At 43.3% G+C, this 72,089-nt stretch overlaps 1 long non-coding RNA gene across 2 annotated transcripts; it reads left to right on the forward strand.

The window, feature by feature from the left end:
• The first annotated feature begins 25,813 nt into the window (after positions 1-25,813).
• LOC123331188 lies at positions 25,814-42,606 on the forward strand. 2 transcript variants are annotated; one of them, XR_006547710.2, is made up of 6 exons: positions 25,814-28,185; positions 29,884-29,948; positions 30,787-30,922; positions 31,500-31,671; positions 37,446-37,571; positions 41,972-42,606. It is a non-coding gene; the product is annotated as an uncharacterized LOC123331188 (long non-coding RNA). The 2 variants fall into 2 exon arrangements; XR_006547709.2 differs by lacking the exon at positions 41,972-42,606 and adding an exon at positions 39,925-40,649 and having other exon boundaries at positions 25,815-28,185.
• The last annotated feature ends 29,483 nt before the right edge of the window (positions 42,607-72,089 follow it).

The following is a 72,089-nucleotide window of genomic DNA, read 5'->3' on the forward strand; positions in this document are numbered from 1 at the left end:
TTCAATAGTTTGTGCCATGTGAGGTTTAAGGCAGTGGGAGATGCAACAATGAAAAACAAAGACAACAGTAACAAAAATACCTGTCCCCTGCTTTCAGAGGCACATACTCCATTTAGGGAGCCAGATGCTAGTCGATTATGTGTGATGAAGGAGAACGGAGCTTTATAAGAGTGTCTAGATCTAGTCTTGGTTGGGAGTGAATGTGTGTCTGGAGGGAAGGATGTGTCCAAGAAAAGCTTTCTTGAGAAACTGACCTCTAAGGATACAAACTCAATAATCTTCGTGTCACCTGTGATGCCTGTTTAGGACCTTGCACAAAATAAGTGCTGTGGACCCTTGCACCAGTGTTTCCACTCAAGTCTCCAAGCTAACTGGTCCTCATTTCTCATGTAAAGCATCCTATCCTTTGGGTAGCCTTTACTGACATTCATCCTCCATCCAGGCTGAGATCTCTTCGGTGGTCTTCCCGCATTCCCCATCCACCCACAGCACTATGACATAATCACGAAACAAAGACTTGTCATCTCTGTTACTGTGACCTAATACATCCTGGGTGAATGTGTGCTGTGGAGTGGAAATCTGATTTTGGAGGACAGCAGAATTTGATCGCAGAACTTACACAGGACTGAAGGAAACAGAGACTCTGGGGGGCACAAAGAATATCTTGTGTGCACCAGAACCCAAGGAAAAGGAGCAGTGACCCCACAGGAGACTGAGCCAGACTTGCCTTTGAGTGTTTGAGGGTCTCCTAAGGAGGTGTGTGTTGGCAGTGGCCTGCCACGGAGATAGGGGCACTGGCAGCAAGAGTCCTGGGAGGTGTCTGTTGGCTTAATTTCTCTTGGAGGAATTCCTATGGTATTAGCCCTACCATAGAGCCTGTAGACTACAGGACTGGGTTGCCCCAGGCCAAATAAACTAACAAGAAGGGAACACAGCCCCACTCATCAGCAGACAATTGGATTAAAGATTTATTGAGCATGGCCCTGCCCACAAGAGCAAGACCCAGTTTTCCCCACAGCCAGTTCCTCCCATCAAGAAGCTTGCATTAGATTCATCCTCATCCATCAGAAGGCAGACAGAAGAAACAAGAATTATCATCCCACAGCTTCCAGAATGAAAACCACAATCACAGAAAGCTAAACAAATGATTGCATGGGTCACAAGCTTGAGTAACTCAGTGAAGTTATCAGCCACACTATGCAGGGCCAACTAAGATGGACAGGTCATGGTGGAGAGTTCTGACAAAATGAGGTCCACTGGGGAAAGGAATGGCAAACCACTCTAGTATTCTTGCCTCGAGAACCCCATGAACAGTATGAAAAGACAAAAAAGATATGACACCAGAAGATAAGCCCCTCAGTGTCCAATATCCTACTGGGGCAGAACAGAGAAATAGCTCCAGAAAGAAGGAAGAGGCTGGGCCAAAGCGGAAATGGTGCTCAATTGCGGATGTGTCTGGGGATAAAAGTAAAGTCCAATGCTGTAAGAACAATATTGCATAGGAACTTGGAATGTTAATTCCAAGAATCAAGGTAAATTGGATGTGGTTAAGCAGGAGATGGCAAGAGTTAACATTGAATTTAAGAGCTTGTTTTTTTAGAATATTGATTTGAGGAATCAGTGAACTAAAATGGATGGGAATGGGTGAATTTAATTCAGATGACCATTATATCTACTACTGTGGGCAAAAATCCCTTAGAAAAAATGAAGTAGACCTCATATAGTCAACAAAAGAGTGTGAAATGCAGTATTTGGGTGCAGTCTCAAAAATGACAGAATGATCTCAGTTTATTTCCAAGGCAAACCATTCAAACCACAGTAATCCAAGTTTGTGCCCCAAAAACTAAAGCCAAAGAAGCTGAAGTTGAATGGTTCTATGAAGACCTACAAGACCTTCAAGAACTAACACCAAAAAAAATATGTCCTTTTCATAACAGGGGATTGGAATGCAAAAGTAGAAAGTCAAGAGATACCTGGAGTTAACAGGCAGATTTGGCTTTGGAGTACAAAATGAAGCAGGGCAAAGGCTAACAGAGTTTTGCCAAGAGAACACACTTGTCTCCCAACAGCACAAGAGATGAAACTACACGTGGATCATCACCATGGTCAATAACAAAATCATTATGTTCTTTGGAGCCAAAGATGAAGACATTGTATGCACTCAGCAAAAACAAGACCTGGAGCTGACTGTGGCTCAGTTCATGAGCTCCTTATTGCAAAATTCAGGCTTAAATTGAAGAAAGTAGGGAAAACCACTTCACCATTCAGGTATGACCTAAATCAAATCTCTTATGATTATACAGTGGAGGTGATGAATAGACTCAAGGCAAAGATCTGGTAGACAAAGTGTCTGAAAACTAGGGACAGAGGTCTGTAGCATTGTGCAGGAGGCGGTGACCAAAACCATCCCAAAGAAAAAGAAATGCTAGAAAACAAAGTGGTTGTCTGAGGAGGCCTTACAAAGAGTTGAGGAAAGAAGAGAATTGAAAGGCAAAGGAGAATGGGAAAGATATACCCATCTGAATTCAAGTTCCAGAGAAGAGCAGAGAGAGATAAGAAAGCCTTCTTAAGTGACGGTGCAAGGAAATAGAGGAAGACAACAGAATGGAAAAGACTAGAGATCTCTTCAAGAAAACTGGAAATGTCAAGAGGACATTTGATGTCAAGATGGGCACAATAAAGGACAGAAATGGCAAGACATGGAGAAGCAGAACAGATTAAGAAGAGGTGGCAAGAATACACCGAAGTATACAAAAAAGGTCTTAGGGACCCAGAAAACCACAATGGTGTGGTCACTCACCTAGGGACAGACATCCTGGAGTGTGAAGTCAAGTGGGCCTTAGGAAGCATTACTAGAAACAAAGTTAGTGTGGGTGATGGAATTCCAACTGAGCTGTTTAAAATGCTAAAAGATGATGCTGTTAAAGTGCTGACCTCAATATGTCAACAAATTTGGAAAACTCAGCAGTGGCCACAGGACTGGGAAAAGTCAGTTTGCATTCCAACCCCGTAGAAAGGCAATACCAAAGAATGTTCAAACTCCCATACAATTGCTCTCATTTCACTCACTAGCAAGGTAATGCTCAAAGTCCTTCAAGCTAGACTTCAGCAGTACATGAACTAAAAAATTTCAGATGTAAAAGCTGGAATTTAAAAAGGCAGAGAAACCAGAGATCAAATTGCCAACATCCATGGGATCATAGAAAAAGCAAGGGAATTCCAGAAAACCATCTACTTCTGCTTCACTGACTACGCTAAAGCCTTTGACTGTGTCTGACTTTTTGCAGCCCCATGGACTGTAGTCTACCAGGCTTTTTTATACATAGAATTCTCAGGCAAGAAAACTGGAGTGGGTAGGCATTCCCTTTTCCAGAGGATCTTACTGACCCCATGATCAAACCTGGGTCTCCTGCATTGCAGGCAGATTCTTTACCGTCTGAGCCACCAGGGAAGCTCAATAAAGGGGATGCTATGGCTGCATGAGCCAGGAATCAAACCAAGGCCTCCTGTGTGGCAGGCAAGAAATCTACCACTGAACCGCCCATGGACTAGGATCACAACAAACTGAAAAATTCTTAAAGAGATGGGAATACCAGCCACATTATCTGTCTCCTGAGAAATAGATCTGTCTCCTGGTTGCAAAGAGTCAGACATTACTTAGTGGCTGAACAACAATAAATTCCTGTACAGTCAGTGTATAGTACTTAATTAGGGGCTTTCCAGGCCAAGGCTATATATTGTCACTCTGCTTATTTAACTTATATGTAGAGTACATCATGTGGAATGCTGGGCTGGATGAAGCTCAAGCTGGAATCAAGAGTACTGGGAGAAGTATCAATAACCTCAGATACGCAGATGACACCACCTTAATGGCAGAAAGTGAAGAGGAACTAAAGAGCCTCTTGATGAAAGCGAAAGAGGAGAGTGAAAAAGCTGGCTTAAAACTTAACATTCAAAAAAACGAAGATCATGGTATCTGGTCCCATCGTCTCATGGCAAATAGATGGATAAACAATGGAAACAGTGACAAACTTTATTTTCTAGGGCTCCAAAATCACTGCAGCCATGAAAGTAAAAGGTGCTTGCTCCTTGGAAGAAAAGCTATGACAAACCTAGACAGCATATTAAAAAGCAGAGACATCATTTTGCTAACAAAGATACGTCCAGTCAAAGCTATGGTTTTGCCAGTAGTCATGTATGGATGTGTGAGCTGGGCCATAAAGAAGGCTGAATTCTGAAGCACTGATACTTTCAAATTGTGGTGCTAGAGAAGACTCTTGAGAGTCCTTTAGACTTCAAGGAGATCAAACCAGTCAATCCTAAAGGAAATCAACCCTGAACTTTCAAGGAAAGACTGATCCTCAAACTGAAGCTCTAATATTTGGTCACCTGATGCGGAGAGCTGATTCATTGGAAAAGACCCCGACGCTGGGAAAGATTGAAGGCAGGATGCGAAGGGGATGACAGAGGATGAGATGGCTGGGTGGTATCATTGAAATCAGTCCTGAATATTCATTGGAAGGACTGATGCTGAAACTCCAGTACTTTGGCCACCTGATGTGAAGAACTGACTCGTTTGAAAAGACCCTGATGCTGGGAAAGATTGAAGGCAGGAGAAGGGGACGACAGAGGATGAGATGGCTGGATGGCATCACCAGCTTGATGGACATGAGTTTGAGCAAGCTCTGGGAGTTGGTGATGGACAGGGAAGCCTGGCATGTTGGAGTCCATGGGGTTGCAAAGAGTTGGATGCACTGAGTGACTGAACAACAACAACAGGTAGCGCTAGTGCTAAAGAACCCTATGCCAAGGCAAGGGATGTTAGAGATGAGGGTTTGAGCCATGGGTCAGGAAGATCCCCTGGAGGAGGGTATGGCAACCTGCTCCAGTATTCTTGCTTGGAGAATCCCATGTGCAGAGGAGCCTGGTGGGCTACTGTCCACAGCATCGCAGAGTTGGATATGACTGAAGCGACTTAGCATGCACAGTACCTAATTATACATACACATATAGACAATCAATTCTCAACATTTGTGGGAGTTATGTTCTGTAAAACTGCTGCAAACACTGAATTAGTGAATACTGAGCCATTGCTTCTAGGGTACATATAGAATTAGGTTCCTGAGAGTCTCTGGTCACATTTTTGTCAACTAATCAATACATAATCTTGTTTTGTGTGTTTTTCTATTTAAAGATAATATATAATATATATTAACTCATTAACATTGAACTCAGGGCCAATAGCAGTATATCACTCATGACTGAACAAAGCTTATCAAACCTGTAGTTTACCTGTTAGGCACATCACAGTTGTACTGCACTTAGAAACAGTAGACAGCACTTCAGTGCTGTGTTGGGGGCTTTTTTAAACAGCAAAATCATCAAGGAAAAGCACAGAATATAAAAAATATTTGGCACTAAATATATCACAAAAAGGGCTTCCCTGGTGGCTCAACAGTAAAGAATCCACCTACAGTGTGGGAGTTGTAGGAGATGTGGGTTCGATCCCTGGATTTGGAAGATTCCCTGGAGGAAGGCATGGCAACCCACTCCATATATTTCTGCCTGGAGTATTCTTCCTCTGTCCCATGGACAGAGGAGCCTGGCAGGCTACAGCTCATAGGGTTGCAGAGTCAGACATGACTGAATCGACTTAGCATGGCACAGCATGACATCACAAATAAAGGACACTTACTGTAGTATAAGAGCTAAAATAAGAAGACAGAGCATCACTTTGTTCCAGCTCAACTGGGAACATGCGAGCCCGGCGACGCAATCCGCACATGTCCTTGGATGACTGTGAAAGCAGGATGAATATTGATTTTGAAGTTACAAATAAATTTTAGCTAGTAAGTGAATTAGCAAATATGGATCAAATGCACAATATAAATAATACATAGAAATATATCTATGTATGTAATTATATTCTTCAGCATAGGACCTTGCCTCTAGTAAGTATCAGATAAATATTTTTTGAATAAATAAATCAGTAATATTTGTTATTCAATGTAGTAGACATAAAGGATTTTGGTTAAAAAAGAATCCATGTGTCATATGAGGTAATAAAATAATGCATATTTAGTAATAAAATGCTACTGAACATTATTTAAGGCTTCCTTGGTGTCTCAGTGGTAAAGAAACTACTGGCAATGCAGAAACCACAGGAGACATGGGTTCAATCCCTGGGTTGGGAAGATCTCCTGAAGGAGAGCATGGCAACCCACTCCAATATTCCTGCCTGAAATATTCCACGGACAGAGGAGCCTGGCATGTACAGTCCATGGGGTCTCAAAGAGTCGGACACGACTAAAGCAACTTAGTACGCACACTCGCATGAACATAATTTAATCTTTTGATTATGTGCCTCATTGATTTACATAAAGGCCATCCCAAATGGCCATGAAAGTTTATGCTATTCACTTAAAGTTAAATAATTTCTCCAGAATATATTGCTAATGAGGATTTGGGGAGAAAAAGCATAAGCAATTCTTCCTTTGATCTTTTTATTTCTTCATTTTCATCTAAGAAGGATCCTGAAAATATTCTGCTGGAAAAGAAGTGATGAAAAGAAAGCTCGCTTTGAAGCTTAGTGGCTGGGTTAACTTGGGAAGAGGCAACACCACCATCTGTAAATTTAGGAGTTTCTTTCTGCTTCATTTTCACTACTGTAGTTGCTAAGTCGTGTCTGACTCTTTTGTGAGCCCATGGACTGTAGCTCACTTGGCTCCTCTGCCCATGGGTTTTAATAATTGTTTGTTGAGTGAAAAACTATGGGTATCATAAGACTCGATAACAGTTTGATTTATATTTAGAAAATTAGAAACTCAAGAATGATTAAGGTAGGGGGAAGAGAAAGAGAGTAGAGATGAAGAGGCAGCCACAGGCCCTGACATGACTCCCAGAACCAACCATCAGTGACCCTGGTTGACGATAATAAAACTAAAAACAATATCGCACATATACATCACGCTTCTTGGTACTCAGGTAAAATATCTTAATCCTCATAACAACTAGACCATCCTATCAATATTTTAAGAATGAGGAAGGAAGAACTGGATGTAGTTGTTGACTTCTGAAATCTCCCCTCTATCTGCAGATGGAGCATGGGACTGTGAATCCAAGTCCAGAGCCCTCTGCCTCCCCTTGGTGAGCTGTAAGGGGCTTGAACTAGAAGGGCTTGGCCTCTGAGCCAAGTATTTCACGAGCAGAAGTAGTAGATATGTAAATAGCCGAGCAACTGGCCACTCAGAATATATTTGGTTAAATTCACAGACTTACTGCTGCTGCTAAGTCGCTTCAGTCGTGTCCGACTCTGTGCGACCCCATAGACGGCAGCCCACCAGGCTCCCCCGTCCCTGGGATTCTCCAGGCAAGAATACTGGAGTGGGGTGCCATTTCCTTCTCCAGTGCATGAAAGTGAAAAGTAAAAGTGAAGTCGCTCAGTTGTGTCCGACTCCTAGCGACCCCATGGACTGCAGCCCACCAGGCCCCTCTATCCATGGGATTTTCCAGGAAAGAGTACTGGAGTGGGGTGCCATGGCCTTCTCTGTCACAGACTTAGGGCATTGATTAAATAAATCTAAGGGGATAATGGTCGTACAGCCTGCGTTTTTCATATAAGGAAACTGAGTCCCAGAGACATAAAGTGATTTATACAAAGTCATCCAGCTATTAGTAGTAGAGCCTGGTTTTGAACTCATGTCTCTATATTCTGGCTCTTTTTCCTGCCAGCCATGTTATTTCTAGTTCTACTGTAAGTCTCCCCACCAGACCCACTCCCAATAGCTTCACAAGTCTGAATCTTCATGATGGAATTTCAAATATATGGTATGGGGAAATCCTCTCTGTGGTCCACAGATAAGAATTGCAGACTTCCCCACTGTATTAATTAATAGCCTCATTAATCCACATTTAACTGTTCAATTAAATGTTTAATGTAACGCTTAGAGGTGCCATCAATTACCATGGGCGAAGCAACTCTTGGAGATCCCAGCCTTGAAGCTGCTATGTACATATGCGAAATCACTGTCGTTCGGACACCCCATGCTATCTCGCGGAGCTCTGTTCAGGGAAGGTGCGATACAGCTCCGGTTTAACTCAGGGTGGATTAAATCAGTGCGTTGGAGAAGAATGGAATTAAATGCTTTGCTGTAATGACTCACATCCTCACAAGTACCACTCATTAATTGTAGGCGCTACATGACATGAATGTTCTAGGGGATGGCAAATAGAATATTTTGAATGCTTTTCTTTCTCAGAATTACCCCAGAGAGAGAGAGAAATGATCTCAGTGGTGGTTACTGAAAACATATGCCAGCTTGATTTCCCCAGCAATGATATTAACAGTGAAGACTAAAGCATTTGTGTCTCAGCTCAAAGAAAGGCAGCTCAATTTCCACCAAATGTATTTCAACCTGACCTAGGTAATAATTAAACAAGCAACGTGGGGAGGTTCATAATTACAATTGCTTATTATGTGAACTAAAATGGTAAGATTTGTTTCTGTGGCAGTTTCTCTAAGCAGGGCCATAGATTAGAGCTCGCATTTGCTCCTTTCGAAGGCCACTAGATCACACTGAGACATCCTGGGGAGTGGTGCCATGTAGTAGGGTCTATGTCTCACAGCAGCTGAAAGAAGTCAGGGTTTTAAAAGTTGAGGCCAGTCAAGTAATTGTTGCTGTTGTCCTCAGTGAGGGTAAGTGTTTTGCTTTGTAAGCAGTCGCCGAGGTATTGTGGAGACTCAGCCTTTGTGAGAAGAGTCTCGGGAGTGAGAGGCAAGACTCAATGGGGGTGTGTGGCCTGGGGATGTGTAATTGTAAGTTGCCTAGAAGATTCTGGCAGGTTTGGGGATTACTGCATTAGGCGCGCTGTCCTTCAAATTTCCCATTCCAGCAGGTGTGAAGCACCATAAGGGAGGTACTGCCCCACTGCTGGGAAGAAGGAAGGGAAAAGAGGAAGGGAGGAAGGAAGGAAGGAAAATCAGGGATCAGCCAAATTCCCTGAGCTCCTAATATTGTAAAATTTCTTATGCATGTCTGTACTGTACTGGCTTTTGGTTAATGGATTAGAAATCTAGTCTTATTATTACATTATGCAAGAATTAATACAATTCATTAGACTAATTAATGCCTGGTGTATCAGGCATTTTGTAAGACAGCAAGAGTACACAGAGAAAAAAGAATTACCTCATACCTACAGGAGAGAGACAGACAAGTTAATAGACATAAATAACACTGGAGTGAGGGTTCAATTGGAGAAGGTAATAGCCACCCACTCCAGTATTCTTGCCCGGAGAATCACACAGACACTGGAGCCTATCTGGCTACAGTCCATGGGGTCACAAAGAGTCAGACACGACTGAGCAACTAACACACACACACACACACACACACACACACACGGGTTCAAATAGAAAGAAGTGGGAGCCCAGAAAATGGGAGAACCTCTCAAACTGGAAGGAGGTGAGGGATTTCTGATGGCAAAGTCAGCCAGCCAGATGAAGAGGGGTCCTTCCAGACAGCAGGAAAAGTATGAACAAAGACATAGATATTCTGAAAGAATGCAAGAGACTTAGTGTGGACAGAGATACAGGGAGAAAGGGGCCGGTGCAAGCACGAAGTGCTGAGGCTGGAGGCTGGAGGATGGTGGACCATGGAAAGCCTCACTGGCCTTTGCCCTCCCGGTGCCGGGAGTCACTGAGCATTTTAAGTAGAGCTTGGTGGTCAAATCTGACTGACACAGAGTGTGCCCTCACTCATTCACTCACTCAGTTCTGCCTGAGGGGTTACTCTGTGCCAGAATCTGATTCTGACTCTGGTGGTACAAAGGGGGACATACAAAGCACAGCCCCTGCCCAGAGTGTGGAATGAATGAGGCTGAGGCCATGCGCAAGGTGGTGGAGTGTCCAGTTAGCTCTTCCTGTTTCCACACACAGTTCTCACCTCCTCCCAGGCCTTCCAGGAAGCTCACTTGAGGAGGGGTAAGGAAGAGCCCAGGGAGCTCAGGGGTGGCCACTTCAAAGGTTTGAGAAACACCACATGTCCATGGCCCTGGCTGTGGAGCTCCATTGTTGCTTCCAAGCAATTATTATCATTACTAGCTTAAATTAAAAAAAAAAAAAAGATTCTGTGATAGGATTAAATTATTATCCTATGTTAGGCACTGAATTGTGTCCTCCTTCCCCCTACCCTGGGGCTTCCCAGGTAGCCCAGTGGTGAAAGAATTTGACTGCCAATGCAAGAGAGGTAGGAGACATGGGTTTGATCCTTGGGTTGGGAAGATCTCCTGGAGAAGGAAATGGCAAATAATTCCAGTATTCTTGCCTGGAAAATCCCATGGACAGAGGAGCCTGGTGGGTTACAGTTCATGGGGTCATAAAGAGTCAGACATGACTGAGCAACTAAACACACACTCCTACCCCAGTCAAAATTCATATGTTGAATCCCTAATCCTCCATGAGTGTATTTAGAGATAGGGGCCTTCAAGGAGGTAATTAAGACAATAAGGTCCTAAGGATGGGGCCTTAATCCTACAGGATCAGTGTCCTTAGAAGAAGAGGAACAGACAGCAAAAGTGGAACACACATGCTTGCTTTGTCTCTCTCTCTGTTTCTTCACTCGGAAGAAAGGCCATGTGATGATCCAGAGAGAGGTGACTGTCTGAAAGCTGAGGAGAGAGACCTCATAGAAGCCCAACCTGCTGATGCTTTGATCTTGGGCTTCTAGCCTCCAGAACTGCAAGAAAATTAATGTCTTTTGTTTAAGCCCCCTACTCTGTAGTACCTTGTGATGAAAATTAGCAGACTAATACACCTTGTTAGGTGACACTGAAGTGTCTTATTCATAACAAGAATATTTTAGGAACCAGGAGTTGAAGGAAGAACCTCCCTAGAGTGTACACAGGGGTAGGGGAAGCCCTAGATGCCATCCTCTGAAATGGTTCATACCTAGGATAGAAAGTTCAGTTTCACAGGAGGTTGGATGAATCCTGTTATAGCTTCCGCATTCTAGATCCATCCAAGAGATGCAGGTTCTGGTCTCAGGGCTGCCACCAACAGCTGTGCCAACTCCTCTCAATGATTCAGATTTCTCAAGTGTAAAATGAAGTTGGGGGGCAGGAATGGGATGCCTGGTATGGCTACATTCTTGCCAGGTCCCTTAGGCTACCAAGACATAGGGAGTTTATGATTTTTTCCCTTCTAGTCTCCTAGAGAGATATTTCAATATTGACAAGATCTATTGGGACATTTGTCAGAGAAACACACCAATCGTATAACTATCTAGAAGTGGCCCACTTGCAATAAACCTGATTGGGGAAAGAAATGGGCAATTAATTTCAGGCAAACAATAAAAATGTGTGAAAATTAAAGACGTAGAGAAACTAATGATGACAGCGATGAGGGCTGGCTCTGCCTTTATTAGTGTCTTTTGTGTTCTTTTATGAAACGTCTATTATTGGCGAACTGGCTGATTATTCTCTCATAATTACTTCATATGGAATAATTAAATAAAATGCAGACAATAATCTTTTATAGACAATTACAAAGAGAAATATTTTTGCAGGAGCAAAAGAAGGGAGGGTGTTGGGTGAGACGAATAGAAAGTGATAGCTTGTTCCTGGGTTTTCTCAGGGGTTCCTTTGCTTAGCTCTCTGCTGAGCCCTGCAAGGGGACGGTAGGCCTCTGTCTTAGGTTCTGAGGGCCTACATCCTTGCTTCTTCAATTAGAGGGGTATGGCTCACTGGTAGGTGGGGAACTGTGGACAGATTTTATAAAACAAGACTTGATCCAAATATTCACCTGAAAAGCATTAGTCTCTGTCTCTGGCCATCGGGGATGTCAAAGCTGTTACCATGAGAGGCTTTAAAGCCAGACAGGTACAGATGCAACTCTCTATTCTTGAAACTTCTATGTGGGGATCCTTACTGACACGTTTTCCTCTGCCTTACGTCTAGTCCATCACCTGTGGTCTTAGGGATTCAGCCTCTAAAATATTCCCTAAATCTTCTTCTATTACTCTACTGCCACCACCCCGGGCCATAGTCTCCCTCTTGGGTCGCTGAGACAATCTTATGTAAATATTTCTGCTAAATACCTTGCTCCCATACAATTATTCTTCCATTAAGTAATCACTGGGATCTTTGAAAAATATAAGCTACATTAGACTGTCGTTCCTATATTTAAAACTCTCCAGGGACTTCCTGTTGCCCTTATGAGGACAAGGACCAAATCCTCCTGCTGAACTGCACAGCCCTGGCTGGCGCAGGCTCAGTGGGCTGCTCTGCTCTCACTTACCCTCCCCTCCCTACTCTGCTACCAGCCTGACATTCCCTGCCTGGCTGTGACTTTCCTAAGCTATTAGGGCCACTGTCCACACTCTGCCTCAGCATTATTTCCTGGGTAATTTGCATACATCTTCACATTCATTAATGGGGGCAAGGGTTTTCATCTGCTTTGGTCACCAGCATAGTGTTTACCTTCATAGAGCCAATGTTTTATTTTATTTTGGGGAGGGGGAAGTTAGGGTGTAGAGAGCATAATAAAGCAAACATAAAATACTTATGGTGTTTTCTGATGACAAGTGAGAAGGAAACATTAAAGCATCAGAGGAATGGGTCATGGCTAGGGTTGGTGTCGGGGGTTGTGATTTTTAAATAGGGTGGACAGGATGCCCTTGAAGATGATATTTCAGAGGAGACCTGAGGAGGTGCCGAGTGAGTTCTGTCAGCTGAAGGGTCTTCAGAGCAGTAGCACCTTAGGTGTGAGCACACTTCACATCCAGATCCTAACTTCTAAAGGCCATGCTCCACAAAAAAGAACTTGGAGAAGTGGCTGACTCCAGGATTGGGGCAGGGAAAGTACAATTCAAATGAAGTTAAAGGATGTGCATTTCAAATGAAGTCAAATCAAGGAATTATATACTAGGTGACAAAGACAGAGGGATTATCTTGAAAGGGCTCCTGCTGGCCAACTCTAGGAGAAAATATATAATAGGAATGAATCATGACCCAGTGAATAAAAGAGAAGTCCATGAGTCAACATTGACATAAATAAACAAATGAAGAAAAACATGGCGAAAAATAAAATTCTTATAGGAGAATGCCAACTAATAAATGTAGGCATGATGGAATTAGGAAATTGCCATTTGAAGATCATTCTGGTTAACAATTGGTCTTCCCACAAGGCTCACTGGTAAAGAATCTATCTGCCTGCCAATGCAGGAGACACAGCTTCTATCACTGGGTCAGGAAGATCATGTGGAGAAGGAAGTGGGAACCCACTCTAGTATTCTTGCCTAGAAAATCCCATGGACAGAGGGGCCTGGCAGGCTATAGTCCATGGAATCGCAAAAGAGTTGGACACAATTTAGCCACCAAACAACAATGGTGAAGAAAACTGGAAAGCATCATATTAATCAAGTGATCATAGTATCAACATGAATGGGACAAATTGACATTGCACGCCAACGAGGAGAATGCCATTGAGAAGAACAAAGTATTAATTGAGGGGTTTCCTGCCCCAAATGGATAACTTAGGTCTAAACATGAGGAAGGATCAGACCAATGCAAGTTAAGGGAATTTCTACAAAATGACTGCCTTATAATCTTTAAAAAAATCAAGAACATGAAATTCAAGGAAAGACTGAAGGACTGCTCCAGACTGAGGGAAAACAGAGACATGTGACAACTGGGTAGAACCCAACATCCAGATGGGTCTCTTTTGCTGTAAAGGACATCATTGGAGACTTTGGTGTAACTTGATTGGGGAGGTTCTGGATATCTCCTTGTACTATTCTTGCAACATTTTTTTGTAAGTTTGAACTTGTTGCAAATAATATTACATTAAAAAAAACTGAGAACTAAATACTCCCATATTTCCACTATAGCGAGTGACAAGCTCTTTACAACACAAATTGCAACTGACTGTGATAACAGCCAGGAATAGTGACAAGAGAGTCAGTGGCCTCAGGTCTCCAGGACTGTTGAGGGAACAGCCAACTTTGATGAGGATGAGAAAGAAAGGAAGGAAGAGGGTGTTGATGGAGTGGCTTTGCCATTTGTTTCTTGTCATCAGCTCCCATGTGCAAATTCCTCTGCAGGAGTAGTAGCATAATCAGAGCCCTTTAACTCTAAACATAATCTCACCAGTTGTCTTCCTGCATGGTTGGGAGTGTGTGGGTGGCAGCAAATAGAAGAAAGATCGGAAAAAATAGAAGAAAAATAGATGCAAATGGGGAAAATGTCCCATCATAACATATATTCTTCCTTCCCTCCCCGACAACTATATCAAACAGAATAATGAAAGAAAAACTAAAAACAAAAGTCAGCCACCATCAGGAAACCTCCCAAGTTCTTCTGTGCCAAAACCCAGCAGAAGCCAAGGAAGTGGCATTTCACCCACACGGCCTTCCTGACGACGGACCCCAGCTGGGTCTCCCACGTCTAGGTTATTTATGAGGCTCTGGGAAGGCATTCAGAACTGGAGAGAAACTCCAAACCCTACCTCTCAGAGAAATGTGGTGACTTCAAGGACTGTGGACTCAGGAGGACACGCCTTCCTCCTGGGAGACCTCAGCTCCAGTCCAGGGATGCTCAGACTGACTGGGTTCAAATCCTGACTCCAGTCTTCACCAGCTATGTGAGTATGAGTCCATCTCTTATGAGTGCAAAATTTCAGTCGTGAAGGTTGAAAAAATTCTGGAAATGGACAGATGGTAGAACCATGTACATGCTTAATGCCACTAATCTGTACATTTTTAAACAGTTAAATTTTGTATCGTGTATATTTTACCATAATAAAAAATACACTTAGACACCCAGAGAAATTTCTGCCTCAGTGTCCTCATCTCAAAATTGAGAGCAGTAATAAGACCTACTTCTTGAAATTGCTGTAAGGATTAAATGAGGTGAGTGTGTGCGTGTATGCTCAGTCACTTCAGTCGTGTCTGACTCTTTCTGACCCTATGGACTGTAGCCTGCCAGGCTCTTCTGTCCATGATTCTCCAGGCAGGAACACTGGAGTGGGTCACCATGCCCTCCTCCAGGGGATCTTCCTAACCCAGGGATCAAACCTGGGTCTCCTGCATTGCAAGCAGATTCTTTATCTCTGAGGCACTGGAAAAGCCCCAAACGAGATGAGACTTAGCACTTAGTAAGGGTCATTGCACTATTTCTCTGGCTGTCTACATGTGTTTTTTATTATGGTAAAATATATATGACACAAAACTTAACCATTTAAAAATGTGCAGATCAGTGGAATTAAGCATTCATAGTGTTCAACCATTCTGTCCATCATAGTGTTTTCAATGTTCACAACTGAAACATTGAACTCATTTAACAACTCCCCACCTCTCCTTCCCCATTCTGCTATTGTATCTATGAATCTGCATACTCTAGGTACCTTATATAAGTCAAATTGTGCGATATTTTGTCCTTTTGTGACTGGCTCATTTCATACACCATGTTGTCAAGGTTCACCCATGTTGTTGCATGTATTAGAATTTCATTCCTTTTTAATGCTGAGTAATATTCTGTTGCATGTTTGTTTTTTTTTTCATGTTTACCTGTTCATCTGTTGACAAACATGTGGGTTGTTTCTACCTTTTCACCACTGTCAATAATGATGCTGTGAACATCGGTATCCAAGTATCTATTTGAGTCCCTGTTTTCAATTATTTTGAGTATATTATTGTTTTATGCTGAATATCTGCTCATCTACTCCCTGCTGCTTTATGGTAAGAATATACTCTGATGCTCAAAACAGCCCAGAAGTGATACCAAACATCTTATTTAAAACCCTCAGAAATCTTGGCCTTCATCATTTGATTTTGGTCAGAAATTAACATCCAACCTGCTTTCAGCCAAACACTCAATGCAGAGAAGCAGGAAGGAGAGAGAATTGGGGGAAGGGGGAGAGGGAGGGGAAGGAGGAAGGACTTTGGGTTCAGAAAGAATTCCTTTAGAATTCTGGCTTGTTATCTTAAATTTGGGGGCTTCCTCAGTGACTCAGGTGGTAAAGAATCTGCCTGCAATGCAGGAGACCCAGGTTCAATCCCTGAGTCAGGAAGATCCCCTGGAGAAGCAAATGGCAACCCATTCTAATGTTCTTGCCTGGAGAATCCCATGGACAGAGGGCCTGGTGGGCTACAGTCCATGGGGTCGTGAAGAATCGGACACAATTGAGTGACTAACACTTTATCTTAAATTTACATGGGCCTTGTCTTGTTTATTTAATCTCTATGAGCCTCAGTTTTCCTATATAGAAAACAAATTATATGCATAGAATATTCACTTCGTTTTCCATATGAAAATTAAGTCAGATTATATAATATATGCAAACTCCTGGCATTATATGTAGGCCCTCAGTAAATGTTACTTCCTACCCCCCCTGCTAATATTTATGTCAAAAGTAATGTAAACTGGCAGTTAGATGATTTATTTGTGTCAATGTCAACATAATCATGGTTATTGCTAATTCTTGAGAGCCTACCATGGGCCAGGCACTGAAACTAGTGTTTTTTACATAGGTTAATGTACTTCTTTAAATGAGACTTCTTTAAATGTCTCATTGAAGAGATGAGTCCCATTGTTATCTCTAACTTAGATGTGGAAATTGTGGCTTAGAGGAATTCATTAATTTGCTCAAGGTCCCACAGCTAGTAAGCGATGGAGACTAGAGTTAAGTGGGTCATCTGCAAGGCTGTAAACCTTCATACTCCACTGTCCCTACAAATACTAGCTAAATGGGTAAATGAAGAAACCTAGAGCTCAAAATAACAGAAAGTATAAGAAAGGGAAGGAATTCTGACATTTTGTGAGTGTGTGTGAACAAGCTGGGGGAGTAACATTGATGATAGTATAGTTGGATGAATATGAACAAATAACCTCAAGGGTATTGGTTAATAGATTATTATAAAGACAGAAAGAAAGTCTCTACTAGAGTTCCATAGAACGCCACTCTTGAAATGGTTAGCAGTTTTATTTATCAATGACTTGTATGAAGTCACAAAAAGAAGGATTATAAAATCACATGGATCTGGGAAGGCCAGTTACTGGATGACAAAAAGGATTCTATATATGAAATAAATGCAGGACAAATAACATACATTTTAATTAGGATAAATATAAAGATCTGAGCTAAGGTTTAAAAAATGCACAAATGGGATGTAGATGAACTGAGTTGCCAGAAGTTAAATGAAAAAAGATTAAGAATGATTTATTTGGCCAGAAATGCTTCATGCTCCAGTTGTAGGATGAGCTTGCCAAACATCTAATGTTCCCTTAGGCACTAGAATTAGAGGAGCAGGATCCAGACAAAAGGGAGATCATTTCATTGGTTTGATCACATCTATAACAATATGTTTAGTGCTGGGAGTATTACCTAAAGAAGAGTCTGAGCAACAAAGTAGCATTTATGCGGAAGAGGATGACCAGAATGGTTATAATGAGAGGAGATCTGGAAACACCATCACACCTTACCTATTGGTTGATCAACACAGCCAACTTGGGGAGAAGACATATAGAAATAGAAAACAATTGTCTCCAAATATTTGAGAAGCTAACATATCGAAAGAAAAGAGTAATTTCTTTCTTGCTAATCCATAATGTAAGACCAGAACAAAGAAATGGAAGATTAGAGTCAGATTGCAATTTTATATATGAAATTATTTCCTAAAAATGATCACATGTCAACAGTGGAATAAGTGTCTTCCCAATGCCAACCAGCTCATCTTTCTATTTGTGGAGACGTTGGTGGGTTAGCCATTAGAGATGTAGGTGACATCGTTCTGTCAGGCAATGGGTTAGGCTAAATGACTGTGGCTAAATGCCCTTTCCAACTCCAGATGCAATGACTGTAAGCTCTTGGGCTTCTCCTTGGGGGCCCTGAACAGTGAGGAGGGTGAAGGAAGGTGGCAGTCCTGGCATACGGAGGAAGGATCTCTGAGTGTGGGTTCAGGTCTAGTGACTCCTTAGCTAGCTTTGTGATTTGAGAGAGCTACTTACTCTTTCCAAACTTCAGTCTTTTCATCTGTAAAAGAAGCTGGATTAGATAATCTCTTTCTTTCCCTCTCTTTTTAATTGTGGTGAAAAACATGTAACATGAAATCTACCTTTTAAGTGTCCATAAAAGTATTGATCCCTGGAGAAGGAAATAGCAACCCACTCCAGTTCCCTTGCCTGGAAAATTCCATGGACAGAGGAGCGTGGTGGGCTACAGTCCATGGGGTCGCAAAGAGTCGGACACAACTGAGCGACTTCACTCACTCACTCACAGTATTGTTAATGATATGCTCATGTGTAGAACAGGTGTCCAGAACTTGTCATTGTGCATGACTGAAATTCTATGCTCATTTCTCTGTTTTCCCCCTCCTCCAATGCAAGGTGTTTTTTTTTTTGTTTGTTTGTTTTTTTGGTCTTTCTTTTTTTTACAGTTTTTGTCCTTCTGTGACTGGCTGTATTCCACTTACCATAATGTCCCAAAGGTTCATGCACAATGTACCTTGTCATAATTTCTTTCCTTTTTAAGGATGAATAATATTCCATTGCATGCTAGACCACATTTCCTTTATCCAGTCATCCTAAGTGATGGACACTTAGGTTGTTGCGATCCCTTGACTATTGTGAATAATGCTGCAATGAACATGGGAGTGCAACTAACTCTTTGAGATCCTGATTTTAATTCCTCTGAGTAAATATTTAGAAATGGGACTGCTGGATTGTATAATGGCTCTATTTTTTATTTTTTGGGGAAAACTCTATACTGGTCTCCTCAATGGTGGCACCATTTTACTTTCCCATCAACAGTTCATGAGGGTTCCAATTTCATCAAAGGAAACAATCAATAGAGCAAAAAGGCAATCTGTGACATGGGGTAAATATTTGCAAACTATATATCTGACAAGGAGTTAATATCCTAAATACATAACGAATCTCAAGAACAAAATATCAAAAAATGCAGTTAAAAAATGGATAAATGATTTGAGCAGACATTTATCCAAAATGGATATATAGTAGCCACCAAGTGTGTGAAAAGATGCTCAACATCACCAACTATTAATGAAATGTATATCAAAACCACAATGAGATATCACTTTATACCTGTTAGGATGGCCATTGTCAAAAATAGATAAGGACTTAAAAGTAATTTCTACTTTGACAGTCTATGATCCTAAATTTGAAATAACCCAAAACACTGAGTTGCAAAAGATGTTACAAATCTTATATATATTTTATTTGTAGTGAAGCCTAAAGAGCTGATTCACTGTCTCTTTACTTTTGATTTGCACACAATTTTAAGGAGCATGATTTTTGCTGTTGTTGTTCTCTGGCACACTACTAGATTAGATAAAATCAATTAAGAGGAATAGAGATGCCCAGAGTAGCGAAGAGATGACACTGCAAAGTGACTCCACAACAGAACAGTGAGAGGAAATAAGCACAAGAATTTTCAATCCACAGTTTACTGACCCCATGTAATACTTGGTCCAAAAAAAGTATCATTGCAACAAAGCACAGCACATTATTTAATGTGTATAACATTTCTGGTTTCTTTAAGGAGGAAAATGATAAAATCCTGAATCACTCTAAGTAGGCAAACATGATTGAATTAAGACCATTTGTGAGACAGAATGAGAAAGGGCCTGAGAGCCTGGAGCCTTGTAGACCTGGGTCTAAATCCCACTCCATCACTTACTAATAGTGAAAACTTGGGTTTCGACTTGTTTTTCTGTAAAACAAGGTTGATAATACCACAAAGAGCTTTAGGGAGGATTCAATAAGATCATTATGCTTGTAAAATGTGTGGCCCATCGTAAGAACTCAGTGATGTTGGCTGCTGCTCTATGAGGATGACTGGTAAAAAAAGATGAGAGTTGTGCATCTACCACGCAAGAAGGGATGGGGAAGAGAGCACTCTGGCTGTTGTCTCAGACAACATGGAGGGGGGCAAGTCAGAAGGGACTAACAGAGTCCAGTCTTAGGGCTTATGTTACTCTCAAGAGTATCCAGCTCTCTTCTACTCTCTTTGGGCAGCCATGAAATTAAAAGATGCTTGCTCCTTGGAAGAAAAGTTATGACCAACCTAGACAGCATATTAAAAAGCAGAGACATTACTTTGCCAACAAAGCTCTGTCTAGTCAAAGCTATGGTTTTTTCAGTAGTCATGTATGGATGTGAAATTTGGACTGTAAAGAAAGCTGAGTGCCGAAGAATTGATGCTTTTGAACTGTGGTGTTGGAGAACACTCTTGAGAGTCCCTTGGACTGCAAGGAGATCCAACCAGTCCATCCTAAAGGAAATCAGTCCTGAATATTCATTGGAAGGACTGATGCTGAAGCTGAAACTCCAATACTTTGGCCATCTGATGCAGAGAACTGACTCATTTGAAAAGACCCTGATGCTGGGAAAGATTGAAGGCAGGAGGAGAAGGGGATGACAGAGGATGAGATGGTTGTATGGCATTACCGACTCAATGGACATGAGTTTGAGTAAGCTCTGGGAGTTGGTGATGAGCAGGGAAGCCTGGCGTGCTGCAGTCCATGGGGTCACAAAGAGTCAGACACAACTGAGCGACTGAACTGAACTGAACTGGGCTAGCAAACCTTTAAAAGCTTCCTTGTTCCAGACCTTGGGTTTCCATGGTGCAGAGGAACAATCTATCATCACAAACTTTTCTGTAGAGAAGAATGATTTGGTGCATGCTTTCCTGTTAAACTGATATGCCACCTCTCCCAAGAATGCATATATTTTAGAAATTTGTGCTGCAGAGGATAAGGCTTCAATAAAAGGACTAAATCAACTACCAGCAAAATTTCAGGCATGGGTTGGCAGAAAAGGGCAAGGCATATTTAGAAGTCTAGGTCTTCCTGGATACTTTTCAGTTATTTAAAATATAGATTGAGATCATATGCATACAAAATAGCCCTAAAAATGTATCAACATACAAAACTGTTGGTAAACAATAGATGTTAAGAGAGGAGAAATCTTCTAGTCAAGCGATTTTGTAGAAAGAATGCTAGGGGAACTTTTAAAGGAAAAAAACTTTCCTGTTCTTTCTTCATTTACTAAGAATTTACTGCTTCCTTGAACAAAGAAAATAAGTTGATTCATATTATTAGAAAGCAAATGTGCTCTTAAAAAAAGTTTAATCTCAACAATTTAAGCAAAGGTTGGACTTTTTAATTATCTATGTATCTTTTTTTCAAAGTGAAATAGAAAAGCCGTATACAAACATATTTGCATATAAATATGTATACATATGGGAGAAGGAAATGGCAACTCACTCCAGTAATCTTGCCTAGAGAATCCCGTGGATGGAGGAGCCTGGTGGGCTGCTGGCCATGGAGTTGCACGACTGTAGCGACTTAGCAGCAGCAGCAGCATGTATACATATGTTCAAAAGTTCAGATGATACCTTAATTCAACACTTAGAAATAAGTGAATCTTTATGTAAGCATGGTATATGCCAGTTGAAGCAAATACCGTGTACACCTACCACTTTGGTGGAAAATCTTTTTAAAATATATTGTTCTACTCCAGTCCATGTTGTGGTGGTGGAGGTCCATCTTACACAGAGCTATTACATGTATCCTAGCATTTCGTGGTGAACTCCACACTAGCAGTGTGAACACTGACTACCATGCTGTGCTCTGAGATTTTCACTGGCTCAAGTACTGCCTGGGCCAGGTAGTACTTGACTGTTTTTTCAATTCTCCTCCTTCTAAACATTTAGCAACAAGAATTCATACAGCTCCAACAAAAGTAAACCCTTAGAGCAAAAGAAGAACACCAGCTAATGTAGGTGAAATGCATGTGTGTATTGGGCAGGGGTGGGGAGTTGTTGGTGATAGCATGACCTGAGGGTCTCCATGGGGTCAAATGGCCTTGGTGTCTTGGCTATTGGCCACTTGGCCCATTCCCAGGAGGTGATGCAGCTGGGTAGGATTCTGGGATTTGGAGCCTGCTATCACTCCTTTTTGTGTGACCTGGGACCATGTATTTAACCTCCCTGAATGTTGCTTTCCCCATCTGTAAAGTGGGCACAGCAGTATTGCTTGTCTGACTGGGTATCGTGAACATTAAATGAGCTGAGTGAAAAGTGCTCAGTTCAGTGCCTGGCACCTGTGGCCACTCATGACAGGCAGCAATCTTATCACTTCCATTAGGTCTTTCAGACCTGACCGCCCCAGCTGAATTCACATCCCTCCACTCGAGGTCACCTCCTAACCTCCTTCCTAGACATTCTTTATCGACCTTATTTTATTTGTGCTTCTTTCACAGTGATCTCTCTCAGATAGTAAAATGTAAACTCCTCTCTGTTCCCCTAGAACAGCACCAAGCACTTAGTAGGTGCTCAAGGAACACTTGTTTAATGATGAAAAAATGAATTGGCTGATGTGAGGCAGACAATGGAGTGCAAATCCTGCCAAGCTTAGGGGGTGGCAAGATCCCTTAATTCACCCTAATTGTCCCATTCTCAGAGACAGCTGGGAACAGGGGAAGCTGGACAGGTGGAGGTCCCTCTTCAGCACCACCAGGCATGTCAGTGCCTGCCCCACATCTGGGTTTCTCCCAGCACACAGGTCATACTTTGTCCAGGCTATAGCCTGGTGTATATGGAGAGCAAACGACTACATGTATTCTACAGCTCCAGGGCCTATGGCAAGGCCGTATCTCCTCTCAAGTTCTCTCTCCAGTGCCAATGGGGCTTTTGTACGCTTCAATAAACTTTTAGTTTAATGTTTGGGTATCTGTAAAAATGCAAAGATATTTAGCAGGGACACCATTTTTACTCTTTAAAGTGGAATCTAATTCAAAGATCTTTTGAAATGGGGGTGAGGCTCCTGAAAAAAGGAGAGAGAGGAGAGAACCATTGGGCAAAGCATGCCAAACCTGGTTAACTTTTTTGTTTTGCCAAAGGCCTATCTTGCCCTTGGGCACCTGTAAGCAAATAGCCTCAAATGTAAAGCACCTTTTAGTTCTGTAGTTCAACAACAGAAGTTTGAGAAACCTTTTGTAGCAAAACCCTAACAGGTCACTATTTTGCAATGTTTACTGTTAACTTAATTCAAGGAAGATAGAACACTAGCTGGTGTTGTTTGGGATGCTGAGAGCAACTATAAGAACAATGCTTTTTATATTGCAGAAAAGGTCAGTCCTCAAAGATGAGCAATAGTATAATTTGACGAAGAACAAGACTATCCTTTTGGAAAAGCTTAGTGTGGCCACTGGGTTGACCATTAATTCTGGGGAAACAGAACTATACTCCATGATTCAAGAAATGATGAAGATGGCATCTGTAGTCCAGATTTAGGAGAACAAAAAAATTATAAAGGATCAAACCTGCATAAAAATTAAGTCAAGGAAACAAGCTGCAAGCTTGCCTTGGAGTCTGTGACCATTCCAGCCCACTACTCAAGCTACAAGCTTCTCTAGCCAGTCAACGATTGAGCCAGAAGTCGACCCTCACCACCAACGTTTAGCTTCAGGATGCTCAGTTTCCTCTACAGACCAGGGCTCACATTTGTGTCAGGTATTTTAGAAAGATCTCCACCAAAATGATTTGAAATCAAAAGATTTTACCTCTCAAAGGCTTATCTCTTACTCTCATCCATGCTGGATTACTGTGTCTATTTATATGCACATTTTTATATACATGAATATTTTACTTCTGTCTTCCCTTAATTATTTATTTGATATTTTAAAATCTTTATTAGATGCTTCTAGCACATCAGTGTGCCTTCTTTGAAGGATCCAACCCACATTTGGATGTATAAGGATATAGAAGGATCCCTTGGCTCTATAGTCCCATCATACTCAAATACATATTCGTGGGCAGCATTGAATTTTAAGCCCTTCACATTCATAGATCACAATGGAGGAGTTTATGATTTTCATCCCTTCTCCATGCAAATGCCGGGATGCTCTTCCTTCTAACTAGCATTTGGAATGAGAAACATGAGTGGAATTCTTTTTTTTTCTCTCATGTTCTCTTGGAGAATATAAGGAGAAATGATGGAAATGAAGGCTCAGAGATTCTGTATCTCAACATACAAAATTGTCCACCCTTGGTACTTTCAGCCTTGGGGCATGGAACAGACCTGGCCAGAATGGCCCCAGCTAACAGGAAGGAATGGAAGAAGCTCTCAACAGCTCTTGTCAAGATCTAAAAGGGTGAATTTGTTCTCCATCTGTGATAAGATGAGGTCTCATTTCAGGTTCATAGTTTCTTTAAAATTTGAACAAGGTGACCTTTAGAAGATCCAGGACTTCTTCCTCTGAACCTTCCCAAACTGCACGTTGTCTTTAAGAATCAGGTCAAGGATGACCTCCTTCCCATATAACTGACCCCATGGGAATCCATCTATTTCGCAGTCCTTCCAATGGACACCTTGTCAATCAGCTGCATGCATTTTCTGTAAGTAGCTGTAGATTATCTTTCAGCTACCTCAGATGTAGATGCTATTTTGTGTATGAGTCAAATAGTCCTGAGGGCAAATAATCCTTCTTAGTTACTGATTGTTATAATAATTCATACAACTTTATGTTTAAAAACACATGATGTGAATAAGAAGGACATAAAGTTGTGTCCTCTATGCAAATATCATCCTTCTGACTTGCCCCTAGGATACTTGAAATTTCTACGAGTAGTCATTAAGAGATTTCTGACCTAAGGCATTGATCTTTACTGGGAGAAAGGACATAATTGTGAACTATACATATTCATTCAGTTAATTACTCAAAGATTTCTACTGTGCAGTTCTTGTACAAGGCATACACACTGCTGGGTGACGTGGGGTGTGATGCAAAGTGACTCCATTGCCTTTGCAATCCAGGAGTGTGGTTGTCATCTCTCGTTCTCACCAATATCTGGTTCTCTTCACCTTGGGGGTGGGGTGGGGGGCACGTGGTGGGGTGGGTGGGGGGCACGTGGTGGGGTGGGTGGGGGGGCACGTGGTGGGGTGGGTTGCATCTGCTGCCTCCTTGTCTTGGGGGCAGGGCATGTGACGAATTTGTTAATGAGTTGTGACAAGTAGTCCTGTGTGTTACTTCCAGGTTGGAGCACTTACATGCTAATGTGAGACCCTCTTTATGCCTGGTGACAAGCAGAGTGTGAGGTGGTAGCTGCTCCATTAACCTGGCCCCTGAGTGACTGCCATTAGCTGAACCCATCAGTGATGGAAGTCAAAACGAAGACACGAGGAAGACAAAAGCCTTTCCTGTCAAAAACCTTGGGGGTCATTGATGCTGCAGCATGGCCTCGCCTCCTTTGATTGATACAGGAAGCTTATCCTTGTAAGACAGGAACAAAATGTGAGCATAAGTGACTGTAATACAAGGAAGAAAGTTCTAAGGAAGACATAGCAGAATTCTTACAGGAGAGATGTCTCAATGTGTAGACTCTCAGTGGAAGCCCAAGGAAAGAAGTGGGCTAGGAACAGTTTAGAGAAAAACAGCGATTCAGAAAAGAGTCTTCCAGAAACTGTTTGAGCCCAGGTCTGCAGGGAGAGCAAACATTCATAGAATGTTCATAGAGAACAATTCAGATTGAATCACAACTTACACTACTAATAACAAGCTGCCCTTTATCCTGCACATTCACCATGCGCCTGGTTATGTGCTAAGTGGTTTGAGTTCATTATTGAACTGACCTGCTTGATGTCCCTGGAGGTAGGTACTACCTCCATCCTAATTCTGTGGTTGAGGAAGCCGAGGCTCTGGTGGGTCTTGTAAATTGCTTGAGGTCCCACAGCCAGCTGGTCTCACTGCAGAGACTCAAATCCCAGCCTGACCGCCCAAGGACCCTGCTCTCAGCCACAGGGCTGTTCTGTTTCTCAAAGGAGGCATCTTAGTGGTTGAATCCGGGGGTGGGGAGGAATCTAGAGTTGTGTATTGTTAGCAAGACTCAGTTTATCTGTTAATGCAGCTGCAGCGCTGCTACCGTGCAGGAAGTGAGCCTGTCCAGGATGGGAGCCGGGAGGTGAGCTGTGCTGGGGGGACGCCAGGTGCAGAGGCAGAGTGTGGGCCCATGAGGGGGCGCCGTGCGCCTTCAGACTACAAGGTTGCGGTTGGCCTTTGTTTTCCAAGACCCTCCTGAAGTCTAAAACTTCTAGAAGACACTGCAGGAAACAGCTCTGCCTCCAGGTGTCTTGAAAACTGAGTTTCCTTTCACCGACCTTCACTCTACCCTGGTCCTCCCTTTATTTTTATGACCATCTCCCGTCCCATCTACCGGTTTTAGACATGAAATTTCCATGAGACATTTGACCCTTCAGTTTGGGTTTTAAAAGCCAGCCAGCAGTAATTTCCAGCTGCAATTTTTGAATCAACTCCAGCTAGACAGATGTAACTTCTCTTCTGGGCCTCTTCATATACCCCAGAATAACTCACCACCATCAATTTCACCTCCACAATTTGGCTTATGCTTTTTTTCTCTGCTGACCCAAGTCCTCCTTCTTGGTTAAGGATGCATCTCTCAATTCAGAACTCTACAGCATCTCTCCTTTCTTGGTCAACAATCTCCTCTCCTTCAAACAGACCCTAAGCTCCTTGAGGGCAGGCACCACGCCTTCTGCTTCACTCGCAGAACTTTATACAGTCCTGGGGATATGCCAAGGGCTCAGTAAAGGCCTCAGCTGCCCCAAGGGCATTTGTTTCCATCCTTTCTGATCCCATGGACTGCCATATTCTTCTTCTTACTTTTCTGTGTAACCAGTAAAACACTGTAACATCTGAATCAGCTCATTTGAACCCCTCTTGCTTTGGGGCCATTGAGTTTGAAGGCCTTTAAGTCAGTCATGGGTCTGGGCTACAGCTTCATAATTCTCTAGCTAAGGTAGCTTGGGGGAATCACTTGAATGGTCATCTCAGTTCTCACATCTGCAAAATGAGAAGATAGTGATGGCAACCATGTTCTATGCGAGGATGGATGATATACAAAATATCTGGCATGTGACACAGGTTGGATATCCTGGGTTTTTTTTTTTAACCCTCCTCCCTTCTTCTATTACACTTTCAAGTCTCACTGGAAGGAACTTGTTTCTTCCTCATCCACTAAATCTAAATCCACCTCTCCTTCCTCCTGCTGAGTTCCTTTTTTTTTTTTTTTTGCCTGTTTAAACTCAGCATCTCTGCATCTCAGCATCCTGGGAAGAGGGCCTGGCTGGATTTCTAAGGAAGGTTGTGGCCACAGGCAGACAGCTCGGTGTGGAGCCAGACGCAGCTCAGTTCCATCGGTGCCCAGCCCTGGGTTCCTGTGCTCCCGGAAACATTATCAAGTTGCAGGGAATTTGGTAGCACTAATCAAACATTTGCTGTGCATCACCTGTAACTGGTGTGTACTTTAAGATAAGGTCTGGCTTCAGATTGGAGGCTGGTGATTAGAGCAGTAAATTAGCCCCACTTTGTGGTTGCAGGTTTTCTTGGCCCACGTAGCACATTGGAGCAGATTTCAGAGTGCAGATGTTTTTCTGCTTTCCCTTTCATCTCTAAGGAGAACAATGACAATATCCTGATGTTCCCCTGCCATCCGATTATTCCCATTTTGCTTCTGTGCTTTAGCTCACCAGTCACAAAAGGCAGGCAAAGCTTGTTGGTCATCTTTGCTTCAAGGTGCCATCATGGTGGTATGTATGTGGTTTTTCAGCTGAGTGAGACCATAGTGAAGGTCTTACTCAAATCATAAGGGAGCTTTCACCTTTACTTGAGGATAATTGGCCATTTGGATTTAATCCCATAGGTCAGTCTCACCCCAGCACCCACACAAGTACACACACCTGCCAAGGTCCTCAGTTTCCTGGTGCTTTTCCACTTGAGCATGAGCTGCAAGGCCGGTCAGCCATAGGGCAAATGGCTGGGCAGCTGAGGGGTGGACAGAGCACCTCGTGGGGGCAATTGGGTCCATACCACCCAGCAGAGGGCAGCAGTGCCTAAGAGTCGATCCTAAATCCATCCATTTACTCAGACACAGGCCAAAGCAGGCTGGGGGTGACTTTGGAGCATCCTTGGCAGCCCCATGAGAGTGGGGGATATTTCCTTTGTGAAGCCTGTTGGCTGATTCCATACTGAGGAGCATAGAAATCCTAGGGCCACAAAGCCCTCTAGAGAGCAAGGTTTGTTCCTGAATTCCCAGGCTGGTCCTGGAAGTGTCCACACTGCTTTTCGTATTGAAGGTGAAATCAGCTGCTGGAGGTAGGGTCAGTATGTCTCAGTCAGCAGAGAAGGTCTACGAGGCTCCTTCAAGATATGACTCCTCTCTTGTGCAGTGGGTCAAGGCCCAGTGGTTTAAGAGGCAAAGGCTTCGGGTCTCAGCCCTCTCGTTTTCAAACAAATGTCATTTGCATCCAATCTCCACCTCTCTATGTAATGCCCATGCTAGCATGTCTTGTAGATAGATTCTTTTCCACCTCTACTCAACCCATAAAGTCTCTCTAAATTTGTTCATTTTCTGGGAATTTACCCTTGATATTGGTCCTTGTCTTCATATCTACCCTGCAGAAGAATCTCAGATTAAACTCTTTCACCCTTCTCACCTCACCTCACTGTAAGATGCTCCTTGGGGTTGCAGGGAAGAGATGGGCCCTGAAGTGGAGAAAATTAGCCCAGGAAAGCAGAGCCTAGGGCAGCCACCCAAGAATATTTTTCAGAGTGGTCTTCTCTAGACTCCAGCAAGGATAGTGATTTAGACGGTTTGGATTATAGGACAACTTGGGATAAGATTAAGCCTGGATTGAAGGTCTAAACTGGATCAAGAACATCATAAGGGTCTGAACTGCTGGAGGCTGACTCCCAGGAGACTGGGGGAAGTAGAGAAAGCAAGAGAAGTGTGAGTGTAACAAATGCAAATCTTGCCCAGACCAGTTTTGTTTAGGGCCACAAGGGAAACTAGAGAAAAGGCTCCTGCACTGGCTGAAATAGCTTTTTATTGGACGACTGCTAAGCTCATTTCACCTCTCAGCCTCTGGGATTCCATGAGCTGGATGAAGTTTTGAAGCATCATTGGCTGAAATAGCTTCTGTGTGGTCACTGTGTTTTGCACTGGAGCTGAGCTGTTTCAATATACAACAAACTAGTTTCTTCTATTTTCCACAGACAGTCTGCACTGTCTGAAAGTAGCTTTTTATTGGGCGACTGCTAAGCTCATTTCACCTCTCAGCCTCTGGGATTCCATGAGCTGGATGAAGTTTTGAAGCATCATTGGCTGAAATAGCTTCTGTGTGGTCACTGTGTTTTGCACTGGAGCTGCGCTGTTTCAATATACAACAAACTAGTTTCTTCTATTTTCTGCAGACAGTCTGCACTGACCTCCCAGGGGCTTCTGGGAGCTGCATGGCATTATGGGAAAAGCAATAAACTTGGAATCAGGAGACCTGGGTCTTAGTCCTAGTTTTCTTGGGCAAGTCACTTTCCCTCTCTAGTTTGCAATTTACTCTTCTGTCAAAAAAAGACATTGGAATACATCAGGGAAGGCAAGTGTATAGCACAAATGGAGCTAGGCAGTTCATGCCTATAGCACATAAGGCTAAGAGATCATCTTTTCTACTGAATTAGACTCAGAATCCTTTCCAACGTAGCATTTGAAACAGCCATTATTGACCAAATAGAGTTCTTTCTTGAGGCTAAAACTGCTTGCCGCCACTGGTTTAGATAATTTTAAAGGTTCTTGCAGTTCTAAACTAAGCTTTATGCAAGACTGTAGTGGCCTTCAAAAAAAGAAAAAACTGATATCTAGCAGTGCTTTTCAAAAGAACCACATGAATTTAAAAAGGAATGTCTGAAAATATTGGTGTTATTTAATCAATTAGAAGTCTTTGAGAAGTGCCTACCAAGTGCCTAGAACTTTCATAAGTTCTTTACAAAGCGATTTGATCTAAAATACTTGTATTTCAGGGGCTAATCACACCTGACTTAAACTCCAAATCATAAGGGAATATGGTTCCTTCCAATAATGCAAGGTAGGTAATCACTTAGTCTCCAGGTGGGAAAAATGGGTTGGGGAGACATAATATAGCCGCTAGGAGAATGGAGCTACTAGTAGCTAGTAACACAGTGGCTAGAATTGTGGAGAATATGGGAGATGTAACACAGTAGCTAGGTGTTTTGCAAACCAAGCCATATAGATTAACTCTAGCAAAAAAAAAAATTTTTTTTTATTTGCAAGAAGTCTTCCCTTAACGTTTCAGGTAGAATGAAACCCCACTCTTCTTGACACCCATTGTACTACTCAATATATTCCACCATGTACTATCTTTCCCTTAAAAAGTACAAGCTCTTTGAAGGTAGAACTTGCGTTTAATTCTCCTCTATATCCCCAGCACTGAGCACCAGTATTATGCCCAAATGTTACATGAGTTGAGTTAAAATCACAGTTTTTGTCTCCAGCCAGTCTGCACCTTAAAGAATTTATAGTCCATGTTATTAGATTCCTAAAAAGTTATGCCCGAGACACATTGCAGAAGAAAAAATAAAATATTGACATGAAGGTTGAAATCCCTGTTGGTTCAGGTAAGGATCTAAAAGCAAAGGAAACAGATTAGATCCAGCCCTGTGTCTTTGTGGCTTACATAGTTTTAGATGACCCCAATCAAGAGATCACAGAAAACTAAACTCAGGAGGTATTTCATTACCTGATCCTTAACTTAACTATAAAGAGGCTTGGTCAAGAATATGTCTCCAATGATGTTTTGATTATAAGAATGTAATTATTTATTAACCAAATATATACCAAACTTCACTATCCAACTGCACTATGTGATAAGATGATCTCAGGCCTGCTTGATTCTGCTTCACCAGAGAGATCAACTCCAGCTGGTAGAGGAGATAATTCACTGCCCAGTAAGTACAGACTGGCTGCCTTCATCTGTGGTGGGAGGTTTATCAGAAGAGTTCAAGAGCAGCTTCCACAGAGGGCTCAACTATAAAGCTACAGGTAAGATTTTTCTTCTCGGGGGTGATGGCCTACGAGGGCCCAATAAAACTCAGGAATGTTTGCAGGTCATAGATCGAGGAGCCCAGAGCTGAGCAAGGCAGCCCCGTAGTTAGAAAGCAACCATAGAGTTGACAAAGCATTTCCACACACCTGAGCACTTTTGATCCCTGACCACAATGGTAAGAGTTATTATTTCTATTTTCTAGATGAGGTAACTGATATGTAAGGAGGTTAACAAACAGTTAAATTAACTTTGAGAAAGAAAAAAAGAGAAGGCCCTGACATCTGAAAGCTGGCCTGGCCCTCACAGCTAGGTCATGTTATTCTCCTGATGGATATAAACAATCTTGCTGAACACTAACCTCAGACAAGGTTATTCTGAGACCATGATAAAATGAGACAAAGCAAGGGTATTTTATTATTTTATCTAAACAAGCAAAAACAAGGCCACCATGCCACCCACAAATACTGAAAACCCACTTAGAATGAGTGACATCTACTTCTTTACAAGTAATTCTCACTATACATGAGATTTATTAAGATACCCAGTCATAGACTTTTCCCCTCTTTCTGACAGCACCCAAAGTGGAGCAAACCTTCATTTCCTTGGACCCTGTCTCAAATCATCCAGCCAAGGCCGAGATGCTACGAACGGTTCTCTCCAGCACCCTTTCCTGAGATACCACTTCACCATGATGTGCATCCTTGCTTGATTGAAAGAGTAATAACCCCAACATGTTCAACTACAGGTGTGAGCCTGGTGGTCTTTGGCTGGAGGATATTGACAATTTCCATAAGGTTAAGTGGGTTGCCATGATCACACAGGTGTTAAGGGTGGTCTTGTTCTTTCCTGGGCACTAGACCATTGAGCAAGGTTAACCCCATCAGCAGCATATGCGAGAGGCCTGGAGATTACAGTGGCAGCTACCAGGAGATAATTGAAGGGCACTGGGGGTTTACTGGAGACTAAATCATCTTAATATTTCCTTTTCAGTCTTCAGTTCAATTTTTCAAATCCCTTTCACGTCTAACTTTCTTATTTAAGCCATATATTAATGTGCTATTTGGCAGGTGGGATGGAAAGTGGTTTGCATATGGTCTCCTAGCTAGTTAGCAGAGAGCTCCTTTCCTTACCTACCACATACTCCTACCAGTCCCTGAGTAAAATGGAATACCTGCTTAACATTCTTTTTGGCCATGGTCAAGTCCTATGATAACTGAAAAATCAGAGGATGAGAGACTTGGGGGAGGTGAGTTTATCTAAAATGGGCATGAATTTTTAACAAAATTCTACACTTAGTGTAAGCAAATAATTACCAAGCTTCACAAAATTTGATGTACTCATAGGCTTCTTTAAGAGATGGATGGGACTCAGATCATAGAAGGTAACAGTTGAGATAGAGCATAAATAAGGTATTTTGTTCAGGTCTGGGAATCACATTTTAGAGGATCAGTGGGTAGCATGTTTGCAGCACATTTAGAGGTGGGTAATGATTGTGAAGAATAGCTTTGAAACCAGGTCACAGGAAGAATGGTTGAGGCAATGGGGGCAGGGAACGGAGAATAGTTCACATGGTGGAGACGTGTCTTCAGACATGGGAAGGCCATCACATGGAAGAGAAAATAGATTTTCACTGTGTTACTTTGGAGGCAGAATTAGGACCAGTGGGTGGAATTTATAAGAAGCCAACTTTTGGCTCAATATGGGAAGTGCCTTTTTAACATAGAGAACTGTCCAACAATGTAGATGTCAGCAAGCTTACTATTCTTGAGGGAATTAAAGTAGAAGCTGGAAGGGATTTTGTCAAGGACGCCTGAGAGCTGGTCTTGCACTGGGTAGAAGTTTGTGTCTGTGACACCTGAGGTTATTCCAGCTAGAATATGCCCATCTGGGTTATTCTAGGCACTAGATGGGATGGGGGGAGGGGTGAAGAATTCAAGGATTAATACAGTGCAGTAACTTTACTATCTTGTGTTTTTGTGTAATCTTTTGCTACCTTGGATTTTAATTTGATTAGCTCTTTTGTCAGGTATCATCTCCCCATCAGATTTATTTGATAAAATTGTATTACACACTGATGTTTTCCAGGCCCTGTGAATACCTTGGTAAAAACAAACAAACAAACAAACAATGGCATGGACCCTTCTCCTAGAGTTTCATCAGGATCTTAAACTTGAAAGCCTTAACTGTATATTCATTAACTCTTTACCTCCCAAAGAGCATCAGTAAAATGTCAGTCCATAAATGTGACTGCACGTGCAAGAATAAACAAGAATTCAGGACAATTGATGTCCAACTCCAGAAACCTGCTGAGTCACCTGCTTCTATCATGTCATCTCAGAATTTTTAAGGAGAAAACTACTTCCAGAAGTCTTTGAAGTCAGTTTTCACTAGATATAGGGGATGGCCATCCAAGTTCAGGTTTAAATGTTTTAACTGCTCTGTAGCTCACAGAGTGTTCTCAAGAAGTAGTTCTCAGGACGTTTTACTCTGGAGATGAGGAATAAAGGACACTGTCATCAGACCTCTTTATCAGTATTTCAGTTCAGTTCAATTCAATTCACTTTTAATAAGAGCCTTTAAGGCAATGTATTACATCCTCCAGAGAATTCAGAAACAAATAAGATGTAGTCCCAGTCTTAGGAGCTTACTTTCTGGTTTGGAGCCTGCTGATAAATAATTGTAAATTTAAAGTAAAACATCTAAGTGACTTAGGGAAGAAACAAAGAGATGGAAATTACACTAGTTTTAGGGTTTAAGGAAGGAACGGCAATTTCAAGGGAATTTTGAAGGATACATACATTTTTACAGTAATTGTAGGGGGAGAATATTTTAGGAAGACAGATGAGCTTGAGAAAGCCACTGAGATGGGAGTGTGTGGAATGTCTGTGGAAAACAGTCAAGATCTTTGTAATTGGGAGGCTGAGTAAACAGCGCTTGTGTGCTCACTCAGCTGTGTCTGACTCTTTGCGACCCCATGGACTGTAGCCCACCATGCTCCTCTGTCCATGGAATTTTCCAGGCAAGAATACTAGAGCAGGTTGCCATTTCCTCTTCCAGGGGATCTTCCTGACCCAGGGATCAAACCCACGTCTTCTGCATCCCCTGCACCGAGGTAGATTTTTTACCACTGTGCCACCTGGGAAGCCCCTGAATAGGTAGTGGTGGTGATTTTGTCGTTAAGTTGCGTCCGACTCTTGTGACCCCGTGGACTGTAGCCTGCCAGGCTGAATAGGTAGTGGTGGGAGGTAAAAGCCAGAGGATGAGGCCATAGAAGACAGAGACTTGGGCCCCCGACCAAGGGTTTCTTTTAAGTTTTGTAGGTAAAGGAGAATCATGGAAAGCTTTTATGCAGTGAAGAGGGATAATCAGAGCCATAACAAAGAAAAGGTGCAACTGGCAGCTTTGTATGGATTGAAAGTGAGAGTGACAAGGCAGGTGTCTAAGAGGGAGAAAAGAGCCAGATGAAAGGACGGGCGCATGAAGTGGAAAGAAAGAGAGGAATCTGAGCCGAGATGCTGAGGAGGGGGAATCTACAAAGTTTAAGCTTTGGAATAAATGTGGTGAGGAAGGAAAGGGAAGGATGGTGGCGGGGGAAGGCTCGGGATAAGAGCAAATAGGAAGGGCTGTATTTTAGACAGCGGTTTTAGGTGCTGCTAAGACTCCAGGCTGACCGTTTAGTTGGCAGTTGATTCGAAGCCAGTGTCCAAAGCTTGGGAGAGGACTTGGGATTAGTATCAGGAATTTGCAAGTCATCTGGGTAGAAGCCAATATTATATAAAAAAAGATGCAATCATCCAGGGATTGAGGTAAAGATTCTCAGTGATTTGGGGGAATGTCTGTGTTTAGGGATGAGAAGGTAGTAAAAAACAAACAAAAAAGATGGAAAGTGAGGTTTGTGATAAAAAAAAGTTGAGCAGATGACAGTAACCAGAAGAGACATTTCAAGAAAGGCAGGTTGGTGGTCAGTAGTTCCAACCAGAAATAGCTCTGAGGTTTGGCAGTTACTGATGTTCTCGAGTTCTTTAGAAAATAGCATCAGCACCTAGGGGAGGAAGCAGCCAGATTGCATGGGGCTGTTCGCGCAGTGGATCCAGTGACAGGAGTCACATTTCCAAGGAGTAAGAAAGTGAAGGAACATTTTGAGGATAACATGAGTGACACAGTGTTTTATTAAAATAGGACACATTTTTTAGGGAACAGTGTATACAGAGGAGAAGCTAAACATATAAGCAAGAGTTGTAGAGGTTTCTTACTGAACTGATGATCAGGAATCAGGTATGAGGCTGCTGCTCCTCTTCCACAGGTAACTGGCTTGTACACCTAGCTCTGAAGCCCTGTTGCAGGTGGCTCATGCATCCTTTGCTCTTGGGATGCTCCCACCCTGTGCCCACCCACATACTGCCACTGAGAATTGTCTTTAAACGTCCCCTCTGTCAGGGACTTCCCTGGTGGCTCAGATGGTAAAGCATCTGCCTACAATGTGGGAGACCCAGATTTGATCCCTGGGTTGGGAAGATCCCCTAGAGAAGGAAATACCAACCCACTCCAGTACTCTTGCCTGGAAAATTCCATGGATGGGGGGTCTGGTAGGCTGTCCACAGGGTCGCAGAGTTGGACACGACTGAGTGATTTCACTCACTCACTCACTGGCAAGAATCTCTCTGTTCTCTGAATCTCTGTTGCATCAACTATATAGCTGGCCAGTTTAGCCTGAAATGATTTTCTTTACTGAATGTGTTTTTGTTTCCAACTGGACTGGTGAGGGTTAGAAAAAGTTTTATACTTCCTTTGATTTTTAGTAACTCCTCACAGAATGTGAGCACACAGCAGGTGCTCAATAAGATCTTAGACTCATAGAGTTAAGTTGAGAAAGTGCAACTACCTCATTTCCCTGATGCAGAAACTGAAGTGTGCAGAGGTTTTTATGACTTCATTTACTTACTCTGTCTGAGCATGTTTTTGTGGCAGATACTGAGCAAAGTGCTCAAGGTTTCAGGAGACAAAAAGATTCATAATCTAGCCTGGAAGAGAGACATGTAGACAGCTCAGCAAAGTATAAATTGTACAAAGGAAAGGGTGGTTTGTACAATCTGAAAAATGAGGCATGCATGCATGCTAAGTATCTTCAGTCATGTCCGACCCTATGGACTGTAGCCCATCAGGCTCCTCTGTCCGTGGGGATTCTCCAGGCCAGAATACTGGAGTGGGTTGCCGCGCCCTCCTCAAGGGGATCTTTCTGACCCAAGGATATAACCCTCGTCTCTTGTAAGTCTCCTGTGTTGGCAGGCTGGTTCTTTACCACTAGCGCCATCTGGGAAGCCCCAAACATGAGGAGAGGCTCTTAATTCAATCTGAGTAGTGAGGTCAAGTCCAGAAAATGCATCAGAGGGGAGCAGCAGTTTGCCCTGTGCCTTAAATATGGAGAACTTAAGGCTTGCTAGTGTCCCTGCTGGGGTGTGGCCCAAACCTCCCAGACCACACTGGCTCTCTTCCTCCCTGGGCAATGGTTAAGTGTCTGACTGAGCAACCAGTGGTTCTGTCCCTGGCCACAGTTTCCCACCCTGCCCAGGCCAGGTATGTGAACAGGGACTGCTGCTTGTCAGAAATTTGGGTGATAGAAGGAGCTTCTAAGGAAGGGGAAGAGAATGATGGAAGTGCCTAAGATTGGCAAGAGAGCCTGGGATAAAAGGGAAGGGGTTAAGAAAATGTGGTTATGGATTACTCACAAAGCCTGTCCTACACTTCCCCAGAGCTGGTGGTTCAGCAGCACTTTTAAAACTGAAGTTGTGTGTGTATGCGTGTTTAAGACTCTTTCTACTTCAACAGCAAAGGACTCAGCCCTATCCAAGGGCTGTATCTTTTGGTTAGCTCACAAATGACATGTTATTTGGGACCAGATGTTTTTGATCCGAGTTCCCCAGTTTTCTGCCTTGCAGTCCCTGGAAGTTGGTTCTCTAGATTAGAAGTCCAGATCAGCAAGAGGAGCTCAATCAAGAGAAAGAGAAGGCAGAGGAGGGAGAGCTAAAGACAATTCCACACGGAATTGCACATGGAAGACTGCATTTTAGAAACAAAAGCCTGATCAGCAGGAGGTGATGTTGATCCATTGTTGGCATCTCAAGAAGGGCTGAGGCTGGGAATCTGCCACTGGCTTTTGACCACTGACAGCACAGGACGCCCATGTAGGGGCTGCCACATGTCTCTCAACTTCCAACTCCTCATCCTTAATGTGAGAGGTGGTTGGGGAGTGTAGGGATCAAATAGTCTCTGAGATCCTTTCCAACTCTGGTGGTCTCCAGATTTCTAATTGGAACCCCAGGAAGAAAGCAGTTTGTCAGTCTCTCTTTTCACCTCAAGAGGAGTCAGAAAATATTTGGCTCTGGCTCATTAGCATGGGAAGTGGTGGCCCACAAACATCACAGTCGAGATATTAATAGATTATTCCAAATGTTATATTTGCATAGACGCACCACTCATTATGCAGATTGCCAATTATGAACTGTTTGTTCTTTCTTTCAGGGGAGAAGTTTATTTGCAAACTGCATGAGGTGACTTTGGGCAGCACGGAAACAAGGCATCACCCAGGAGTTCTGTGCACAGGGCACTCTGCGATGACCCGCGCTTGACAAGCTCTTAAAGAGCCAGGTGAAGTTTGCCAATGAATGCCAGCTAGAAAGGCGATGAGAAGGAAATCCGTGATGGAATTTAAGGACAAGGGCTGAGTTAAGAAGGTCTTGAGATTAGAGGGATTAGACGCCTAGTGGTAGTGGCACTGGTCGTAAAGAACCCGTCTGCCAGTGCAGGAGACCGAAGAGATGCAGATTCGATCCCTGGGTTGGGAAAGTCCCCTGAAGGAGGGCATGGCAACCCACTCCAGTATTCTTGCCTGGAAAATCCCCATGGACAGAGCAAACTGGTGGGCTACCATCCATTGGGTCGCAAAGAGTTGGACATGACTAAAGCGACTTAGCATGCACAAGTGAAAGAGAAGTAGGTTTGCTCTAAATTCCCTGGGTTAGGAAAACCCCTGGAGGAAGAAATGGCAACCCATTCCAGTATTCTTGTGTGGATAATCCCATAGACAGAGGAGGCTGATGGGCTACAATCCACTGGGTCACAAAGAGTTGGACATGACCAAGTGACTAACACACACATATGCAGGCACAACCCCAAATGGGCTCAGTCCTTTTGGGCCACAGGACTTCTCCTGATGGAGCTGGGCAAGGATCAGGTCCCCTTCTCACATGTCAAAAAACTCCAGATTTTATAATCACCTGCAACTTATTGAACACTAATCTGTAGGGGTACTGTCTGAAGTCATTTACTTGGGTTATCTCATTGAACTGTGTAGCTATTAGGTGATAGGGAAGCTTAGAGAATTTACATTTGCTCCTATGCTGACTGGTATTTGATCACAGGCTATCTGATCCCAGAGCCTGTGCCCTTAGCCACTACACTTCTATATTCTACTCTTCCTTGCACACTTAATAATTTGATCATGGGTCATTTTTCTCAGGGCCATATATAAACCCGAGACAGAATTCTGAGGGCATTAAGATATAGGAGCATCTAATATAGTATCCCAATTGTCCTCTATTAGACTTCAGCATTCCACTTAAGCCTCTAAATCTGAGAGTTGCCTGGAATTGGCTCCAGAGGGAGCATGCAGGTGATTAATGAGTTTTTAAGAGGGGAAATGAGGGAGGAATGGAAGAACTGTTTGCCATGAAGAAAAAGAGGCTGAGAAGGTGACTGTAGCTAACGTTGGAATGAATAAAATCATAGACTCTTGGAAGAAGAAGAAAGTTTGGAAGTCACCTTATCTGATGTCATACACAGTGCAGGAACTGGAGAGCTCTGAGCTGAATAATGTAAATGTGCAAAGAGGTGGGAAAGTCTGTTTTCTCCTTATAGGAAGTCAGGGAGGGTTGAAATCAGTTAATGTCTTCACTGACTGTATATGTATGTGCCCAAACCTGGGCAGGATGTCATAGGGCACACACAGTCTGTTTTGAGAGATGAACTGGTATAGTTGGGTTTCAAGACCTAAACATGAAATAGACTTCACAAGAGAGTCTACTAGTGACAGAAGTATAGTCTGGAGCTATTCTGTCTAAGCTGATGACCACTAGCCACGTGTGTCTATAGAGCATTTGAAATCCGACTAGTTCAAATTGTGCTATAAATTTAAAGCTAAATACTGGATTTCAAAGATTAGATTCAATAAATATTATTAAATTTAATTTTATCTCTTTTAAGCTTTCTTATATGTGGCTACTAGAAAATTTAAAATGACATAGGCGGCTCAAATTATATCTCTATTGGACGGTGCTGATCTAGATTAGATACCAGCTGTCTAGGGTATAGTTAGTCCATGGACAAATAGAAGAGGCCTCACCTAGGAACTTGTCAGAAATGCAGCCCCCACTCCCGATTCTGATTTCACTGAGTCAGAATCTGCATGCTATAGAACCCCATACTTGATTTGTATGCACACTGGAGTTTGAGAAGCCCTAGACACTACCAGTGTTCCACATTTCCTTTGTGGGTTGATCTTTTCAAGTATTCACACTTCAACAAAGTTAGTTCTGAGAAGCACTACCTGAATGACCAAGAATAAGGTCCTTCCTGAGTCTATACCTTAGATTATTCACCTATAATGAAAAATCAGCTGCAGTAGATGCTCTTAAAATCATCTGCAGCCCTGTCTATAATTATAGTGCAAAAGTTTTATTATCTGCTAGAAGTTAATTGTCCACTATAACATTTAATTTTAGAATCTCTGGTTCCTAAAGTCTTACTTAAGAAGATAGTAAAAGAAAAGCGAAAGTCACCCAGGCTCAGTTGTGTCTGACTCTTTGTGACCCCATGGATTGTAGCCCGCCAGGCTCCTCTGTCCATGAAATTCTCCAGGCAAGAATATTGGAGTTGGGTAGCCGTTCCCTTCTCCAGGGGATCTTCCAGATCCAGAGATTGAACCCAGTCTCTTACATTGCAGGCAGATTCTTTACTGTCTGAGCCACCAGGGAAGCCCATCTAAGAAGATAATATTCTTCCCATCTCTTCAAGAACATTTGTTAACTGTGTATCAGTTAAACCTGTCTCATGTCCTTTAAAAAACTTCATTTCAATATTCATGCTTATCAATGAATTTACTTGTAAAGCAAGCACCAAATATATGCATTGAGTAAAGAAAACAGTCAGATTCAAAGGTATCCATTATTTACAACTGAACATCTTCTCTGGGCTAGATCTGCAAAACGAGCATTTATTGACTCTCAGAAGATAGACAGTAAGCAAACATTATGGGAAGCAGAAGAACACAAGGGTAACAAGAGAGTATCTCAAATCAGAAGGACTGGGATTTGTATCCAGGTTCTGCCTATATATGTAATTATAGATAAGTCCTTTGACCTAGCTAAGCCTCATTTTGTTTCTCTGAAAAGGATTAAATAATGTCACTATTTATTCGTTCAATAAATTGTATAAGGGTTAAGTTGTTTTAGTATAGTTTTAGTGCTTAATAGATATTGGTTATTATTATTATCATTAATAGTCGAGACTAATATAGAGTGTGACCAGGTAGGATAAGTGTGAAAAGAGCCTTAGGACAGGAGCTACTAATTATAGTTGAACATCACAACAGGGTTTCCCTGGTGGCTCAGTCGGTAAAGAATCTGCCTGCAGTGTGGGAGACTTCTGCTTGATCCCTGGGTTAGGAAGTTCCCCTGGAGGAGGGTATGGCAACCCATTCCAGTTTTCTTGTCTGGAGAATCCCCATAGTCAGAGGAGCCTGGCAGGCTACAGTCCATGGGGTCACAAAGAATCAGACACGAGCGACTAAGCACACATCACATCAGAGAGGTGTAACCTGCAGTTATCTCACAAGTACTCTAAGACTTGGAGACATGGGTGAGATGTGGAATACAAAAGTCCTCGATGTGTCTGGAGAATGGGAGAGAGGCTAGCTTTGTGAACCCAAGTGGACAGGTGGAATTATGGTTGTAAAGGAAGATTGGGTCATCCTTGGTTGTGGAAACATGTAGGAGAGGTATTTCAGGGCTACGAGATAAAAAAATTGGAACTGGCAATGAGAAAATGGGTGTCTAACTGCCCAAACTGAATGCAGAGTCCCTTTACCTTTGTGGCTGTTGTTTTGCTTTGGGGACGACAGCTTATTCCGTCAGCCCATCTCTCTGGCCTGTCCTCCCCCACCCAGCCACTGGCAGTCATTTCTCACTCCCACGCTGACATTTCCCTGAGACTCATTTCATGCTATTTCTTCATGGGGGCATCTGGGCTGACAATGCAAAGAGCCTTTTCCCACAGAATTGAGAGGAATTTCTGATTATGCGCAGGGATGTTGGCCACCGTGAGGTCTTGCACTGTTTCCATCCAGCCTCCCGCGATGATGGCGTTCCCCTCTCCCCTTCCCACTCCATCCCCGCTTTCTCCCTGGGAAATTTTTGCTCCCTCTGGGAATGATTTCTCAAGATACTCGCCTGTTTCCAAGCTTCTCTCTCTCCAGCCAGACTGATGGGCCCCACGCAAAGCGTGCTCTTTTTGGGGACCGGCTTGTGAGCCCTGCAAACACTTCGTTGGTGGCTACCCTGTCATTTCCATATCTGGAACTCTGTGCCTGACAGAAAAGGTTGAGTGAACACACATATATTTTGGGTCTTTCTTCAGAAAAGTTCTTTTGAATATGCAGAACAAAGTGAGGGCTACATTTATCTCTGACCTTTTCCGGCTCTTTCTTGCATCTGTTAAGGGAAAAACAGTCCTCTGAGCTCCTCAGCCTCCCCTCCCTGGGCGCAGATAATAGAGTTGCCTGCATTCACTTCGTCACCAGCTCTCATTCCTCAGGCCTGCCGGAATCTTTCCCCATGGCTGATTCTCCTTGGGGTTTGGGGGTCCAGGGAAAATAAAATGGGTTCCTTGGGGAGCACTGAGGTGGGGGCTCCTGCCATAGGTTCAGCCTTTAAATCTTTTTTCCATGAAGCCAACTGACCCCCCCTTGCTAACTCTTGTGTGTTTCCTAGCAGAGTCCTCTCTGATCTGGACAAAGAATGTGTCTCCAGAACAGGGAAGGAAAAGATGGAGAAAGCATCAGTTCACTCTCCACAGACCAATCAGAGGAAAACTCAGTCCACAGAGTTTTACCAACAGGGGGACCCAGGGGGATCTCTTGAGGAAAGAGCCACCTCTACACATTCTTGCCATTTCTTATCACTTCCAAGGGGAACAGCTATTACATAGGAGAAAGAATGCTTGGACTTTGTTATCAGGAGTCTTGGGTTTGATTCTTATCAAGCCTTTTACAAGGTCACACAGTGGACTGTAAGCTTCACAAAGAGTCCTGGTATCTTCTCAGCTTCCCCTTGTATCTTAGAGCTTAGCCCTGTGCCAGCTGCATGGTAGGTACTTACTCATGAAACATGATCTACAGCAAGTTCATACATAAGATATATGTATACACACATACACACATACTCATAGCTTTGCTTACACTATTAAAATAGATTAAATGAATGCACTATGAACAATGTAGTACAATAATGATTCTAACATGAAACTAAGCTTACCCTCCACTAGAACTCTATCATTCAGTCAATCAATCCATACATGAAATACTCATCTTGGATTCTTGAGATTTCAGCATTAAATGTATGATATCTCTTTGGTATGAAGCCTTATGTTTTCCTAATGTGCTGTGCCTAGTTGCTCAGTCGTGTCCAACTCTTTGCAACCCCATGGACTGTAGCCTGCCAAGCTCCTCTGTCCATGGGATTCTTCAGGCAAGAATACTGGAGTGGGTTGCCATGCCCTCCTCCAGGGGTCTTCCCAATCCAGGGATCGAACTCAGGTTCGATTGAAGCATAGGAGGCCCAAAACTGTCTTAGGTTCAACATTTGCTCAGTTTCATGTATTCTTAAGTGGAGGTAATAAACCCAACTTCCAACTGCTTGACAAGGGAAAGATTATAAAAGTCATGTGCCTAATGCGACAGGAAATATGCTATGGATCCTCCCTTCAATCTCACCATAGACACAATCAACTCCACAATCAACTCCATCTCAGTCAGACTCCTCATGGCTGAAACCCAGAAAAAAGCTAACAATGACTCCAAGGGACCAAGATTTCTCAGCTCCCAGTAAGCAAGGAGGCTATCTTAAGTATTCTACTATTTTAAGTATTATCTTTTCCCTCCCACACTCCCAATGAAAACAAAACTCAATAGCAACAAGCCAAAGTACACAATTAAAGGCAATGGATAACTATAAGTGTGGGGATAGTACTCTTTTGGGAGGCCTTGCTCATTAACACTGCATATAAGATCTGCAAAAATTCTTCAGGGCCTTTTATTCAAGTTAAGAGTTAGGGTTAAGGAAGCATGTGTCTCTCCATCCCTCCCAAGTTCAATTTGCTGGCAGGATGTGTCTGTGTCCCTGACCTCCTGGATCCCCACCATATGAGTGAAAAATGGCAGTGCACAGAGCTCCAAGGGGACATACAGGATCACAGCCATCTAGATATTTCTGATCTGAGGTGTCAATCAGCGAGCTTAAGATTTGCCACTGATTAATCAGAAAGAATATTAAGCCTTTAGTGTCTTTCTCTAGACAAAGACCTGCCACTTTGCTCTGATTACAATTCTTCAACAGGGAGCCAGAAGTAATTTGAGCCAAGATAGCCTCTGATAGCTGGAGAAGGGAATGGCAACCCACTCCAGTATTCTTGCCTGGAGAATCCGATGGACAGAGGAGCTGGAGGCTACAGTCCATGGGGTAGCAAAGAGTCAGACACAACAAAAGCAACTGAGCACAGAGCATAGCCTCTGATAGCAGTGGCCCTGGGAAGAGGAAAAGCTGATGAACCCATTCAGTGGGTGGGTGGGGAAAGAAAGCTCTGATGTGCTGGTTTCCTTGGTGTAAATACTTTCATCATGGCCAACTTCAAGCTGTCGATGTGAAGCTGGAGAAAGATGAACATACTTGGCTTGGTATGAGCCAGCTCTAGCACACCACTGGGAGGGTGACCTTTGCAAGGCCACAGGGTCACTAAAATGTCAAACCACAGAGTGGTGACGTGATGTTCCAGCCTGCTTGCTCCCTGATTGGTCAGCTTGTCATTTAAAATGGAAAGAAGGTAAACCTTTTTCTTAAAAAATTATTTATTAAAACTTTTTTGAAGGAAAGGCAGACTGCCATATGCGGCACATCATTTGGATGTGTCTGGAGCCTTGGAAGCCTGACTACCTACATTCTCCTACAAAAGGACTTCAAGAACTTGTCTGGAGTTTCTAGCCAGGGAGCACAGTTACTTGTCTACCCTTAACCGAAGAACTGTCCTCCTCTTATCAGGGAAAGTCGGCCTCTTTGACGGAGCACGCGGTTTTGGGAGGGACACACATAGAGCACTAAGGGAGGGAGGGAAGGGACACTACCTAGACAACCAGATTAACTGAATCAACCCTGAAGACCCATGGGGTGACAGGTGCTGCAGCCAGATCACCCTCAGCCAAGGATGCTAATTTTTCACACACAGATTCCATGCCAGGTTCAGCTGGTTTCTGAGACCCCAAAATCAAAAAGAAGAATATATTGAAGGAAAGGGCCTCATTCTCCCTATATCCTATAGAAAACTTTGTTTTGTCTTATATATGTGAAATCTTGGGGAATTTTCCCCAAACACATAGCTACCGCCTTGTTCTGGGACCTCAGTCAAGTCATTTTCCTTTCCTGGGTTGTTGTTTTTGCATCTGTAAAATATGGAGGGTGCATTACAGTATCTCCCAAGTCTCTCATAGTTCTAACGTTCCTCAATCCAAACCTGAAAACCCCAAAGCTATGAATCCAAGATATAAAAGACAAGTAAAAATTTCCAAAGAAATACCTTTTATTGTTTACATGCAGCTGGGTGACCAGTTCCCTGCCCCTCTGCCAAATGGAACTGTGATTCTGACAGGTTTTACTCCTTCTCCCCACTCAGGGCCTCAGTGTGCTATGTGATTTGAAAGGCTATCAGCAAGTCCCAGCCTTTGTCCTTCAATTGCCCTCCCACTGCCCCGGCACTTGGCCTGACCTTCTACCTTTGCAGGTGATCTGTGTTCCACTCTTCCCATTCTGAAGTGCATAGACCCCTCTGATGAAGCAGATGGAAGCTCTCAGTAGCCACAAATGCTTTTGTATTGATAAATATTCCACTAGGTACCAGCTGAGCCAATTTTCTCAATAATGAGGGAGACACACCAGGTATGTATGTGTGGTGGAGGTGGGAAAGTAGGAGATGAAGATTCAGGCTCAGTTTCTGTGAAGTGGAGATGTGTCCTGGGCATAAGGCTGCAGCCAGCTAGTTACCCTGGACAGCCAGAGGCCAGCTCATGGGCAACTTCTGGGGAGAAGGCGAGAGGAAGGTGCTATAGGAAGAAAAATGATCCTGAAGTAAAAGGTAGAAAAGTGACAGACAGCTCCCTAGCTCACAGCTTGCTGATATCCTTGTATATGTCAGCTGTCTTTGCTGTCGATGGTGTGGTGTTGGAGGGGTCCTTGGCATGAGTTACATGAATGCCTTGTCCCTATGATGATCAAAAGTGGCTTCCTCATCTGGTAGTACCTGGATGGACAGAGCTGAGTCTGGCCTCATCACAAACCTTTTCAGCAGCTAACCCCCATCCCCGCTTCCGACTCCTCAACATGCCTGATGAAGAAGAGGAGCACAAATGCGGAAGGAGGTCAAGAGAGTGGTCCCTGGGAAGACTAAGCCCAGAAACGACAATGTGATTGTGGTGACCGCCACGGCTACCAAGTGCCCGGAGCCAGAGGGGTCGGCTGAGGAAGCCCAGGTCCCGGGTTCAGACTTCTGACAAGGGAGGCAGCTGTGCTCTACTGTCTCCTCCAGGGCACACTCTGTTTCATGGTAAGTCCTTTGGAAAGGAAACACTAAATGATATAATTATGATTCTCTACCCCTATTTTGGTGGAATTTTCTGATCACAAAACTAAGTTTAATGAAGTAGGCATTTTTTTTTTTTTGGTACATTTGTTTTGCTTGAGTGCATACACTTTTTCTGCTTATGGGATAATCTAGTTCCATTTGTAGCCCTAAACTGGCTAATTGGACAATTCATGTGTACAGCATGCAAAAGAGAGAGTCCATTCACAGTCTTGGAAAAACCATTAAAAGCAGCAATAAAAATAATAGTAATAATAATAGCAAATGTGTCTAGTGCTTATTAGAAGTCAGGTGAGGGAGCTATGACTTGAACCTTACCCTTCTGGCTCTAGAGACCATAACCACCAAAGGACAGATATCTCCTCTTCACTGGGAGTGTCACCATGTGAGATGGAGGAAGACCACTGAGATAGGAACTACAGGTAACCTGAGCCCGATGCTCAATGTCTCAGATCCTCCATCTTTTCTGAATAATGAAGACCATTAAGACCAAGAAGATTCACGGTCACATCTTCCATTTTGTGTTTGGCGTCCTTTAAGATCCACAAGAGCAGGGATGCGCACTGTTTGGCACATGAAGTAAGATGTGTTTGTAGTGACCATTTTCTATGCAAGATGAATGTGGTTACTCCAAGGCAATGGTACTGGCACAAAGACAGAAATATTGATCAGCAGAACAAAATAGAAAGCCCAGAGATAAATCCACGCACATATGGACACCTTATCTTTGACAAAGGAGGTAAGAATATACAATGGATTAAAGACAATCTCTTTAACAAGTGGTGCTGGGAAAACCGGTCAACCACTTGTAAAAGAATGAAACTAGAACACTTTCTAACACCATACACAAAAATAAACTCAAAATGGATTAAAGATCTAAACGGAAGACCAGAAACTATAAAACTCCTAGAAGAGAACATAGGCAAAACACTCTCCGACATACATCACAGCAGGATCCTCTATGACCCACCTCCCAGAATATTGGATATAAAAGCAAAAATAAACAAATGGGACCTAATTAAACTTAAAAGCTTCTGCACAACAAAGGAAACTATTAGCAAGGTGAAAAGGCAGCCTTCAGAATGGGAGAAGATAATAGCAAATGAAGCAACTGACAAACAACTAATCTCAAAAATATACAAGTAACTCCTACAGCTCAACTCCAGAAAAATAAATGACCCAATCAAAAAATGGGCCAAAGAACTAAATAGACATTTCTCCAAAGAAGACATACAGATGGCTAACAAACACATGAAAAGATGCTCAACATCACTCATTATCAGAGAAATGCAAATCAAAACCACTATGAGGTACCATTTCACACTAGTCAGAATGGCTGTGATCCAAAAGTCTACAAGCAATAAATGCTGGAGAGGGTGTGGAGAAAAGGGAACCCTCTTACACTGTTGGTGGGAATGCAAACTAGTACAGCCACTATGGAGAACAGTGTGGAGATTCCTTAAAAAACTAGAAATAGAACTGCCTTATGATCCAGCAATCCCTGCTGGGCATACACACTGAGGAAACCAGAAGGAAAAGAGACACGTGTACCCCAATGTTCATCGCAGCACTGTTTATAATAGCCAGGACATGGAAGCAACCTACATGCCCATCAGCAGATGAATGGATAAGAAAGCTGTGGTACATATACACAATGGAGTATTACTCAGCCATTAAAAAGAATGCATTTGAATCAGTTCTAATGAGGTGGATGAAACTGGAGCCTATTATACAGAGTGAAGTAAGCCAGAAAGAAAAACACCAATACAGTATACTAATGCATATATATGGAATTTAGAAAGATGGTAACAATAACCCTGTGTACGAGACAGCAAAAGAGACACTGATGTATAGATCAGTCTTATGGACTCTGTGGGAGAGGGAGAGGATGGGGAGATTTGGGAGAATGGCATTGAAACATGTAAAATATCATGTATGAAACGAGTCGCCAGTCCAGGTTCGATGCACGATACTGGATGCTTGGGGCTGGTGCACTGGGACGACCCCCATACCCAGGGAGGGTATGGGGAGGGAGGAGGGAAGAGGGTTCAGGATGGGGAACACAGGTATACCTGTGGTAGATTCATTTCGATATTTGGCAAAACTAATACAATATTGTAAAGTTTAAAAATAAAATAAAATTAAAAAAAAAAAAAAAAGAAAAGAACAGAATTGGGACCTACACCTAGAATTTCTAACTCTCTGTGTAAAGCCTGGGCCCTGGAGGAAAGCTAAGTTTTGCACAGTGCTCATGAGCTAGGAAGCCCATGAGAACCCCTGAGGCTGCTAGGGTTTGAGGGGAGGAGAGGGAAGACCATGAGGGAAAGGGAAGAAGGGAGGACCTCCACATACCTCATCCAGAGATGACCCTGACTTATTTACAGTTTCATTTGGAGAGGACTCTGTGTCTTGAAACTCACTCTGTTCCAGCTCTGTCCCTCTTCACATCTGGGCTACAGTGGGGCTTCAGATTACCATCAGCAAGAGAAAAGATGTGACTAGAGATGGTGCTTTATTTCTTCTCAGTAAGACCTTGCTAGTGAGGCCCTGTGAGTAAATTCTTATTCCTAAGAAACAATCCGTTCCTACTCCTGGAAAAACAACTCGAGACAACATTGAAAATAAAAGTGAACAGAACATGTACTTGCTATATTGTACACTGCCTGATCTATGCCCCTTATAAAAACCTGCAGTTCTTCTTTATAATGAGAGACCATTGACTTCTTTCCAGAAGAAAACTGCTTTCTCTCCTATTGTAATTTACTCCCATTCCATATATGTATAAATAGACATATACATTTGTAGACACATGTAGATACATATGGGAATACAACATCTCTGTATATGTTCATGCATAAATTAATTTTTCTTATAATTTGTCCACCTCCAGCATACTGCTATCAAAAAGCAACTCTCTTGCTCTTCTTTCATTTTTACTCCCACAATGATCAAAATAAGTAAACCAACCAACCATTGGGAAGCGCCTCTAAGAATAATGTGATAAAATCTTGAATTGCTGTTAAGAGCAGATTGAATTCCAAGCTTAGCCTGGGTCAGCCATGTGGCAATTCAAATAATGTTTATTAATTATGTCCTAAGCATAAGGAGTGGTGGGATACACCAGAAGTATACGGGGCAGCCCCAGACCCCCTGCCCCACCAAGCTAGACAAGAAGTAAACTGGGAGGATGGGCTGGCCAGTGGGAGCTGTAGTGAGGACTGGGGTAGGTTTTAGGGGATATTGGTGTTTGAAATGGGTCTGGAAAAACGGGCACAAATACTGATTTTTCCATGACCTCTCTAGGCAAAGTGAGGGGACTGAGTTTTGGTGGTAAGCAAGGGAGTTTCTCATGGGAGGCAGCAGCCGGGACTCTGAGGAGCACATTGGAGCCCTTGCCCCCTCCATGCCTTTTCCATTAAAGGAGCAATGAGGTGACATCCCAAGGCCCCCAGCTCCAGAGTGACACCCCAGGAAGCCGTCCGTGCCCAGGGAGCTCCCCTCCCTGGCAGCTCCCCAGGCAGCAGGGTCCCCTCCTGTCAGTGCCTCCTGGCAGAGACCCAGTGTGCTGCTTTTGTCTTAATCCGTGTCATTCAGGGGCAAACTTCTGAATTTCCCCCATCTTCCCCTTCTCACCACAGCCTTATTGACATTCCGCAAACTTTCCTGGCCCTCCTCTTTTCCAATTCTGTGAGAAGACATTTCAATGAGTCTGAGCTGGGACCATTTAGCACTGAGGCTGGGATCTCTATTCACAGGCGGGTCGGTTCTCACAAAATTTGAGTCAGGAGGCTAAGCTGTTCCGATCCCCCATGGCATTGTCTCAGAGTTTCTCGGGCCTGGGCTGCCAAGTTCAGCCGAGGTGCTGATCTCCCGGCTTTCACAGACCTACTTATTAGCAGCTTGCTTGCTTTCTTTCTCTTTTCTTTTTTTTCCCCTTCCAGGCCCATAGATACAATTATTAGAAATTCCTGGTTTTGTGCCCATATTGAAAGAAGGCCTGAATGGGTATGCTAAGGACCCGAAAATGAGCCGCTGTCCCTAACTCCAGCTTAGGCGGTTAATTAGATTTGGATGGTTTCAGAGGAGCAGCTGGAGTTTTCAGAAAATGGAAGCGATAAAAAAGGGGACTATTCAAGGTATTTTGGAGGGGCCCTATAAAACAACGTCGCTGTGAAATGGGGTTTGGGAAATACAACACTCTTGATTGGGGGGGAGGGGTGGGAGGAGAGGGGGCAGGCCGGGGAGACAGGACTTGCTGTGAGAGGCAGAGAAGTGCCAGGCCTGGCTGGATTCCATTCACACGGATGCTGTCAAGCTGGTGCCACACAGCGAGCGCCGCAGTTGGACGGCAGCTCCAGCACGGCCCTCTCACATAATTCCTGAGGCAGGTAAACTGGAGAAGACGCGAGGCAAATAGTTTTCTTGGAGTCCAAGTCCCATTTGGCTGAAACTATCAGCAATTTGTCAGGGAAAAAAAAAACAAACAAGTTTCTGCAGTCCTGGCTGTGCACACAGGCAGAGTGGGTGATGACCCACAGCTGAGTACACCTGGAGCCATGCTCTCCCTGCTTCGGGCAGAATTTCACTCTACCTGGAATGGCTGATGCTCAGAATTCTCTGATGTCCCTGGTTTCTCTCACTGTGATCTTTTAAACTTGTTAAACATGCAAAGACTGGAAGCAGGATGAGTCTCCTCCGACACGGTCTGACAGTGTGACTGGGCAGGTCACTCTGTTTGTCTGTCTCATAGGGGATTTCTTCACCTGAGACCAGGGACATGGGGTGGATGCCCACTCTCACATTCAGTTATTCACTCGTAATAATGAGGGATGCTTATGAGAAGTTTTGGGGAGGGGGCAGTGCAGGAGGGCCTGAAAGCTCCAAGGGCGGGGGAGGAGGCAGGAGGAAAGACAACTTGCTGTGGTTTCACGGGTCAGGGAAGGGCAACTGGTAGCCAGTCTCCCAGCTCTGGTTCTACTGCCTCGTGGCCAGTGGCCTGAAGCACTTCTGGGGACAGCGGTCAAGGGGTGCTCCTGGGGTGAAGGTGGGTGTGAGTAGTTCATTTTGCTCCAGGGAGCAGTAATTGGGAAACTTTCTTGTAACCTAGCGGTTTATTTTCTGCTCACTGGAAGACTTTCTTTAGACGAAATCCCACACTAGGAACCTGGGAGAAGCAGAGCAGTCCTGAATGGAGGGGGAGGGCTGCAGGGCCACGCTTGGCTTGCCTGGTTTTCACTCCTGAGATGGCCCCTTGGGTCCAGGCACAGAGCCCTGGGCCCCTGGTTGCTTTAGAGCTTCTATATCCAACAAAGAAGCTTCTGCCAAACCCAGACGTTTTAACCTGTCCCATCTGTTTCTCATATTAGGGTCTGTCTGAGATTCCATGAGACAGAATTGTCGAGGTGCCCCCTCCTTCTTTCCTGATTCAGATGGAGTCAGTGTGTGACAGACTGATTGTGGAGGTGGGAGCTGTGTGGGACCAAAATGTGGTTATTAATATCAGCGTGTCCACAGGCTGTCAAGGCCCAGAGAGAATCATGGTTTCAGCTAATCGTTCGCTCATTCCTTTAGCAAAAATACTTCCTTTTGCTGAAAACTGGGCAGTGCTGTGTCCCGTGGCTGCTGGGGGTGAAAGAGACATAATCCCTTCTCTAAAGGGGTTTGTAGTCTAATAAGGGAAGGAAACCACACGCAGAGTCACGATGGTCCAGGGCAACTTCATCAGTCCTGCATCGAGAGGACACGAAGTGCTCCCAGAGGAAGACGAGGCCTCTCATCTCGGTGACCTGACAGGACTAACACCGCGTGCTCTTCAGAAAGGAATAGCACGCGTGACGGGTCTGGTGCTTGCTGTCCGTTGCATTCTGTTTTGACATTTTTTAAGGTTTAAATATTCAAAGGCAGGAAGTGAATAGAGAAAAAGAAATGGAGAAACTAGAGGTGGCAGGGAGAAGGCAGGGGGAGATGTGTGCTGCTTTGGACAAGCTTTCAACACGTGACACTGTAAAACCGCCCTTTTCTGTTCAGAACTCTGGTATTTTTAGACACTGTCTGCTCCCAGCTCTTCTCTTTTCATTGTCTGTGTGCCCTTTCTCTCTGTGGCATATTTTTAGATCGTGGGCTTCTAAAAGACAAGAACGATGGGCGAGTATTTTAATAAATCCATTTATAATGCAAGTGTTTCCCTTCCTTGGAAACCAGACCACCAGATTGAGGGCCATGAGGCAAACAGAACCCACACAGAGCACCCCTACCCCATCCTATTAGCTGGCAGGAAAATGAGGCCTGGGACAGACACCTAAAACACAGCCCCATCTTCTGAAATGGACTGCTTAGAGACACAAAACAAGCCTGTCAGAAGCTTTTAAGAAACAGTGATTACTAAACTCTGGATTACTAAACAGTGATTACTAAACGCAACTCTGTTGCGTGTGAATCTAACTGGCTTTGATGATCTGAGAGGTTGAGGAGATTTTGAGAGGTAAGGGGAGATGAGCCAGATTCTGCAGGAAGTTGAGGAATTGGGAGAAATAGGAACTAAATGAGTGGTTATTCAGTGCTGACACTTTTGTCCCAGATGCTGTGGGGGAAACGAAGAAGTAGGAGACCCCAGAGCCACTTTCTGGTTTTCAGGGGGTGGTGTAATACAGCTACTAAGTTCTTCACTGCTACTTGAAGAGTGCACACAGGTGCACCATCAGGTCCTGTGGTTCCAACAAGGGGAGGGCAGAGAAAGGAGAGAGCTCCGTGGGATAGGTTGGCCCACCGGGAGGAAGGGCACTTTGATGATGAAGGGGAGTCCGGGAAAGGGAACACTGGTGGAGGAAGTCCAGAGGCAGATTCAGTATATCTGGGTTAAAATGAAAATGCACCCTCCATCTCCGATAGGCGTAGAGGGTCTGGGTTGGCGAAGAGCATGGGAGGAATCTGAGTAAAGATTCTGAATAGAGATAGCGTGCGCATTTGGAGAGCGGGGGGCCTTGAATTCCACGCTGAAAGATGTGAACTTTCTCCTGCAGGTGGGAGACATTCTTTTTCAGACCAGGAAGCTGAGCCCCTATCCTTTCGCCCGTTGGAGAGGAGCCCTCGCCGGTGGTCGTGGCAGGAACCCGCGCCCGGACGTTCTGCCACGTTTAGCGTCACAGACAGAAGGAGCTGGAAGCGCTTGCCTGCCGTAATTGGCTCTCTCTAGGCTGCTGCTTTGTGAGAAGAGGCGATGCTCCCTCCTCTACACACAGTGATTGCTGGCCCAAAATAGCCCTGCACCTGCTCTAAGATGCCTGAGAGATAATTTCAGCTTCCAAGGAAACTGCCCTGATTGGTGTTGATTTTTCATGACCTCCCTTCAGGCGAACACCTGGAGATAAGCACCTGATCACAGAGGCGCAACCCGCAGAGCCCAGGGCATGGAGGTGTGCGCCCCAGCCCATCCAGGAGGCCCTCTACTCATCTACCGCAGGGAAGGGGGCCCGGGCTTTGGGGCTTCTGCCCCATGTGGACCCACTCCAAAGGGTTAGATGTTAACTGGCTGGTGCAGAGGGCCAGGAAGGCTGGGGGTCAGAGCCGGGGCCACTGCCGGGGTAGCACCTTCAGAAGTGGGGCCTCTTGTCTTGGATTCACAGTCTGACTCTGACCAACCTTTCCAGTTACCTTTATCTCTGTCCACTCACCCCTTTCAGCTCAGTTCAGCCCCGTAAGAGGGCCTTCCTTTAACTCATGCCTGGAGTCCTGGTCAGTTCCCCTTCCAACTCAGCTCTTTTCTGTAGATCCCACTGTGACCATCTGTGTGCAGAAGGGTCTTGGGAGGGGCCACAAAAGGATCAGGGCAGCAGCACAACGTTTATGCCGCATTACTGATGCCCCTACACGTCAGACACTAAGAAGTGGCTTCCGGTGCATTATCGCATCTGATTCCCTCCAGACCTCCAGGAGGCCGGGGAAGGCATCCTTTGGATCTGTTTTTCAGATGTTTGTTAACTTGCCCAAGGTCTCCCAACCAGAAGTGTTAGTAGTTGGGTTAGGACTTGGTATTTGAAGTTCACAGTTTTTTCTCCTTTCTGATGTCTTGGGCATACTTTATACATTTAATTATGGGTTACTGGAAGGAAGAAGGGTTGCTTCAACAAAGTCAGGTTTTGTGACAGTGTTTTGTTATGTTCATCTGGTGGGTCGCTGGGCCTCTGAGGATTCTCACCAGTATTCCCAGCTTTGGAACTCAGGCCCAGGCAGGCACTGCCTCCGAGAAGAAACAGCCCTGCCAGAGTGGCCTGTGGGAGCCGTGAGGCTTTGGCCTGGGAGACCAAATCATTCGTTGCAACTGAGTCCCTCTGGGAAAATTTGGGGAATCTAACATGGAATCCTCACTTTGGCACATCACTGGCACAAAAGATAGACAACTAATCTTTGTGTGTGTGTGTCTCTCTCTCCTTCAGAGAAGTTATTTTTAATTTTTTCTTAAACTGAAGATATGCGCAATCAACTACCTTGATTGAGGAATTACATGGCCCTCACCTGCTCACCTGTGCTGATTCACCAACTTTGCTTTATCTCCAAGGAGACTTGTGTGTGTGTGTGTGTGTGTTTTGTGATTACTAAACCTGTATCTTCGAGCTGGGGGCTTTCTACTTTCTAGAAGTCTCGTGAGATGTGGCAGGGTCCTAGCCTTTCACCAAGGTGGAAAATTGGCTTCTTCCCCAGGGATCCTGTCAGCCCCCAAGCTGGTCTCTTCTTTGGCAGCCTGAGAACATGGGCCCAGCAGCCCCTCCTCAGGGCAGCAGCAGTTTCTCCTTACTCCCCCAGTGTATCCATAGCTGCAGAGGAGGTGGGGGTGAAGGAGGGGAGAACCCAGATCCACACTCTTATTTTTCCTTCCTCTTCTAATTCCAGCACATTCCCCTGTTTAGCTCTGTTTTCTTACTGTGTCCTGAGAGAAGCCGAAAAATACTGTGTCCCAAGCCACTTCCTCAGGAAAGAAGTTCTGAGATTGAGAGGAGAGTCAACCTGTCCATCCTGGCCTGACCCCCAGCTTCTCCTCTAGGCTCCTGACTGTAGCATTCCCTTTCCTCACACCTGCAGCCCCAGCCTCCCCAACAGCCTGAACTATAGCCCCTGCATTTCTAGAATTGAGCAAATAACCAAAATCCATGGACTGGTGAGGGCTTCCCCATTGTCCCCTTTCTGCGTTCCAGGGCTTGGTGTGCTGTCACGGTCCAGCTGATGGCCAGGCCCCAGGCCCTGTCCTGCCAGGCTGATGGCTTTTGGCACCTGGCCCCAGGACCGGCCCTGACCTCTGCTTTCTAAACCTGGATGGATAATCATCTCAGTCATTTAGGGAACTTTAAAAAACATTTGCCCCAGACACCATGTGGAGATTCTCATTCAGTAGGTCTGTAATTTTGTTCAGGTTCTCAGGCTAATTCTAGTGCAGCCAGTCAGGTTTGAAGACCTTGAATCCAGACCCCTCACTTAACTGCTCTCAATTCATCTCTCAGTCTCTTTGCACAGCAGACATTTTCTTTCCTCTGGCTACGGCCTTGGGGACAGCCAGCTTTCTGATCTCAAATTTGATCACTTTCCATATCCATAAGTGGTATACTATCACACTCTAGAGAATTTCTATAAATGGGATAAAAGTCTGTTGAATGGACTTTTCTGTTTAACCAGCCACGCTATATGTGACGATTACTAAGAATATAATAATTGCAGTCATTATAGTCACCTGTAATAGGAAACAAAGCTGTTCCATACTCATTTAGTCTTAATAAAAGCTGTAAAATCCACCAGTGTCATTACGTATTTTTAAACGGAGACTTGGAGAAGAGAAGTGACACATGCAAGGACCTGCTCATCCTATTTTTCTGGGCGTTTTGAGTGCTGAAGGTCATGGCATACTAAGCACGGAGCCCACAGAATCCTCTGACATGTCCACAGAGTCCTCACCACCTTCCGTCCAAGCCATCACAAACCCCTTGGGATGCTCACAACAGTCCCAGATGACTCCCTGTCCCAGCTATAGGCAGTCTCCACCTTGTCATCCACTCTGGCTCCTGCAGTCAGCTCCTCTCTAGCACCCTGGTTGGTGTTTACCTGTCTTGGGTCTCCTTTGTTTTTGCTCTGTTGGTTGTACTGTTCCCTGGCAGCCCAGCCTGGCCAACTCACTGGTCAGCCCGCTAGAACCCTGGGATGGAGTAGGAGCATTCAGACAATAATGCTTAGAGGTTTGGGGCTCAGGTCTGTCTGAAGCCAGGTAAACCCTGTGGAGGCCCTGACTGTGTGAGCTTGGCTTAGGAGTTTTTATTTGTATCCAAAAATACCTTCCCTCTCCATCCAACACTGGCAGCTAAATAAAAAGATGGTCTGGTACTCCTGTGTGAGATGTGGATCACTGTCAGTATCATAAAAGCTGTCCTCCATTGAAGACCTACTGTGTTCCAGGCCCTGGGCTTTCTGCAAGGAAGGGGCCTGATCCTGTATAGGCCAGAGCATTTGGACTCGAAGAGATTAATATAGAAATCCAGGAGCTTCTCTGCTCCAGACCACAGCTCTGGGAGGAAAGGAGCCTTGTCTGTACTCCATGTCTCAAAGGCAGGTCAGCCACAAGTGTTTCTTCCATTATATGGTCTTTCTTCAGTTCCATTAATACATGGTCCATTTAAGATAGTGTACATAAAAAAAGAGGAAGAAACACTGTGGGAGTGATCAATCACCAGCATTCTTAAGTGAAATTTTTCAGTTGTTGCTTCCCAGTACACTCAGCTGAAAATCCTTTGGAGTTTTGAGAGAGGCAAACCAGAGGTAATTGGGAGGTTGTGATAACTCTGTAGATCAGCAAACCTAGTAGAGCACATGGACAGAGGTGACTTGGTGGGCCACATGCCACACTGATTTCTGAAAATTTCATCCCCTTCCTGATTTCACCTCTGGCCATTTCTATGGAAACTGTCTTTTACCAAAGCAGTTGCTTTACCAAGGCATTAACAAATGCCCACCAAGTGCCACCACCACGCAGATGGCACTCCACTAGACAGGATTCAGGTATACTATCCCTCTGAGATCTGACAACACGCCTGCATTTGTCTGATGCACTGAACTGGGAATGTACACACATCAAAACTATCTTTGGCATGGCTTTTCTCTAGTGCTGGCCACGTGGTAGATATTACTCAAGATGCCTGAGTGCTGAGTGCTAGAATGAATTAGATAACTTTGCTACCAGCTCAGAAACCAATCCATCCAGTCCTTGCCTATTTCTCGAGTTTCCTCAAAACTCAGCCTAATCCTGATGCCTAGAAGCTCTGTTGATTGATCCACTGGGGATTTTTGAGGCCTATTGATTAGGTAAATAGAATGCTAGCATGTTGGGCTGATGAGCTAGAGAACATCAATACCTTAGATAAGCTTGAATCAGCGGCTTCTTCTGGTTATAGCATAGGCAATTTGTCTTCATTTTTACCTAGTATTGATGCTAAAGAGAACAATTATTCATTCACTTTATAGCTTACCTCAACCCTAACTGTTTCAAAAGATCACCTTACTCATCTATGGTATTTTATAGATAAAGCTAAGAGTTTTGCCTCTTTCATAATGGAGGGAGACCAATTGAGCACAAATAATTCTTATCATCTCTGGCTGCTTTGCCTTTCTTGGCAGAGCCCCATTCGTCCTGTTAAAAATCTTTTTAATCTCAGAAAGGAGAAAACAATTAGCAACTCATTTAATCTGTCTGTTTAACATAAATCCCTAAGATTTAAGAATAAAGTCAACCTAAGCAGCTACAGGTAGACTACTACAAAAGATTGGGAAGTCCAGGGGTCTGTATTTAATCTTGGAAGGTGGCAAGCAGAAAACCACTAGTCACATCCTTTACCCAAGCCTGACACACACAGACTCTCAAATGTTTCCATTTTCTTGGTACCCAGGCCCAGGATTCCTCTACACCTAGAATATATGTGCTCTTCTACCCATCCTGTTGAGGCTTAATAATGTGAAAGAATGGAAAACCATTCATGGCTGAGGTCACCAGGGATAATTCATGTATGGATAATTATGAGACAATTGCCATTTTAATCTCTTAATTCTGCCTGGGTCTGCAGGAAAATTATGCTAAAATAAAATAGGTCATGCGGACACCAATCATAAGTATTTTCTGTAACAAAATTGACCTATAAAATGAACACTAACCTTCTCATATTCTCAAAGAAATATAATATTTACAGACATCCCAGGTTCCCTTATTTCAGCAGTTTCCCCTCATTCCTTCCTGGTATCCCTGGTCGCTAACTGAGCTTTCTGCTGTTCTGGATGCACACAATTATTGGAATTCCCTAGAGTTTTCTTTCAGTTCCTTGTATATATAGTCTTTTCTCTTGCTTTTGTTTATGCTGTTTTCTCTTCCTGGAATAACTTATTCCCTGACTCCTTACCCCTTGACCCTCTTCACTCCACCCCTTTCACCTTGTCACCATCCTCAATCTCAGATCGCACTCAACTATCCCTCCCTTAGGGAAGCCTGTTCTGTCACACTGCAGCCTAGCTCTGGGCTCTCTCTTACCTGCTCTGGGTGCTCACAGTATTTTTTCTCTGGTGTCATTTGTAAACATATATCTGAACATGACGTGGCTACTATCTGTCTCTCCAGATAGACTGTAAGCTCTGTGATGGCAAAGACCACAACTGTCTTTGCAGGTCATTGCACCCCAGCACTTATTCCCAGTGCCTTGATCCTCAGTGAACTTTTGAAAGACTGAAAAATAGGAAGGATGAAAAGACAAAAGAGCAAAAAATAAAGGCGCCAACTTTAATATTTGGTCTACTTCTTGTACCTGTTCCTTCTCTTAGAGGGATGAATGAAAATATTGTGAACTATTTTCTCTTGACTTAAAATAAGAAACTTGTTCTTTGGATAGAAAATTATAAGAAGTAATGGGTGTATGCAGGGGTGTGAGGGCAGGTTGAGTGTGTATTTTTCCGTCTCTAGAAGTATCTTCCCGTGTCTTTTTGGCCAGTTCAGCTCTTACAGAGGCCCTAACTCAGTTTTTGTGTTTCTTTGACGTCTTCTCTGGTGACAACGGTCCTCACCAACCTGAACTTCCTGCAGACTCCTGCAGGGTCCATTTGTCACACCAGGGAGCTTGGGCTTGGATGGGCCAGTCTTATGCCCTGGCCAGGGCAGTAAGTCCATCACAGCCTGTCAGCGAGTTCCTCACATATCAATATGTTGCCTTCTTTTGCCAGATGACTCTGTTTAATGGATTGAGGTTTCCTTACATTTACCTCACATCTGTCTCCCTGATGATCCCGTGCTTTGATCCCATTCAAGCTCCCCATGCTCCGCTGTGTATCTACTCCTTTCCATCACAGTTCTTCCCACTCTTGGCTACAGTTGCCACACCTACTCCCCTTCTTATTCTCCAGCACATGCTCCTCCCATACTGCCCTTTCCAGTTCCACGTTCAGCACGTGTATCATTTTCTCATGTGGATTGTAAGCTCCTGGAGGACCTACTACTTGGCTGGAAACATGGTGGGCCTTCACTGGTGAATGGAAGGTGTATAAATGCAGTGGAAAAAGTATATTGCAGGAAAAACGGAGATTACATGGACTGGAGACTCAGGGAAGATGGTATCTGCCTCTTTCCATGGTTGGCAGAATTAAACTGATCAGTGTCAAGAGTTTCTGACACTTCACAGTAGACCTTTAATTCCAATAAAGAAATATAATATGATCGTTTGCTAGGTGAAAAGAAGAATTATTTTTCCAGCAATTGGTATCAAAATAAACGATCAAAGAAAACTCTCAATAGAAATTGATAGGAACTGAGAAGACAAAGACAATTAGACACATGGAGGAAAACCTCAAGAAGGGAGAATTAAAGAGATGGTGTGGAATTCAGAGCTTAGCCAGGCTAAGAGTACAATTTCTCTGGAATCCTCTGCCCCAGTCCCAGAGGATGCATTAGGTTTAATGGAGAAAAAATGACTGACAAATTACTAGGTCACTAAGTGTGAAATTTATATTTTTTGCTCCTTGCTTTCTTCCATCCTATAATTGTATCGACCTATACAGTAAAAATATTGCTATTGTCTCCTTTATTGTGGCACCTCTGAAAAGGAAACTGCTGTGTCTTGGTAGAAGTTTTTTTTTTTCCTGGATAAATCTTTTCCTTGTGATAAATAAATCTCCTAATAGGGTCTTATTTAAATAACACTGTGCTGGGAGTGAGGCAGAAATCAAAAGATGAACCATTAAGCCTAGTGAAGTGGTGGGCATCAGCGGTGTTGTGTGTCCTGAGAAGCCACATCAATTACGTATCTAATGTGTAACCCATCGAATAAACCAGTCCAGCCACACACCCCTCGTGTTCCCACTATCGATTGTAGCCCAGATACTGGAAATTATACTGAGCCTCCTAATTACCAAGCATACAAAGTGGGGCTGGTCCGGCCATCGGGAGACCGAACCGTCGCTTTTTCCTGAGGAATTCCCCTCATGGTGATGAAAAAGCTCTCCCTGTGACCTTGAGCTGTGAATGTGTTTGTTTATAATCAGCCCTCTCTGAATCACAGGGGGCAGGTGGTGGAAATCAGGGAAATCAGAAATAGCCACTGTTCCATGCATTTCAGTGACACATGTGATTCTGGGGCTTTATCCAGGTTGGTTTTATCAGCATTTCCTCTATTTGGAGAAAATTCTCTAAATCCGTTTCTTACACGTTTCTCTGGCTACTATGGTCACCTCAGGTCATAGGGCTGTCTCCCTGCTCTGAGCTCTTAGCTTTTGTCTCCTCCCCAGACTCTGTCCAAGGGTATGTGTTTTGTCTTTTTAGCTCTGCTGTTCCTTCGGGCAAGTGCTGTAACTTACTTTACTTTTGTCTTAAATCTTCTTTTGTGCAAAGAGTTGGATATACAGTAGACACTCAATAAACAGTTGATAATATTGCTTATTTTTAGTACTTCTGATTTCTTATACTGCTTTAAGCAGTCATTTTTTTCTTACCATTGATGGGTTTAGATGTTGCTTTTTGCCAAATCACCTAAGCACATAAAATATCTACAGAGGGCTGGCTTTGGGTCCCCTGGCATTTTCATTTAGCTAAGTTATGCCTAGTTAGTTCTCTTAATCTTCTTCTATGTTCCACTTCTTGCCTTTTAATTTTTTACAATCTAGAGGTGACAGCCCCTTGGATAATTCAAGGGAAATATTTGGGGAAATGTCCAGGAGAAAAGACCACTGTAACTAAAAGAGGTTTTGCTTGTACATTGTCCCCATCCTTACTGCATTCACTACACAGCGTATCAACATTGAAATGCCCAGTGCAACCCATGGACAACTGTTGCTGTCTGTCCCTGCTTGACCTTTGCTGTGTGTCCGTAACAAGCATGTCAGTCTATTGCCGAGGGGGCCTAAGGATATATTTCCATCCACCCTAGGAGGAGGCTGGAATGTGGCCAGCCAGTCAGACACAGAACAGGGTAAAAGGGATTGTTAGCAGCCTTTTAAAAACACTAGAATTGGTTTCTATCCCTGCAACATGGTCAATGATCCCAATATGCTGCAAAGTTCTCACATGACAGCATAGAGTAACAGATCCATCTTGGAACCTGTGTGTGCACTCCTCATTATGCGGTTCTGCTCCCATTTTATATCTTCCTCAGGCTGAATCATGTGTTTTTGATCAAGGGGAGCTTCCCTGTGAACTGACAGTCCTTCCAAATATGTCCTTTGTCCAAATGGACAGGGAACATGAAGCCCCTTTTAAAGACAAGAAAGCAAGCAGAGCGTAGAGAAACTGGGCAGAACATAGTGAGACCCCACTATAAAGTACCTTAGTCTAGCATGGATTACATCTTAAGTCCAACCCTTTCTGTTGAGTCAACAACAGAGGTCAGCAGAAGCCTGATGCGACTCAAAACCTCTGATATACAAGCTTTCCAGTCAATTACTGCTGAAGACAAAGCAAGGGGCTAAAAGCATCCTGTGACTAGTGACTAGCTACATAACTGGCCTGAAAGCAAAGAAATCAGGAGACTGAAAGATACAGGAAATGGATGCTTCAGTTTGATTTCTATAGCCTGGGCTATCCGCCTTGGCTTTTTTACTTCCTACAGCATAATTTACTTTCTGCAAGCTCCTCAGCCTCTCTGGGCCTCAACTTCTTTATACATTGTGGCAAATTGTTATCCATCTCCTAGACTGGCTATAGAATTGTAGCATTTTGATATTGAAAATGAGTTTGTTGAGTCTAACATTCTTCTGTTACAGCTGAAACAATTGAGAGTCAGAACTTCTGAGGATGAATATAGAATTGGAGTTTTAGGAGGAATAGTAGTGACCATGATAATAATCACAGCAATGAGGTGCTTGAGCTAGAAGTGACGCTGGGATTGATCTGGTACAATATCATTATTTTATAATGAGGGAACTAAGTTCAGAGAAAGAGAAGAATGAAGGGATTGGAGGAAATACAATTCACAATAAATGTGTAAATAGCAATTCAACTCATTATCAGAGAAGGGCAAAGTAAACTATAGCAAGATGAAGTTTCTCACATAGTATTTGCAAGAATTTTTAAGTCTGACAATTCCAAGTGCTGGCATATCAATGGAAACTTTCAAGTATTGAGAAGGTGAATGTAAATTGTTACCCCCCCCCCCCCAGTTTAGAGAACAGCTTGTCATTACCTAGTAAAATTGAAGATGCATGTTTCTTATATTCTTACAATTCTCCTTGTATTTTCCCTAGATTGACACTCATTGCCAGATTAAATTGATGCATATATATGAATTATTGCATAGTATAAGCCTGGAAATAACTCACAGGTCTAACTCACAGGTCTAAGAAGAGATTGAGTAAATAAACTGGAATAGTCCTACAATGAAATGACATAGAACAGTGCAAATAAACGAGCTAGATGATTCATATGGGTCAATCTCAGAAACTAAGTTCAGAAGAGATGATTGGTTGGAGAAGTCTGCCTGAGAACAGCAGGGTAATAACAAAGAGGAAACAGAGTTGAGCTTTTGTGGAGAAGCAGAGGGCATTATGTACATGATTGGACATGATCCAGGGCTCCCTCCTGAATGCCTGTTCATCAGATGCCTGAAATATTATCATTAGAGTGCAGAGATTCTGTCTTTTCTAATTTCCCCTTCTCTGGCATATCAGAATTTCTGGTATAGAGTAAATTCTCAATAACATATTTCTAAATGAATGAATAAAGGCCAAGAGCCAATTCAACCTTGTAGGAAGAAGCACAGAGTAGATGCAGTTTGTTCTTTGAAGTTGGTCTCATTGCAGTCACTTCCTGGCCAAATAACTTTCTCTATTTCTCAATATCTCTGGGTTTTCACAGAGGAGAACTTCTTACTGGCCCCATTCTTTTGACGTCATTTTTAGGATTTGACTTTCCCCTCGTATCCAAAATATCTGCTTGTCGGGACTCTTCTAGACCTCACCCGAAGAAGCTCTTCATCTGGATGTTTGTATACTTTATAATAAACTGGTAATTGTAAACATAGAAGTTTTCTGAGTTTTGCAAGTTGTTCTAGTGAATTATCAAAGCCTGAGAGGATTGTGGGAAGTCCCAGATTTGTAACCAGAAATGCTTGGAGACACCCAGGACTTGTGGCTGGTGTCTGAAGTAGGGGCAGTCTTGTGAGACTGAGCCCTTAACTGCTTGGATCCATGATAACTCTAGGAAGTTAGTATCTGAATTAAATTGAATTGTTGAACACCAATTTGGTGTCAGAGAGTTGTTGGAGTGCATGTGAGCTAAGTAATACCTATTTTAATGATTGATTAATATATATATTTATTTATTAAAGAATATGTGTAGGACACTCTGCCAAATTCTATAGGGAATAATAATAACATCAAAGATAGTGACAAATTTTGATTAAAGAAATACATAGATAGCTTTCACATACATTGACCCTTTTCATCCCAAGGAAAACACCGGGATATTACAGTTTATGAAACATACTATGCCATTATGGAGAACAATGTGGAGGTTCCTTAAAAAAACTAAAAATAGAACTACCATATGATCTAGCAATTCAATTCCTAGGCATATACCCAGAGAAAACCAACCATAATTCAAAAAAATACATGCACCCGAATGCTCATTGCAGCACTATTTGCATTACATGGGATATTTATCCATCAACAGAGGGACGGATAAAGAAGATGTGGCACATATATACAATGGACTATTACTCAGCCATAAAAAGAAATGAAATTTGGTCATTTGCAGAGATGCAGATGGACCTAGAGATCATCACACAGAGTGAAATAAGTCAGAAGGAGAAAAACAAAGATCATATTAACACATACATGTGGAATCTACAAAAATGATATAGATGAACTTATTTGCATGGCAGAAATAGAGACACAGATACAAAGAACAAATTTATGGACTCCGAGGGGGGAAGAAAGGTGGGATGGATTGGAAGACTGGGACTGGCATATATATACTTCTACGTATAAAATAGACATCTAATGAGAAGTCACTGTAGAGCCCAGGGGACTCTACTCAGTGTTCTTTGGTGACCTAAATGGGAAAGAAGTCCAAGGAAGAGGGCGTGTATGTATATGTGTGGCTGATTCACTTTGCTATACAGCAGAAATTAATACAACATTGTAAAGCAACTATACTCCAGTGAAAAAAAAAGATACTTCTTTGAAGGATAGGAGTGGAACAGAATTGAGAGGGGATGACAGGAGTCTTCAGCAAAGTCTAGGTGGTATATAAATGAGTGTGTGAAAAAGTTTTGTTTATTTTAAATTTTTAAAATTGAAGTATAATTGACTTACAATATTTGTGTTAATTTCAGGTGTGCAACATAGTAATGATCACAACAAGCCTAGCTACCATCTGTCACCATACAAAGTACATTGTACATTACAGTGTTATTGACTATATTCCCTATGCCGTATACTACATCTCATGACTTATTTATTTTATAACTGGAAGTTTGTATCTCAATCTTCCTCACCTATTTTCCCCATCTTCACATATCCCACCTCCCTGACAACCATCAGTTTGTTCTCTGTATCTATGAGAAAAAAACATACTGTGCCAGCAAACTGTAGCCTTTCTTGCACAAATCCCATCATGAACCTTTGCTTTCTTAGGAGAAGACACCCTTATAAGTCACTCCTACCCCACCTTGGGGACTACAGTTTCAGGATGCCTGAGGTCCTGTGTAATTAGATATTACTGTCACACAAACCCAAATCTGTCATCACCTCACAAATTGTCCTTTCTGGATCCTCCCTGCAGTTTGTACAGACAGTGATTTTAGATTTTTCTGACCTCAGGGTACCTGGAATTTGAGAGACCCTTTGAATACCCATAAGGAATCTCAGGGCCACAGTCTGACCAGGTAAGGGACTCGGAACCCTTTCAAAGGCCTCATAAAGGAGTGAGAGAATCCTTCCAGCAGAAATTAAATCATAGCATTTTATTTTTATCAGATACTTGCTATCATTTCCCCCCTCCCTTTGCTGCCATGAAAATTGAGAAACTGGGAATCCAATTACAAAGGCAAGATAAAAAGGAAAGATAGTAAAACATTTTAATTGGATAGAAGAGATGCTGAATCGTGTTTTGCTCTGTGCTGCAAACACTCCATGCGTCACTGCAACAGAGTGGGGATCACCAAAGACAGAAGGAGTCAGGTGACACAAGAGGAATGGGAAAAGCCATGGAGTGTTCCAATCAGTAAGGGAACCACCATCACACCCCCCTAGTCCCTGGCATTATTGATGGCCCTTTGGACCAATATACTGACAGGCAGAATGTAACCCAAATGAAAAAGACCCAACTCCTCTGTGAGTCTCATTTCAAATGTGATGTCAAAGCAGGGAGAGAGGTGCTGATGGAGGAAGGTAGCTTCAGGAGGCTTCCCTTGGAGTTGGGCCAGAGATTCATTTATGAGAAAAAGCAAAAAGAACCAAAGACAAAGGTTCTCAGCAGCACTGAAGGAGAATACCCAGTAGGGCTCTTTCACACTGGCGTGGCAATGTTGCCCCACCACTGGGCTCACTACCCGTGCTGCCCAGACCTTCTCTGTCCAACTTTCTGGCCTCCAGCTACTGCCAGAATTGGTAACCCATCAGGGTTTCAGAGATCAGGGGGAATGCTGAAGGACTTGTGAGCCAGGGCTTGAAAAAAGACTGATTATAGGATGATTTAATGGCTTTTGGTTCCATACAAAGTTTGGTAGATGGAGGGGTTCCTGCTCTAGAACTAGGTCAATATCTAGAAGTAGGTCCAGAAGTTCTATACTTCTCTCAAGGACAAAGCTTGGTCATCAGAGAATCACCACTCACTGGAATGTATTGTCATGGGAAGCTCTTTGCAGTTGGGATCAATTCTTGACAGTCTTTTCTGTATTCTGTTCTCGCCAAGCCCAGTCCAGTTTGCCTCCTAAGTATGTCACGAAGAATTGCTTCTCTCCATCTTAATCAATAGCACTCTGGTGCAAACAAGCACTGTCTCCTATAAGTGAAAGTCGCTCAGTCATGTCCGACTTTTTCTGACACCATGGACCATACAGTCCATGGAATTCTCCAGGCCAGAATACTGGAGTGGGTAGCCGTTCCCTTCTCCAGGGGATCTTCCCAACCCAGGGATCAAACCCAGGTCTCCTGCATTGCAGGCAGATTCTTTACCAGCTGAGCCACCAGGAAGCTCCCATCTTCTATAGAAAGTTAGCAGTAATCTTCTCTTGGGTTCCTCCCATTCACTCTGCTCTCAGAAGTATCCGCCATGTTTCAGCCAAAGTGATCTCAGGATGGACATCTTATCATGTCCCTTTGCTCTCAAATTAAAACTCTACAGAGTTGAGCATGAGCTGACTTTCATTTATTTCTCTGAGCTTGATTTTTAGCCACACTTTCCTTTACCCTCCACCCCAACATGAGATCAGCTATTTCTCTGTCCTTTCAAGGCAGTCTCCCCCACGTGTCTATAACTCAGAACACTCTTCTTCTGGTTTCCTCCTTCTTATTTTTCAGATCTCAACTTAATTCCCTCTTTGTCTGGCAAAGTGTCACCTGGTCACCCTAAACCCACAGCACCAGCACCTCTTCACCGTTGCATTCATTTTTTCCTTCTTTTTCAGTACTTTGGGTAAGAGTCAGTTCTTGTTATTTGCAATGGTTTTGTCCTAAAAGGTTTCCATGAGCACTGAATTAGTGTATACAGAACTGCTGCTTCTAGGGAGAATACAGGCTTAGGTTTCTGTGCTCCGATCACAAGATTTTGCACAACATATAGATACGTAATCTTATTTTATATATGTTTCTGTTTAAAGAAAGCTTATTTAATATATATTGTTGATTAATTAATATAGAACTCAAGACCAATCAATATAGAACTCAGCACCATAACTCTGGCTGAAATGGAACTTCTGTGGTGCACGTATTTTCTCCATGAGGTACATGACAGCCTTCCTGCACCTTGGAACACTAGACAGAACTTCAGCTCTATGGTGGTAGGTGGTTTAGATGCAAAGTCATGTCTGACTCTTGTGACCCCATGGACTGTAGCCTGCCAGGCTCCTTTGTCCATGAGATTCTCCAGGCAAAAATACTGGAGTGGGTTGCCATTTCTTTCTCCAGGGGACCTTTCAGGAATTGAACCTGGGTCTCCTGCACTGCAAGCAGATTCTTTACTGACTGAACTACAAGGGAAGCCCCCTCAGCACAATGATTGAGGCCATTTAAAACAGGAAGTTCACCAATAAAAAGCACAAAGGGGCAAAAAAAAATGAAACATCAAAGAAATGACGAGACACTTTATGATATGAGAGCTAAAACAAGAAGGCAGGGCATCATCTTATTCAAACTCAGTGGGAAAGTACATGTCTGGAGACTTGAATTTTTCACTGCTCTGTACAAGTCTGTTCAAAAGTGTCCCAAGTATTGATTTTGGTTTAACAAATACATTTTAGCAAGTAGGCAAATTTGCAAGTATGGAATCAGCGAATAATGAGGATCAACTGTGTTTTATCCTTCACTGGATTGTAAACTATACGAAGACTACTGGATGTTCTTTGCTTTCCATCTGATTCTCAGTCCCTAACAGTGCCTGGGAAGTGGTAGATGTACATGAATTGATGTTCAGAGATTGAGTAAATGTGAGAGTTGACTGAGGCTCTATGTTGAAAAAAATAGTAGTCTTGGTCAGTTGTCTATTTAAAAAATAACCGTACCTAGGGGCTCCGTCTCAGGGGAGCTCTGGGCTGAAGACAGGGAGGATGACTTTGAACAGCTATCCTCGTGCTCTCTAGCATTCGCATCAAAGGTTGTTGTGGGACTATCCTGCCTAAGATTTAGTCCTGTATTGACTATGTGTGTTCACAGCATAGACCACTCCCTGGAACCCTGGCTGTGAGGGTTGGCATTACCCAGATCCAAGTTATGATTTTCTCAATGTGGAGTGCATGAAGGGCCAGAGCCTGGGCAAGAGCCTATGGTTTCTGACTCCCACACCAGTGTGCTTTACCCTGCACCAGAGACTAGAAGCTCAAGAATACTGGAGTGGGCGGCCTATCCCTTCTCCAGTGGATCTTCCTGACCCAGGAATTGAACCAGGATCTCTTGCATTGCAGGAGGATTCTTTACTGGAAGCCCTGCACCACAGAACACCCTTCAAACAAAATAGTGTTTGTGGTTGCAGCTTGTATATCATCACTCTACCAGTTATCACTGAGGAAGGACACTTTCAGTTCAGAATCTGTCCCTCCAAAAGATGAAGAAAATTGTGTTCTGATTTTTACTACCTAGTTGCTTTAAGACCCAGAGCTTGCAAATACCTTGAATTATTCCTTTGGTAGTACTTCCGTCACTCATTCTAAGCTGAATCTTGAGGACTCTCATTTGAACTTTGGTGAAAATAGTCTATCCTCATAACCAGGATAGCCAGTTCTCTGACTTTCAGGGAATTCTTACCTCATTTTACCTTCACAAACTCTGGGATAAAAATAGAGTAGATACTTGTACCTTCATTTATGGATGGAACAGGTCCTGTTCTCTCCCACACTCTTCTGAGAGCAGCTAGGAGGACTGAGATAGCTCATGAAAAAGAACTTTACCAGCACAGAGTAGTTTCTCAAAAAATACCTGCTAATCTGAGTCTCAGGGCCAAGATGTAACTGCCCAAGGTCAGATAAGAAAAATAGTGAGGGAGGTAGTTTCCTTATTACTGTTTAGTTGCTCTGGACAAATCAAAAAATTTGGAGAAATAGAACATGTTCCTGAAATGCTGCTCTGAGAAAGTAGGGCACAACATTAGCTGAAGATAAATAAGTCTGAGATGATTGACCAAGTATAGGCAGGGGGAGTTCTTTCCCAGGTAGCCCCTCTCCCCTCCCAAGTCACTCCAAGGAAACTTTGCTGTGCTCAGGTGAGCCAAAGCAGAGGTGTCTGACAGAAGAGTCTTCACACAAGGCAGCGTTCACCCTGTCTCCTTCACGCTTTAATTCAATGACCATAGCTGAGTCGGCCATGTGCCTCGGTGTGCCTAGGACAGTTTGCCTCTCTTGTCCTAGCATTACCATTAACAGTGTCCCTTTTTACTCACCAAAGGACCCCCTCTTTGGACAATAAATGATATGGTCACCCTATCCATAGGCTATCCCATCAAACCTACTCAACCTGCAATGCAATGATTTACCAATCTGCCAAAAACCTTCCTATACAACTTGCTTTCTCCCTTTTTCCTCAACATCTATTGGTCAGCTGATAATCCTTCCCTGTCCACAATCCATGCCATATTCTTTTCCATCTATTTAAATTATCTGTAATTTACTTCAAAATTTATTAGCATAGAAAACATATGGGGTAAGTGGGTGTTAATTTTAATCTATGCCCCAGAGGAGATTGTAACATTTGCATTTCCTTAATCAGTAATGCACACTCCAGAGGCAGCGAGTTAGCACAATCATAGCCCCAGGGTCACCTAGTGCAGGTCTTTAGCTTACTTTATTTTCGGTTATGACCAGTGGCTGTGTTAATTAGAATAAGGATGTGAGAAACCACTGTTTTCATTGACAACTATAAATGTGGGAATTTTTTTGCACTGTTTTACAGGTAGTCCTGCCCTTGCACAATAATCTAGCAAGAACAATTTTCTTTTCACTTTGGAACGGTGTCCCCAGGATTTGGAATTCAAGTGGGTCTTGTGTTTTTGCTTATCAGACTGGAAAGTTATCGGAATCCTACCACCAGAGTACCGCTGCATTTGTTTCAGTACATGTTTTCATACACGATCAGAGGGACAGGACCCATGATGCTCACAGCACAGTTATATGCTTGTTTTCATACCTGGCTGCTAGTCTGTGCCTGACAGAATTGAGTGCTCCACAGAAGACTATGACTACCCTGTGAATTATGACCTGCAAGCACGTTAGTAGGGAAATAGAACACTGTCTCATTTCTGACTTTGGAGACTACCAGTATATACCCAGGAGAAGGCAATGGCACCCCACTCCAGTACTTTTGCCTGGAAAATCCCATGGGCGGAGGAGCCTGGAAGGCTGCAGTCCATGAGGTTGCTAAGAGTCAGACACAACTGAGCGTTTCACTTTTTACTTTCATGCATTGGAGAAGGAAATGGCAACCCACTCCAGTGTTCTCACCTGGAGAATCCCGGGGACGGGTGAGCCTGGTGGGCTGCCGTCTATGGGGTCGCACAGAGTTGGACACGACTGAAGTGACTTAGCAGCAGCAGCAGCAGCAGCAGTAGCAGTATATACCCAAATTAACTTAATAATTGGCTTGGGTCAGTTTGTAAAAAGTGCTCTGTCCAGATGCATGCTGTTTTCTCCCACTAGATTGCCCGTTCTCCCAAACCCTCATTCCAATTCATTCCCATCCTTTAATGCTCAGTTCAAGTGCGCCTCGTAGCCCTTTATAGTTTCTTGACTATTTCGGTTCTTTCAGAATCTTTTCTGAACTCTTATACCACTTAGAATTGGACACATACAACTTAGTAAATGGCTTATTATTATTATTTATTTCTCTGTTTTTGTATGCATACTTCTAAAAAACTGGACTACAAATGACCTGGGCATGGAGATGTATCCCTCCTTCCCCTGGAGTCCCTTTAATGCCTGAACCAAAGGTAAGTACATATTATAGGCTCAGGAAATTCTTGCTGGTCAGTAGACTTTTTTAGGGACCTAAACCAGCAAGCCTTGAGCCTCCTGTATTTGGACAGTGAGGCAAGGTGGAGGCCAGCTGATGAGGGACACTGAATTCCAGGCTCTGGGTTTAGCTTTGGTGGTGGGGAAACTGGAAACCATCATAGGTGGTTATTGTTGCATTTCCTTGTGAAATATGGGGCCAACGGAACAGTCCCAGAACATCTGTCCAGGGCTGGAGGCCAACGCACATCCTCCAGATGTTACTCAGGGATCTATGAATGCATTCTTTCTGCTCTGTTGGCACAGAGGTACAGAGAGATGGAGTAAAAATCCAGGGGGAGAACTGATGAAATAAAAGAGACATTATAATGCATACCTTCCGAGAGCAGTCGATTTATAGGTTGGGAATATTGCACTATAAATACCAGCATCTTCAAATCTCAGAGTGAGAAAGGGCCCTGAGAGCTCATCTGGCCTCACCCTTTCCCCCATGCAGAATTATTAGCTAAGGAAAACCACTGTTAATACAGGTTCCCTGCTGTTTCCTCTTGAAAGTTCTATTTTTCAGGGGTCTCTTCCTCACCTTCATATTCAGTTATGCTACTGCCCAGAGGAAATTTTTATAGCGCAAACACCTTTTTGTTTTCTTTAATGTTGGCTTCTTTTAAATTTGTTTTCCGCACAACACAAAAACAGGCTGTCCAGGTGGTATATATTGTATCCATTATGCTACCCTCACGTTTCTAATTAATTGGTCCATTTTCAAAGCTGAAACTGGCAGGCATTTACTCCTTTAGGGTCTCTCCATCCTTGCCAAAAACAGCCATGCTAAAAAAATGATTTTACAACTAGGTTTTCCAAAGTTACAGCCTCTCTCATTCCAACCAGCTTGGCAAGAAGGAGGCCAAAACACAGATTAAGCCATTTTCTCCTCGTTATCGCCCCATTAAGCTTGCAAAGATGCTGTGGAAGCCCACAGCTTCATCTACCTGTTCTGGCCAGGGATCCAGGAGAGTTTAGCACCTTCCTCTGAAAGGAGCCATTTATTCAATCAGTC

Source organism: Bubalus bubalis, chromosome 22 (genome assembly GCF_019923935.1).
Source record: "Bubalus bubalis isolate 160015118507 breed Murrah chromosome 22, NDDB_SH_1, whole genome shotgun sequence".
In the NCBI taxonomy this organism is placed as follows: Eukaryota; Metazoa; Chordata; class Mammalia; order Artiodactyla; family Bovidae; genus Bubalus; species Bubalus bubalis.